Genomic DNA, 69,148 nt, shown 5'->3' with positions numbered 1-69,148 from the left:
AATTTTTGTTGGTGAAACTCGTCGCTGTGTGGCGTCTATTTTTTCGGCTGGATATTTTATTTCGGCGGCCGGCTGGTATTTTTTGGTAAAACTGGCCTCTGACCTTAGGTCACAGATATCAAAAATCCGAGATATACATTTTATACATACTGTTACTCATATCAATCGCTGAAAGTTTCAAAGTGATCGTTCAGTCGGTGTAGCTATAGCGAGCCTTTGAACTTTTTCTGAGGTAAGGTCACTTGACGTGACCTGGTGACCTGACCTTGAACGGCCTAGGTCTGAAATTTTCACAACATGTGCGGAAATGATGTAGGAACACGTGTACCAAAAACGGCGGCGCTGCGCGCCGCCGTTTTTGAGATATTCGCGAAAAACCTGAGGGGGGGGCGTAAAAACGCCCCCCCCAGCACGGCGCGGGTTAACCAAAAACAAATGTCCTACTTTATCAGTTATCGTGCTGCTCTCGCATCCACATAGGGGAGAGTGGGGTAAGATGCCCAGGGTGGGAAAGACGCCCCACCCCCTCTAGCGGCGAAACAAAGAATTGAACCCGGAAATTAATGTTCTTAGCGTAAAGCGGAAGCCTGCCTTGTTAACTGCACAAAAATTTGCGAAGCTCAGTTGGGCAACGGCTGGCTGGTGAATGCATGTTTTTTATTTGCTGCTTTCGAAAAATATTTTGGTGTTAAAACATTGTAAATATCAAAGAAGGTAGATAATTTTTGCGTCCCTTGATATAGTCGTGATACATTAACATGCGTGTACTGTGTCCCAAACAGTTTGTTTCAGGGTGTAGTTTTATGGCTAACATATTGTACTGATTTAATGTTACTTCGGTACCTTGGGGTAAGATGCCCCCTGTCCTGATGGGGAAAGACGCCCCCCTAAATCCGTAGGCTGTCCTTCAAGCAGCCCGTCAAATCATTTATTACATGCTTGTGATGAGAGACAAAAGCCGATCTGGGACTATTGAGAGTTCAGTACGGTCGGGTGCTCCCCATGCCGGTCTCTCGGCCCACACAGCGACTTTTTGGGCGGCATCCGACTCTGAGAGCCCTCACGACGGCCTCGGTGGGCCCCATTATTGGCTCCAGGGCCCCTCACGATATCCTTTGAGGGCTCCCACGTTGGCTCCACGGGCCGCGCTGGCATCTGCGGTCCCCACGATGGGCTCGAGGGCCCTCAAGCATCATGAAGACCTATAAGGGCCCCACAGTGGTCTCCGAACGCCACCACGGAAGCTTGTTTGGCCGCGCTGGACTATGATGACCCTAACGATGACCTCTGAAGCACCTTACGACCACTTTTGAGGGCCCTTACGATGACGTTTGGTGTCTACTGCAGGCTCGAAGGGACTACTGATTCGTTCAGGCGATTCACGTGCCCATTTATGTCACTTATAGTGCAGGGGGCATCTTCCCCAACGCCAGGGGGCGTCTTCCCCACCCTGTGGGGTAAGATGCCCCCTTTGACTTCTTCAGGAAAATGCTTTATAGCAAAAAAAGTTATCATATTTCAGGCACGAAAGTGTGATGTTTTTGGAGAAAAATGATGTCGACTTCCGTTGAAACTCCAAGTTTTTGCTTTCCGATCGTCATTTTCGAATAATATATGACATAGTAAAACCCTGGGCATCTTTCCCCACTCCCCTACTTTTAGAGTCACAGTCAAGCAGCTTTTCGTATAATTTTGTAAATATGTACTTTTAATTTAGCCTGAAGATGTTCTATTATGAACGAAACGTCGCATACTCATCAATACAGTGGGACCTATTTTGGAACTATCGTGTCTGAATACCCAAGAGAATACAAGAAAATAGTCCGAGAACTCGAAAACACGGCGAAGAAAGTGTTAAACGCTCGATACGCAATATATATACGCCGAAAAAACAAGACGGGGGTCAAACACCCCCCCCCCCCCCGACCCAGCGAGGGCTAAATGTTCAAATATATGTTACTGAACAATATGTTAAAGGAAGGGTGCCACCTTCCGAAATTTTTGTTCTATGAATCTATTTTACTTATTTGAATTTTTAGACGTGGTTAGCGCGTCCACAATATACAAAAAACCGAAACATTGCATTTAATACATTGGCCAAAAAAAAAAGATCGTTGTTTATATCACCACTACAACTCAAGGTCGTTTGATGTGGCAGCTAGGACGGCTGGCATATCCTGTTGTCATGGCAACATATCATTCTGCCATTTGCATTGATGGCGCAACTGAGACAAAAAGATGAACAAATAAAAAGGAAGAAGATAACATGATTTGAACTAAGTTGTAGGTAACCAAGTAGGTAACTGTTGGCCATATTTGCCAACAGTTAAAGAACATCAAATAAGTCGAGTAAAGGTTTTTCCTTTACAATGCTTAAGAGATCTATGGAACCCTTCACCCTTCATGCAACTTACTAGAAAAACTTCCCAATTAAAATTTTAAAACTTAAGTGTATACCATAAAGAAAAAATATACCCTTTCAAAATGATAAAACATGCTTCAAAAGTATAACTTTTATCCATACCTTTGCTGATTTCATGTTTTATAAAATACCCTTAACACGACGAGGAAATAGTGCTGAAGATTTTTGCCTGCCCGAATGCTGGCAGCAAAACTCGCAAATGATAACTTCACGTGCGGATTCAATGCTGACCGTCTCGAGCATAGGTAAGTGAAGCCGGTTTTTAGGTTCATGTGAGGCTAATCTTGTAAAAACTGCGTTGTGTCCAAAAGGTGGCACCCTTCCTTTAAAGTTTCTTTCGGGAACCATTGACCAAAACCAGAGGCAATCCGCTCACCTTCAAGCGCAAGGATTAGATCGCAAAACCGAAATGGTCAGTTCAACAGACCAAAACCATGTAGTTTGGTAAATATACATCAAGCTACATACATACCTACATTAGATCATCTGGCAACTGAACGGACCACCCGTTCCGTCGTTTCCATCCTCAGGACAGTCAAATCCTTCTCCTCCACGCCTCAAACACCCCTGCTCCGGCTGGACGGGAACTATACCCTACGGGAATGGCTCCACTGGAGCTAGCCCGTAGCCGGGTTGCAGTGAGTGCCAGTGGGTTACGCGGCCTGTCCAACCGGACGGCTCAGCCCAGACTCATGGGGTGCCTCCAGGACCAATGCCTTCCCTAATCCCTATCATCCTTCCGGCCTCTGAAATGGTCTTATAGGACAGAAAGGGCCAGGACCCAACAAAACAAACAAAAATGAACGGACCGGACAAGAGCATAGTCAAGAGTGTCGTAGGAAAGTAAATTTATCTCCAGGATCCTTTCGATGGACGCCATAGCCCTCGGAGCCGCCAACGATGAACTGACTGAAGATGACGGTCCGGCCGGAGAGGAAGTCACAGACTGCCAGAAGTCTCCGTGGACGGTCAGTTCCCGGGCCGAGTCGTCTCCGTTAGTACACCACAGCTCAGCCCCGCGCGAACGGGCTTTGACGTCCTCATAGGGAGATCAATATATCACAATTGGTCATGACATGACTTATCCAGTCAATACAGCAATGGTCATCAAACTTAGATGAATCTATGAGAAAATTTGCAGGTACCATAAGGCAAACTGCCACAAAATATAACACGCAGTTTGATAGGACAGATCCTGGATTTCAAGACAACAACACCTGAATATATCTGACCCCGGTACTGGAAGGCCACTAGGTTTTGTTCTTCCTCCGAGCGGGCACAGTTGACCCTTCTGAGCCATTGCTGCAGCTCGGGTCTTCGGCATTCACCGAGTGATGCACCCGGTCACCCTTCTTGATCTGAGGGGTACCAAACAAAAACTAGTCCATCAATTCAAGGAACCAAACAAAAATATCACATCAATCCTGGGACCAAAACAAAAATATCACTATGCAATGAAAACATTGTCAATTTTCTATGTTTCTAACATTAGTTTGAAATGTTTCTAAAAGTTTTTACTCGTCTAAATGACTCATAGTAAGAGATGCGACATGTGACAGTGTAAAAGCAATGGGGCCACGCTATATTCTTAACATATATGAAACCAGCAAAATATGTATTCGCAAGAATAGCAGAGGAGATTCGACAGAAATGACAAAACTGACCTGCCATCTGTACCCGGTGGTCGAGCCTGACCCTGTTCGGTGGTCAAATACCTCGTAGGACCGAGTCTTTGGCGCGCAGGAAGGTCCTTTTCTGCCAAAACTCCTGGAATCAAATAAACGCATAACTTGAAATCACCTAAATAGAAACACATGACTGTACTGATACACGGGACACCAAATATGCAATACAAGCACCATTACCAAATGATACAGCAGTTGCTAAACGCCTCGCCATTGTCTTGCCTCATTAACTTACCGGTGCCAGACGCTGGATTTCGCGACTGACCAAGCGGAAGGCGGCAGGGTCTTGACGTCCTGTCGGCATCTCCGATACTGGGTCGTGCCTGGAATAGTAATGTACCTATAGTGATGTCAATCGGATAATCGGAATACCGATACCAAACCAAATACCAACCAAAACCACGGAAAATACCGAAACCAAACCAACTTGGAAACTGAGGGAAATACCAACTTTTTACCGATTTCTAGCCGCTTATACATGTGAGGGCTTAGGATACCAACAAAATACCAACACATTACGGTTGAAATACCAAATACCAATGGTATCGGTTTGGTATCGGTATACCAAAAAGTTTCGTATCCGATGACATCTCTAGTACCTATGTAGGCGCAATGTCGACAGAGGATGATATAATGCAGGAATGAGCTTATCCTTATACTTACCTATAGAAATCAGCCGGCATGTTTTCGGAACAAAGATCATAGAACTGTTAACTGGTCGCATCCATGTCAGTATCGACAAAATTGCAGCACAGGCAATAACTGTCAAGAAAGTTTTGTAATATAAAAATCGACAACTTCCACATGCACCTATTGTCATTTGCAATTTAGCACCAAATCGAACATATTCAAAATTAAATGTTGAATATGGGGGCACCTACTGATAACTAACAGAACAACACAAAACATGAACAGAGATAATAGGTATGGACTTCATGGAGGATAGTCCCTACCTTGGTATCGGTATATCTTTAGCGTCCATGGACGACATTCACGTCCCAATCGCGGCAGCACACGTCACAAACTGTCAGAAAATAGGGCGGAAAAGTATTATTGACATGATGGAGGATACAGTACGGTTTTATCATTACGTTTCTGTACACCGAAACAGTACGTGTTTGGTGGTTCTTATTTGTCTGCAATTTTGTGACTCTTATCATGTAAATTCCTCCGTTGATGAGAAAAGTTGTAATGACTAAAAGGAGGAGAATACCTCACATAGTTACCATCATCGAGACCATCCACATCACGGTAGTTTATGACGAGACGTGGACTCTTCTGAACTCTCCTTCGGCAAAGACTGCAATGAAATACAATGAATGGTTTTGTATGATTGGGTGGCATTAATCTCAGGGCCCAATTCAAAAGAACGTATGACTGTCAGACCACTACATCACTTTGTAGAGTCTAAATCAAATAAAATTAAAAAACTGACAATTTGTCTGCAAAAGGACAATACAAAGGTCGATGATAAAGAGAGAGAAAATGCATTTTCCTGACATCTGTCAACTTACTTCTGCCGAGTCTTCACTGTCCGACGGGCATCCCAGTAGCATATCCCTTTTACATTGGACATGAACAAGCCTGAAAAAGAAGCACCACAAATATATATCATTTCATCAAATGGATAGTCTAGAATGTCAAATAACTACTCAATTTCAGCACACTGAGTCATGCTCACCTGTCTCGATCCACTCAGTGAACCCCAAGAAGTCCTCAGACGGTGACGGCGATCTAGGTCGGAACTTTTCCTCCTTCACCAGAGACTGCAGAGCTTTGTCCGACAAAGGATCGTCGTCGACACCGAGGGAGACGACGGCCGCTCAACCTAGACCGGATCAAGAGACCAACATATTCAATTAAACATTAGATGCTCTTCAACCACAAAAATGAAAATTGAACAATTTTGCGCTGCCATTCCCTTTTATCAACCTTGCGTAAAAACAAAAAACAAAAACAAAAACAATGGAGTGATCACCATGCATTTATAAACTACCCTTGGTGAAGTGACTTCAATCTTTATCTCCTCCTTCACAACTGGCCGAAAGTCGCTCTCAGAGCCACTGTCTATGGGAGTGGAATCACTTTCCCTCTGGGAGTGCCTCAGACTCTGTGAAGGACCCCATTCCGTCGCTGTCAGGGAGCCCTTCCGAGACCATTTGGTCCTTCTGGTGACGTTGATGCAGCCCGCATGAGCGGCAGTAATTCAGACACTGGTGGATCTGGATGGGGTCCAACGTTGATTGTCATTCACATTGAGTGACTAGATAAAAGCACAAAGGGAGAAGTTATGTAGCAAGAAAATGGCAAAGTTGCAGAGTTATCACCACCAATAATTGAATAATTCCTTAGTAATTGATGATCCATAAAATATCTCTGAATAATACCATGGCATGGTTTGGTTTGTCAACAAGAATACCTACACGACGTAAATAATGGAGGCTCATTACGAGCGAGCGAGCGCAGCGAGCGAAGCGAAGTCTTTTCAATATAGGTAACGGAAAAATCTCAGTAATGCGGCCCGGCCGGCCGGCCTGTAACGCTTCTGAGAGGCTTATATCTCAGCAACCGCTGGCCGAATGGCGCGGTCTTTTTTTGCTGGGTAGCCCCTCCCTTCTACCCGTAATGACTACTTTGATACATACATGACTGATACATTTTGATACATTGACGACTTCTGCTAAAACTGCACATTTGCTTCGAAATTTTCCACCCCACGTCGCCGTTCCCCCAACGTTCCTTCTGTGTTGACCCCGTCTGTCGGAATTCAATGTGTCGGAGGAGGCTGTGCGTGGTTTACTCCGGGAGCTCTCCCGCAAGGCTTCAAGCAAGGCGTGTGGTCCTGACGGATTGAGCGCCCGCATTCTCCGTGAGTGTGCAAATGAATTGGCCGCCCCTCTGTGTAAACTTTTACGCATATCCCTTTCATCCGGTATCTTTCCTGAAAAGTGGTCTGAAGCCAACATAGTTCCCATTTTCAAAAAAGGATCGCGGAACGATCCAGCTAACTACCGTTCTGTATCGCTTCTTCCCCTATGTGCAAAGGTCTTTGAAAAGATTGTAAGCGAGCAACTCTTCCAACATGTCCAGCCTCACCTTTCTCCGTTCCAACACGGATTCGTCCCAAACCGGTCATGCGCCACGAACCTCGCGTCCTTCCTGTCGCACGGATGGGCGGCCATCTCAAACAAATCCCAGCTGGATACCGCGTACACAGATTTTAGCAGCGCATTTCAGAGTGTCAATCATTGTTTGCTACTGCATAAGCTCGAAAGGATGTACGGCGTTGACGGCAACGCTCTGCAGTGGTTGAGGTCCTACTTGGAGAGGCGCAAACAACGCGTTGTGTTGAACGGGAAAGTGTCCGAGTGGGTTCCGGTTGTGTCTGGAACACCGGAAGGGGGTCACATCTCTCCGTTGCTGTTCTCTCTCTATGTGAATGACCTGCCAACTGTTATTTCCGCCAGCTGTTTGCTGTTTGCTGACGATCTGAAGTTGTTTCACGAGGTTAGGTCCGATGATGATGTTCAGACGCTCCAGCGACACGCTGGGACTTGAACGCAGTGACACGCTGGGCGGCCGACTGGAAATTGAAGCTAAATGCAGCTCCAAATGCAAGTCATTTAAAATCACACTTAAACGTAGCCCCATTGACTCGACATATTCGATCAATGGCACTATTTTGGAAAATGTCACATCGATCCGAAATTTAGGCATCATTCTTGATCAAAAGCTAGATTTCGCCGATCACGTGCATTCAGTGGTCACACGGGCTAATAGAGCGCTCGGGCTCCTCATTCGAACGTTCCAGTCGGCTTCCCCCAAGTGTAAGCTGGACAGGCAGGCCGTGTTGGCGGCTTATTACGCCAATGTTCGATCTGTGGTCGAGTACTGTTCAGTGATATGGGGCGGAGTGGCCAAATCTCATCTCGTTCGTGTGGAGAGGGTGCAACACAAGTTTTTGATGTGGCTGGCTTGTCGCACCACGAAATTCGTCGCTCAAGTACTCGGACCTATTGTCATCATTTCGTGTGCCACACTTAGGAGCACGACGCGCAAAGTGTGATGTTCTGTTTTTATGCAAGGTGTTTAAAGGCTTCATCTCATCATCATATTTAATTGGGTCTTTTAAGCTCCATATATCCGCGAGGCCAACCAGAAACACACCATTCATTGATGTGCCGTTCGCCAGGGTGAACACCATATCAGGAGGGCTTATTGTGCGCATTCCTCGCTGCGTCAATCAGTTTCTTGAGTTCTCGCCTAGGTCAGATATTTTCTTTGACTCGATCGGGCGGCTCAAGCGAGAGGCATCGGCGTATGCGTCAACACTGGCGTGCGTTATGTGACAGTCGGCCTCTGTCGGATGCAAAGAAGTGGTTTGTGTGTGTGTGGGGGGGGGGGGGTATTTATGCATGTTGATGCATGCGTGTGCGTATGACTTCACCTGTCATTGGGCGTAAGCCTGTTGGTGATTTATGAAAATACAAGAATACAAGAATACATCTCAGTGACCGCCGTGGCACGTGCCACGTGAAAAGTCAAGGGTGTTCAAGCATTTTGCAAAAGCAATGATTTTGAGAGGCCCATATCTCAGCAGCAGCTTGAGCGATTGTCTTGCGGTCATTTTTATAGGGTAGCTGCATCCCTTCTACCAAAGGTCGGATACTTTTCATCTATGTGAGTGACCCCCACTGCACGTGCAAAATACAACAATAAGAGGTGCCAAATTTGTTCCCATTTCAGTAACTCGGTAATTACTGGGGCGATTTCGCTGAAACTTGGCATACAGGTAGGCACCCACCAGGCAATGCATTCCCAATGTGTTGCGGTTAGGGTGCTACTGCACATGCGCACGTGCAGGGGGCGTTTCCAGATCTCGAGAGCGGCTGGACCGATGGCGATCAAATTTGGTACACGGTTAGGGACCGGTTAGTAGGGTGCCGTGCAAGTCAGTCGGGACCCATTTTGCACGTGCGCACGTGCAGGGTGTCGCTTCCAGATCTCGAGAACGGCTGGGCCGATTGCGCTCAAATTTGGCACATCGCTAGAGACCGGTTAGTAGGGTGCCGTGCACAAGTCAGTTGGAGGTACCTCCTCGCAATTTCGCACGTGCAAGGCCCACCCTCTCGCTCGCTCCGTTAGTCGCCCCAAAAGGCGTTATACTGGTTCTAAAAGATCTCATAGCGAGCAATCCATTGTTTTCCCCGCGTCTTTTTAGCTTTCTTACTTGCTGAGATTAACCGGTGTAGCAAAGTATAAAAATCCTGTGCATAAAAATCCCCCGCCAGAGGGGCCCCTGCCCATCAAGGGTCGCCTACCAGAGGGGCCTCCTGAATCCTGTCCAGAAAGGGCCTCCTGTGCAGAGGGAGCCTCGGGGGTCTCCTGCCCACGAAGGATCTGCTGTCAGAGGGGGCCTCTCGATTCCTGCCCAGGTAGGGCCTCCTGGGAGAAGGTACCTCACATCCAGGAGGGGCCTCCTGCTCATCAAGGGTCGTCTACCAGAGGCCTCCCCCACATGGCGTAACCCCCCCCCCCTAAGGTTTTTCGCGAATAACTCGCGTAAAAAGCGGCCGATCGCGACGAAACTTTCAGTACCCTCGCATGGATCAATTTTACACCTACCCTGAAAATTTCATGACCCTGACCCAAATGACCTTTGACCTGTGACCTCTTTTCCGAGACCATGTTTGGCCGAATCGCGATTCGGCGTATGTCGGCTCGCATTAGCCGCGCGTTTGCTAGCTTTTCGTGGTTTCCAACGTTCAAACATGTGATTTGATGTTGCTCCCATGCATTAGGGTGGATGTCAAGGTCACCTGAAGATCAGGTCAGGTAATTGACCTTTGGTGACCTCGGGTGACCTCGGTTCACTTTTTCGAGTTTTACATGTTTCTAGGCCAGTTTTTTTTAGCTGAATTCGAATTTAGCAACCATTTGAACATTAACGAAGTAGTTTTGGTGCCTTCGTAACATGTTACGAAGCTGTCAGAGGTGGTTGACACGTATTACGAATACCCGTCACAACCCCTACCGGTTGACCTGACCTGACCTGACCCGACCTGGTCTAAATGCTTAAAGACATCAACTCTGATCAAAACTAACACGATATTCGTGATCAGCACCCCGGAAAACCACATAGCAGCCACACTTTACGACTTTATAACAGGTCCCGATGTTCCCGGTTTTCGGGTCATTGACCTGACCTGGAAGGTCACCCGATGACCTAGGACCTTAAAATTGGGTATCATCGGCTTCCGTCTCGTGACGGGCAAGCACGCTCGTTTTTTTCCGCGAAGCTCTAGCTCGATCAGGGGCCAAACGCGAGGGGGGTCGTACCAACCCCCCCCCCCCCCTTGTGCCGTCGAAGGACGCAAAATGGCCTGTGCCGGCGAGGGTTAAGGTGTGGAATACGTGGCCCAAATCACTTGCTGTCTGTTACTCCCAGCCATTTGGGCTACAGAGGTCAACAAAGGTAACGACCCCAAATTTGCGCAGCAGACTGTGGCCCACCCAGTGGAGGTAGAGGACTGAAACTGGCACCGATCGACTCGCCAGAACCTGATACTAGTTTTACTTCCCACAATCGACTTTACCTCTAAAGGTAAAGAAAAGTTTTTACTTAGGATCATTCTCGCTTCCAGGTTCAGAAAATATTTTCACAGCAGTTCTTGAGCAGGAGGAATTTTTATGGGAAGCATATCATTCTAACATCAACCTATTTTGAAGCCAACCCTCTTATCCAGATAGGGTCTCCTGCCCAGAGACGGTGTCCTGTAGATGAAACGTCCCATTTACATGTAGAGGGCCTCCTGCCAATGAGGCCCCCTGGCTCATCCCAAGATAGAGCCTCTGTGCAGAGGGAGTCTCCCATTTAGAAGGGGCTTCCAGTCCTGTGTATTAACGATCTCTTGCCGAAGGGGGCCTCCTGGCTCCTACCCGCATAGAATCTCTCGTGCAGAGGTAGCCTCCCACCAAGAAAGGGTCCTGTACAGAGGAAGCCTCGGGGTATCCTGCCCATAAAGGAGCTCCTGCCAAATGGGGCCTCCCACCTCCTGCCCAGATAGGGCCCTCTGTGCAAAAGGGAGCGTCCCATCCAGAAGGGGCCTCCTAAGCATTAAAGGTACTCTGCCAGAGGGGACTCCTGCCCATCAAGGGTCGCCTACCAGAGGGGGCCTCCTGAATCCTGTCCAGAAAGGGCCTCCTGTGCAGAGGGAGCCTCAGGGCCTCTTGCCCATACAGGATCTCCTGCCAGAGGGGGCCTCGTGATTCCTGCCCAGGTAGGGCCTCCTGTGAGAAGGTACCTCACATCCAGAAGGGGCCTCCTGCTCAACAAGGGTCGCCTACCAGAGGCCTCCTGGCCTCTGCCCAGATAGTGCTTCTTGTGCAGAATTAAAGTAGTCAGGCAGGAAAGTCAAGTAAAAGTAAGTACCCGAAGCGGTGCCCAGGGGCCTCCTGAAAATGCCGGAGCGGGGGGGGGAGCCCAAGGCCCCCTTCGGTGCGCCACTGTTCGCAAAACACCCGCGTAAAAAGCGGCCGATCGCGAAGAAACGACCTTTCAATGTCAAATTATGGTTCATTTGAAGGGTCTCGACAAGTGAAACACGATGCTGGCAAAAGTAAAATCGTGGCTCTTTTGAGTCATGTTATTGCTGAAAAACACTTCGTAAAAACGTTTTTTTTTAGTTTTTGCCCTCTGGAAGCCAACTGACCTCCAGTTGATCTGAGGTCAAGTCTGAGGACATGTTGGCAAAAGAGCATTAAAAGAGCGCTATCAAATGCGCTTTTCCGCGGCGCTGCAGCTCTATCGGTTCCCGAGTTAGCCGTTGGCGGTTTCCAAAATGTTGAATTGGCCAACATTTTACCTTTGGTGACCTCTGGTGATCTGACCTTTGACCTGACCCAAAAATTACTGCAGTGTTTTCGTCCTTATTTTGGATGTTCTTTTGACTGCCATTTACCGCGCGTCGCTATGTGGCCCAGGAGCCAAGTTAGAAGGGAGGTGTTCAGGCACCCCCGGCCCAGCGCGGAAGTCTGGGAGCACCGGCCCGGCACTGGCTAATTTAGCAACCATTTGAACATTAAAAAAGTAGTTTTGGTGCCTTTGTAACAGTTACGAAGCTGTCAGAGGCTATCGACACCTACCTATCACGAATACCCTAACCAAGCAGGACCCCTACTGATTGACCTGACCTGTCCCGACCTGGCCTAAATGCAAGGCAACATCTGTGATCAAAACTAACATGATATCCATGATCAGAGTGCTGTTCACGGGCACCTGCGGTGACTGCGGTAGCTGCGGTAGATCGCAGGCTGTAAGTCCCGCCCACTTGTGTATACGTCATCACGCGTTCGTCTGCGGCGGCTGTGTCAATTTTGCGCCCAAGTAACACGAATGCGCAACTGCCGCGCCACTTTGTATGACAAATGGTTCCTGCGGCCGCTGCGGTCGGATCGTTTCGACCGCAGGAGACGCAGGCGACCGCAGCCGACCGCAGCCGTATGACGTCACACCACCCGCCCCATCCCCACTTTCTGTGACGTCATTACCCGGCTGACCGCCGAGCCGCAGCTACCGCAGCTACCGCAGGTGCCCGTGAACAGCACTCAGCATCCCGAAAACCAAATAGCAGCCACACTACAATGTCCCAACAGGTCTCAATTTTCCCAACTTCTAGGTCATTGACCTGACCTCAGAGATCAACATTTGACCTATGACCTTAAAACTGGGTACCGTACTTCAGGAACGTAGCCAAGGGGGGGCGGAGGGGGCGCCCGCCCCTCCCTTGAGGTTTTCAGGAGGCCCCCGAAAGGATTCAGGCCAACGTGGGCCTTCGGCTCACATTGGCCTGAATCTTTTCGGCCTGAATCCAACGCACGTTGGATTCAGGCGTGCTAAGACATTCTCATCATGAATCTGCCAGGCATTTGATGCGCATTTGATTCAAGTAGTGCGCAAATCTGTTTTTGTATGGGTCCGTACACAAATCTGCTATATTTGGGTACGATGACGTCACATGCGTACCCATTTTTAGCAGGTCCGTACCCATTTTTGGCAGATTTCTGTTAAAAATAGCAGACTGCTAAAAATGGCAGATTTTACCACAGTTTCCCCGACTGAGTTGGGGTGCTACTGCACGTGCGCACGTGCAGGGGGAGCTTCCAGATCTCAACATCAAGAATGGCTGGGCCGACTGCGCTCAAATTTGGTACACGGTTGGGGACCGGTGTCATGCAAGTCAGTTTGGACCCCATTTGCACGTGCGCACGTGCAGAATGCCACTTCAAGATCTCAGGAACGGCTGGGCCCATTTCGTTCAAATTTGGCACACCGCTAGCTACCTACCAGTTAGAAGGGTGCTTTGCACAGGCCCGTTGGAAGTCAAAGTACCCTCTCGTCCTTCCGCACGTGCAGGGCTCACCATCTCGCTCGCTCGTTCTTCGCCCAGAAGGCGTTTTACTGGTTGTAATGCCCACAGTACTACCATGCTGCTTCTTACCATGCTGATCCATCTCAAACTCCAACTCAAGATCTCTCGTTTTCTGCGTGAGTTGAGTTTTATATAGCCTCTATATCCTTCAGTTGAGAGTCCAACCGCGCATCACAACACAACACGCGTGCTGAACCACGTGCTACTGCATCAAAACTGCGTCATGAATGTCGAAATCCAAGGCTCAAGGTCATCGAAATCTACACGACCATCAAATAAGTAGCAGATTGATATTCGCAGCAAGATTCGCAGATATCCAGCTAAGAAATTGATATTCGGACGTGGACAAGCATTATCTATAAGAATCTTGCATCAATCATCACCAGACTTTGATGATGGCGCCGACGGTCTGTGTATTCGTTTTGTTAAAAAGTGCCTGATCTCACTGTACCACCCTCTTCGATCTCCCATCACAAATGACTAGATGAAATGGAGAGAAGTGGTCGAAGGAAACTAACAATTCTGTACACAAACATTGACCAATACTTAAACAAGAGGGAGGACCTGGCCATGTTCATTTCAAACAACGAGCCTGATCTGATACTTTTGTGTGAGGTCATCCCAAAAGCCCAGAGCCATCCAATGCACCCTGCAACTATGGCCCTTCCAAACTATACCATGTTCCTGAACTTTGACCCTGTCAAGGATAAACTGGGACAGGGGGGGCGCACGAAGCATCTGCATATTTGTCAGTGCAAAGTGGCAGGCTACAGAGGTGTCTTTCCCAGCCTGCTCTTTACTCTTATGAAGAACAGCTGTGGGTCAAGCTACCTTTGCTAGGTGCTGACCAGCTGCTCATAGGATGTCTGTACAGAAGCCCATCCAGTGACGGGAACACCTCAACTGACAACCTAATATCTCTGCTGAAAACTGTTGTTTCCCAAAAGTTCTCCCACATAGTGATTGCGGGTGATGTGAATATGCCCCAGATCGACTGGAACGATCACTTCTCCCCAGGGGTGTCGATTTTTCAAAATGGTTGGGGGTGCTCAACCCCTGCACCGGGTGAAAGATTGCAGCTTTGCCATGGGGCACAACCGTGCAAGGCATGGTTGGGTATCACCATAAGGTACTGATAATCACGGGATTTCCCCCCCCCCCATCAGGTTCAGGGGCCCATCGGGTTATTCGGGCCTGAGGGGCCCTGCGGCGCCAATTGGCCGCTGAGAGTCCACGTTGGCTATATTTAGACTCAGAAGGGCCCCACAGGGCTCGTAAGAACACCTCATGGGCCCACAAGTACCAACATTAAGATCTCCATAAGGGCCCCAAGCCAGCCTCTGAGGGCCACTTGCCGGCCTCTGGGGGTCTTAACCGGCCTATAGGGAGCCAGCTCTAGGAGCTGCACACCCGCCTATGCCCCACACCCATTTCTCTGAGGGCCCATATAACGGCGACTGTAAGGGCCCTCACCGGCGTCCCTGAGGGCCCCACACCCCTAACTCTGAGGCCCTACACCAATGCCTTTAAAAACCCTACATGGGCGGTTCTGAGGGCCATTGTCAGTTACCAGCGACCCTGACGGCTCACACAGGTGACTCGGAGGGTCCCAGCGGCGTCTGAGCGCACCAGGCCAGTCTCCGAGTGAACCCCACAAGGCTCCTGAAGGCACCGGTGACCTCTTGATATCTTTTTGTCGGCCTATGAAGGGTCCGTTCCGTAACAGCAGTTCTGAGGGCCCCACGCGCGCCTGTGATGGCCCTAAACCAGTGTCTCTGAGAGCCCCCACAACGGCGCCTGTGAGGGCCGTCACCGGCGACTGCGAAGCCCCCACACCGGCGCCTCCAGTCCGAGGGCCCCACATTGCCATATCTGAGGGCCCCACACTAGTGCCTCTTAAGGCCCTATATCGGCGGCTCTGAGGGCCCAGCATCGTAGCTTCTGAAGGCCCCACTAGTGCGCATGTGACGGCCACCCTGCCACCGGTGACATTTGAAGGCCCCACACCGGCGACTCTGAGGGCCCCATCGGCGTCTGAGTCCGTTCCGGTCTCTAAAGACGACCCCGCAGGGTTTCTGAAGGTACCACCGGCCTCTGATGGCCCTTTGCCGGCCTCTGAGGGCCCGTCGCCGGTCTCTGGAGCCCCCTGCCGGCTTGTAAAGGGTACGCACCAGCAGCTCTAAGAGTCCGACACCCGTGTACGACGGACCCACACAAGTGTCTTTGCAATTTAACGTCTTTTTTCGCCCTTCTTCTTAAAACTAACTTTTCTTTTCTTTACATCTTTATTTCATGCCTTGTAAATTGCGTAATTGTTTTATTTTTTGTAGTGAAAGACTGCAGAACAATTATTTTCCTCAAGCAGAGTTAGTGGGAGTTATTGAGGGACAAAATCATTGGGGGTGCCCGGAAAACCATTGGGGGTGCTCATTTGAGCATTGGGGGTGCTGCAGCACCCCCAAAGGTATACAAATCGACACCCATGCTTCTCCCACGCTCCTGATGGTCACTACACCAAAAGGTTTGTTGAGGGCGTACAGGAATGCGGCCTCACCCAGCACGTAACCAAAGCCACAAGATACCGTGCTGGCGAGAGACCAAGCAGCCTAGATATCATCCTCTCCAACGAAGAAGGCCTGGTGACCAACCTTGCTTATCACCCACCTATTGGCAACAGTGACCACATGTTACTGCAATTTGAGGTGTGCTGCTACATGCAGCCTGAGGTAGTGAAGGAGGGACGACTCAACTTAAACAAGGGCAACTATCTACGGCTTAACAACCTGATCAGACGGAGACAGTGGCGTGATGAAATGCATATGGATATGCAAGAACGCTACGACACCTTCAAGACCGAGTTAGCCCACCTGGTGAACGCATGCGTCCCCAAAGCGTGTCCAAGGAAAAACAGAAGCATCTACATAAACAGGGAAGCCTTGAGGCTAAAGAACAGGAAAAAGAAGCTCTGGGCCGCTTACACTCGAGAAATGGATGACATCAGTCATGCAAGGTACGTTCGCTGCAAAAACGACCTCAGGCGACTCACCCGAAACCTGCGCAAAGACTTCGAAAGGAGACTGGCCTCCAACCTGAAAGAAAATCCCAAGGGTTTTTGGCGATACGCTGGCTCCAGGATGAAGACTACAAGCGGAGTTGAGAACTTACGCTCTGCGGACGGCACCCTAACTACGAACGACTGCGAGAAAGCGACGACACTGAACGACTTTTTTAATTCAGTCTGCGTCATGGAACCCCCCGGAGAAATCCCGGAGCCGAACAACACCTACCACGGTCCAGCTGTCACTGACATCGATCTCACCGTGGAACTCGTGAGAAAGAAGACGGCTGCCCTACGACCTTTTTCCGCCGCGGGCCCAGATGGAGTGCACCCACGGATCATCAAGGAAACAGCCGACTCGTTAGCAAGCACGCTTACCTCCATCTACCGATCGTCATTGGACACGGGGACCCTGCCGCAGGACTGGAAACTGGCAGATGTGGTTCCAATCTACAAGAAAGGAAGTAAAGATGAACCAGGGAACTACAGGCCAGTCAGTTTGACGTCTGTTCCGTGCAAGCTCTTGGAGTCGATCATCCGCGACCGGCTTATGGCACACCTTAAGTCAGAGAACCTGATCAATGACGCCCAACACGGATTCCGTCCAGGGAGGTCCTGCTCTACTCAGCTGTTGCTAACGATAGAAGATTGGAGCAGCATGATTGAGGGCAACCGACCTGGCGACGTCATATACCTAGACCTGGCCAAGGCGTTCAACACAGTCCCACCTAGACGACTGCTGAGGAAAGTTGAAGCTCACGGCATCGGAGGCAAGATTCTGAGATGGATCGGCGCATTCTTGGAAGGACGGAAACAGCGAGTCACTGTTGGGAGCAGCAAGTCAGACTGGGCTCCTGTACCAAGCGGTGTTCCACAGGGTTCAGTCCTTGCTCCACTGCTCTTCACGCTGTACGTGAACGACCTGCCGGAGCCGCTAAGCTGCGGGATAAAGATATTCGCCGACGACAGCAAACTCTATCGATCTATCTGCTCTCCGTCCGACTCGGCATCCCTGCAGGAGGACCTGGACGCGGCACTTCACTGGGCAGACAGGTGGCAGCTGGCATTCAACCCTGGAAAGTGCAAGGTGCTCCACATCGGCGGAGGCAGCCAGCACCACACATACCGGATGGGGGGAACTACAGTCGCGGAGTCGGATGTCGAGAGAGACCTTGGCGTCCTCATGGATACCCAGCTCAAATTCCGGAAGCAGGCTGCTGCGGCCGTAAGGAAGGCAACACAAGTGATGGCAGTGATTCGTCGGTCCTTCCACCTTCTTGACAAATCAACCCTCCCCCTGCTCCTCAAGGCCCTTGTCCGACCCCACCTTGAGTACGGGAACCTAGTGTGGGGTCCCTTCAACCGGGCGGACCAGCGGCTGGTAGAGCGGGTGCAGAGGCGGGCGACCAAGCTGGTTCCCGATCTTCGACACCTCCCGTATCGAGAGCGTCTGAAAGTGCTGCAGCTACCAACGCTGTACTACAGACGGAAGCGTGGAGATATGATCGCGGTTTATCAGCTGCTCCGCGGTGGACTGGACATGGACCCTCGCAACTTCTTCGAGATGGCAGCCGACAGAACTCCTGCTACAAGAGGACACCAATGGAGACTAGCCAAGCCGCGAGCGGTCTCCAGGATCCGGCGCAACGCGTTCTCCATCCGGGTCATCAACGACTGGAACAGCCTACCGTCAGTGGTCGTCGCATCCGACACCCTGAACCAATTCAAAAACCGGCTTGACGCTCACTGGGCACACCATGCACACGACATCCCTCACGCAGATGAATAGTCAGACGCACGAGGAGCTCGACTAGAAAGGTTTCTAAAGGCCTAGTCTGGCCTATCCAAATTCTGTACTTCGTAAGTAAGTAAGTAAGTAAGATGTGTTGACACATATTGTTAACTCCAGCATCACATCACATGCCGTTCCAGAGTCTTGGAAACTCACTATCGTGCACCCTATTCCAAAGGCTTCCAAAGCTGATGACTTCAGCCGCTATAGACCGGTATCCATTCTTCCGACTATAGGGAAGATCACAGAGCGAGTCGTGTTCGAACAGTTGAACGCCTATTTTTGTTCTCACCATTTGTTTTCCGCGAATCAGCATGGCTTTAGAAGCAACCATTCAACGGACACCGCGCTGCTAACCCTCACCGATCATGTTTTTCGTTCTATGGACCGGCGTGAAGTCACTCTATTGTGTCTGCTGGACTGTTCTCGCTGTTTTGACTCCATCCCGCACCACTCGCTTTTACGCAAGCTGGAGCTATACGGCGTCGACACGCGCTGGTTTCAAAGCTACCTGGCTGATCATTACCAGCGCGTGCAGGTGCAATCAACAGGGACATCTATTGACCGCACGCTCTCCAGTCCTCTCATGAACCCGATTGGCACCTATCAAGGATCCGCCCTCGGGCCATTGCTCTACAACATCTACTCCAACGATCTGCCACTGCACGTAGACGGCGGCCCAACGGAGATGATCGCCTACGCCGACGACGTCCAGCTGTTTGTCACGGGACAGCCGAGTGAGCTGGCCCAGCTTGTCGGGTCGCTCGAAGAGGCCCTGTCTGTAGCACACAACTGGTACAGCAAAAATGGTCTAAAAATCAACGCAGCGAAGACCCAGTTCATCGTGCTCGGCTCACGAGAAATGACCCGTCGCATTCCATCAGTCAGCATCAAATTCGCCGGCTCAACCATCACCTGCTCAGACGCCGTCAAAAACCTCGGTGTGTGGTTTGAAAGGGACATGACATTTCAATTTGTCACGCACACAAACGACGTCATACGGCGGTGTACCGGCACTTTGTGTGGACTGAGCCACAGCAGACACAGTCTGCCACAGTCGGTGATGGCCACCATGGTACAAGGCCTGGTGTTCTCCGTCATCCGGTACTGCCTATCTGTTTATGGGGCAAGCAATGCGACTCAACGCGGTCGACTTCAGAAGGTGATTCGGTTCGCCGCGCGTGTCGTCTCTGGACGAAAAAAATTCGATCGCGTGAGTGACGTCATCAATGAACGTGGCTGGCTTCATGCTGATAGCATGTACCTACATGTATCACCGACTTGTGTCGATTCACAAAATGTTAGCCACGTCTGAGCCTACGGCGCTGTCGGCTAGCCTGTCCATTAGACGGAGTGTACATGGGAGAGACACCCGTAGCAGTGACATGCTGGTGACTCCCACTATTTATAGTCACCGTGACTCCCACGATCAGGTCGGAGTTTGGGAGGCGCCGCTTTCTCTACTCGGCGGTATCTGACTATAACGAGCTGCCACAGACATTGCGAGAGTCAACTCCGGCTGTCTTTAAGCCCACGCTCAGGAAGTTCTTGTTAGAACACCAGCGTGAGCCCCAGCATGTCAACCATGGAATGTGATGCTACATTCTGCGATGATGTAGTGTTGTTCCTGTTAGCATGTGTCAAGTATGTGCGTTATGTAGTCTCGTTTCCCCAGTCCATTGCTATATGATGACACGAGCATGTAATAGCCTCTTGTTTTGACGGAATTGCTCACGATGTAAAATAAATAAATAAATAAAAGACTTATTAGTTTTTTTTACATACCTACCGCGAGAGGCCGCGAGAGTCGGCGGGCCTGGATATCCATTTATTCTGATGATCGGACCATACAAAGAGAAGAGTACATGAAACCACGATTTCATGTGCTTGGGACAGTTTTAGATCATTTCCGGCGCCAAAATAACAGTTTTCATATTTCCCCCATTGACTTATAATGGTGAGGTCACGTGACCGACCTGACCTCATGTGACATTTAGGTTAAATCCGAGATATACAAGTTGTGAGACCTCTGAAGGATACTAAGTCCTGTAAGTTTCATCTTCCTGTGAAAGTTCCTCTGGCACTGAGGGCGTTGCAAAGTTGCAACATCTGAGGACCTCGCAGAGGCTCATTTATGACGTCATAGGTCAGTGACCTGACCTGACCTGAAAACGCAGTTTAGGTCAAAAGATCCAACTTGAATAAAAGATTAGGTATGCCAAGTTTCAGCTGTCTACCCTAAGCGTATCGCGAAAAGCCCTATTAGGCGGCACCCGCCCCACCCCTTCTCGGCCGGCGAGGGTTAATGTACTAGTTCATGTACATGTATGCGCAGATATAGTATCATCTCAGCTAAAATATATCTCTAATTCATGTTCGACACATTCTAGAGTTGTTACAAAAATTAACTCATTATATTTCCAATTTATTTGACTATTAACCCTATTCCTGGCGGGGGGGGGGGCCTCAGGAGCCCCCCCTGAGGTTTTTTGGTTATTTCTCCCAAATGCGTTGAGCTAGGAAGCTCAAATTTTCTGACTTTTCCTAAAAGGCGTCTACGCAACATGTCTGAAAATTTTGAGTTGATCTGACCTCAGGTCAGGTCACCAGAGGCGGTTTGGTGACCCTACCTCAGAAAAGTTTGCAATCACGCCAGAGCTAGAGTTTTTGACCGATCAATTTCTTCTCTTCAGGCTTTAGTTAGGGTACCAGTATGTGCAATTTGTATATCTCGGAATTTTGATATCGGTGACCTAAGGTCAGGTCAGTTTCGCGACCTCCCCATTATAAGTCAATGGGGGAAAAATCAACTTCCTGTTTTTACCACTAAAACGGGTCGGAATGGCCCCATATACCATACATGACTTCATATACGATCAACCTTCACTACCTTGAGGTCTGTTTTGCTGTTGGGCAGCTGTGAGGTCATGTGACGTCATCAAAGGTCACCAAAGGGTTTTGGCCAATAACTCCGTACAGGAACAAGATACAGACGCATGGATGGTCTCATTGTGTTCAGCTCGTCAAGACGCATCGAATGATATACATGATGACCTCGAGGTCACGTGACCTGAGGTCAACCTTTGACCTTGACCTTGCGAGGTCAACATATATATCATTCGATGCGGATTGACGAGAGGATCACGATGATGCCCTTAGTTTGTTCCTATCTTGACTAATTCGAAAGCTATTAGAGAAAAACTCTCTCCATATCTAGCGCCGCCATTTTGACTTTTTCGACCCCTGTGACGTCATCTTTGACCTGACCTGAAAATGACCTTAGTAAAAATTGTAGATCTTGACCGTGCGTATCCGATGCCGTTTACCGTTTGTCGCTATCTTGCTTCGTTCTGGAGATCTCAGGGGGGCCGAATCGGCCCCCCCCGCCAGTTTCTTGTCCCGGCGGAGCCCGCCAGGAATAGGGTTAAAGGGACCCTCCCACCTTAACATTAGATTTGAGTTGAGATAGCCAAAATGGGGTCCCTGGCTAACAATTACCAGTTTCGGCACTCACAACATCGAGAAATGCCTTAAATCGGAAATATTGAATTTCAAAATTGCAGCATTTTGATTCAGAGGGGCTAATGCTTAGGAATACCCCTCTGAATGTGTGACGTCAGCGCAAATATCTAACGATTTTTAAATGTTTGACTAAAACGTTTTGTAGCACGCGGTGGTATATGCTATTTGCGCGCAACATCTGCCGCAAACGCCGCACTTCTAAAATAAAGTCGCTAGAAACAGCGGAGATCCCAAAAAGTAAACAAAAGTAAAAGTCTAATATCTTGAAAACCGGTGAATATTTTTCGGTGAAATTTGGTAGATATTCGTTTTCGCTCTTTCTGAACCGAGCGACATCTTTTTCATGCCAATTCATAAACTTTTGTGAAGGTGGGAGGGTCCCTTTAAGCCTGACGAATATTTGTTTTTCAAAAAATAGGTGCTATCTCCAAAATGGAAATTTTTAAGATTTCGATGACCACACTATCGGATTCCTCGCAAAATTTTGGTCCAGAAAACACTAAAATTGGAAATTGGTATTTTCAAAAGTTATTTACCGTCTGTTGGGGCAATGTGCTTTAGGTACTGTTTCACTCTGTATGTGAAGCGGTCTTTAGGCAAAAAATCTGGCAGGTGACAATTTTTCTGTTGGTAAAACAGAAAAAAGATCTGGTCAAAGATCAGGTCGCCAGAAGTCATCAAAGGTCAAATTTGTCTATTTCACAATGTTCAAAACAACAGACGCATAACTCGGGAACCAATAGAGCTACAGTGCTGCGGAAAAGTGCAATCTATAGCTGTTTTACAGGCCTTTCTGAATTTTGTCTTCAGATATGACCTCAAGTCAACGGTTTAACCTCTAGAGGGCAAACGCTTAAAAAATAGCCGTTTTTACGAAAAATGTTTTTCGGTATTCAATTTTGACTCAAAAGAGCCTTGACATTTATTTTTCCAGCATCCTAGTCCTCTCGTCGAGACGCGTCGAATGAACTATAAGTTGACCTTGAAAGGCCATTTTGAAAATCTGACCTCAGGTCAAGGTCATGACCTGACCGGAAAAGGTCATGCCGCATATCAGTCGATCGGTATCGTCGAGCTGAACACATCTGACGTGTTTTCACCGCCCTAGCACGTCTCTACAAAACGTTATAGTCAAAATACTGCTAGTGATGACCTGGCCTAAATGCATGATGACATCATCTGTGATCAAAACTAACATGATATTCGTCATCGGCACCCGATGACGCCGTATACGGGCGATGGTTAAATAAACTTCAGACTTCATCACTGATTAGACCTCGTTCCGTTAATGTAGGTACTCATAAAAACAACAACAAAGTATTGGTAAATGAGTTTAAAGAACGACATTGTCATTCGCAGGTTAACAGTTTTCTTGCTCAGTCCTCTTTCTCACGGAGTTAGGTTAGGTTAGGTTAGGTTAGGTTATAGGTTAGCTTAGGTTGGGACGGAACATGTATCAGTTACCGGAGGGCTCATTCTCTTCCTTATCAGGCTAAAACATTCGCGAGATCTAGGTTAGTGCTGCAGGTTCGTGCTAATGCAACGTGCGCTAGACGCCTACGCGTTCCACCAACACCCAGTCCCCCTCACCAGTGATGTCCAGCCTCCTCATCGACTTGGGCAGCAGTCGCAGCCACTTGCCGGAGCTGTCCACGGGCGGGCTCACATCGAGACGCTCCAGGGCCTTCAGCGGCTCCAGCAGCGCCTCCAGCTGCCAGTCGTTGATACCGGCCGGCAGCGTCAGCTCACGAAGACTGGAGGCGTTGGCACGCGCCAGCCGGCGCAGGGCAGAGGCTTTCAGCTTGAAGCCGCGGAGGTTAGCCTTTTCCAGGGCGTGGCAGGTGGCCGCTGGAATAACGCAACACCTTCCGTGAAGTGGTAGGTACCTACCTATTCACATGGTTATAGACACTGGACAAAGTATGGCAGCTACAGCGAGACAAAGTGTACCAGTTCGTGTATAGCGCGTTTCACACAGGACTCACCGACCAGTCGGAGGTCGGTGTCCGTCTCAGCGGTCGGCGCCTGCAGTTCGGTCATCTTCGGCTGGTTCTGCACCTTCAATACGAGCTCTAGGCTCGTGGCCGGTGCCGGGACCTCTCCACCACGGGTTTTCTGATCGGTTAGCTCCCGCCGACAGTCGCTGACGATATCGTCGACGGCGGACCGCCACCGACGGCAGACTGTCGGCACCGACGGAACAAACACAGTTGGGACGTCAGCAGCGAGCTTCAGAATCAAAGTTGTCATACAGGCAGCCCTTGCAGCTCTAACAAGAAAGTTAACCTTCCAGGCGGTGGGGGGGGGGGGGCATTTTTTGCCCCCAATTTTAGTTTTTTTTTCGGTATATCTGCAGAACCGCTGCGCCGATCGTCACCAAACTTTCAGTACAGCTAATGCACATTCTGACCAATTTTCTTTCCAAAAGCTATGATATTTTTTGCCATTTTCGACCCCAAAACCGGTTTCACGGGAAGAGCTGTCAGGCCTACAGCTTTGATGATACAGAAAAATGTTTAAGACATAAAAGGTGCAGAATTACCAGCGCTACGATACTGCTTTCACGAAATTTTGAAAATTTTGGAATTTGACCCCGAAAAAATTGGATATAATAGCGAAAGAAAACAAAAGTTTTTCGATTTTCGAAAAAAACGGAAAACATGTAATAGCCCCTAGTTACTTCTATTCACATACCCAATTTTAGATCGATACCCCTTTTTTTGGCCAAGTTATAGCGAAAAAACTTCAAAATTGATGACGTCAAATTTTGATACTCAATTTTTAGCAATTCCAGACCATGCAGCGCAAAACAAAGATCACCATTAGACTCGCCGTCACGAGCTGCATCGAATCAATACCCATTTTATGCAAAACTTTGAAATTTGACCTTTTTTGACCTGACATTGACCTGACCTCCACCAGAAAGTGACCTAAACCGTACCTGATTGTTTTACAACCAACACCATTGAGTTAGAAATGAAAAAAATGGCCATAAAACATGCATCGCACAACCCTATTGTTGGGCTCATGTGCTGACCCTTGGTGACCTGACCTGTGACCTGACCTGACCTGTGACCTGACCTGGTATCATCAGTGACCTCCAATAGCAACATATGTACTAGGCAACTTACGCCTTATCCCGCGCCCCGCTGGGGGGGCAGAATCTGCCCCCCTCCCGTTTTTCGCCAATAACTTTTAAACGCGTTACGCCAGCGACGTCAAACTTTCAGTACCTTGTCATACATCAATTTGACACATTCCCTGAATATTTGAGCGAAATCCGTCGGAAAATTTTTGAGAAAATGACGTTTTAGTGACGTCATGTTCGCAATTTTCGCCTCAAAAATCGCAAAATTTCAAACGCCGCTAACATCCTCATTTTTAAAGGAATGAAGACGTAACAAAAAGGTTATACGTGATTTTACTTTGTCTATCAAATGGCTATCTCGGTTTTTTGAAAATTTTGGATTTTGGCCCAAATATTTTCAAAAAACTAACTTTTTTGGGAAAATAATTATAAAATCCAAAATTTTGAGTGTATCGAAAAAACCGGAATATATGTCAGAGAAGTGGTCTATGTGCACCTACATACCAATTTTGAGAAGAATCGGTTCAAAAATGTGGGAGTTATTCAAAATTTTATGACGTCACGACACACAAAATTTTTGAAAAATGAATTTTTTGGAAGTTCTAGACCTCGTACGGAAACGAAAATAGCACCATTCGACTCGCCGTGAAAAACTGCATCAGATAGGCACCTTTTTAGGCCTTAACAACCAACTTCAAAATTTGACCTCACTTGACCTGACCTTGACCTGACCTCGACCTGAAATTCATCCAGAGGTGGTCCATATCACTAACTGAGTGTGCCTATTGAATTCTATGAATAAAATGACCCATAAAACATGTGTCGCACATGCCCTTTTCTATATTTTGTTTTTGGTGACCTGACCTGACCTGACCTTGACCTTGACCTTTGAATGATATTGTATGCAACGAATATTGTCTTGGTAGCCTAAGAACACGTTTTGGGCAATCAGTCTCTGTCCATTCTTCGGCAATTACGGTGCAAGGCCGATACTGTAGAAACTTGCATGTTGTACCCTTGACCTGACCTTGACCTAATCTCTGACCTACTTAAGCAAAAAAATTTGAGCTCTTAAGATTCGCCTCGTTCAGAGCTTTCGATTGCCGTTTTCCCCCGTCTTTCTACGACCATCGGTTCGGAAGTTAGACAGGGGGGGCAGAATCTGCCCCCCCCCCCCAGCAGGGCGCGTATGGCTGAATAGCCCAGCGGGGCGCGGGTTATCGTTGATTTTCGACAAAATGCGTTTTACTCGATGTTGTAGCGCATTCCTAGAAGACCCGTAAACGGTCAAACATTTTATTTTTGACCTGACCTGTGACTTCATCGGTGACCCTGAGATCAATGAAATCAGGTTTCGCTCGACAAATTTGACAGGGCTTTCAACGCCGTTTGAATTTTACGGATCCGTCCAGTCGTTTCGGGGATACGAGGGGGGCAACAAAATGCCCCCCCCCCACCGCGCGGAAGGTGGCCGGGAGGCCCACCGCCTGCCGGGTTAACCTCTAACCAGGGATGCGGAGCCGTGGAAATTTCAGACGGCTCCTGCTCCGGGTGAAAATGTCATGGCGGCTCCGGCTCCGAGTAAAGTGGTCTGGCTTCGGTTCCGACTCAGTACATCCCCTATGCGCAGGGATGCGGAGCCGTGGAAATTTTAGACGGCTCCAGCTTCGGAGAAAAAAATCGGCTCCGGCTCCGGCTCCGGCTCCGGGCCGTAATATCATGGTGGCTCCGACTCCGGCTCCGCACCCCTGGTAATAACCATGTCATGACTGTGCACGTCAGTAGCGGCCGTTCAGCTACATGCAGACTCCCGGACAGACTTTTCCAGTACCGACCCAACCCCTGGCTAACCGAGGAGCACCACAACGCCTGGTATAGGCATTACATGCCTATTGTGCATCACCGCCTCGGCAGTCGCCAGAACACTCACCTCGCCTGGCGCGAAACATATCCCTGATGTCCAGCCTGCTCATTATCAGCTTCAGATGATCTTGAATCTTGATCCAGAAGATACACATAGGGCGCTGCGCGCGGAACACTGTGCGGACTGCGGGCAGCGCGAGCCAGTGACGTGCGGACCGACACCGTTCATGGGGCCCGTGTCATCCGCGGTACAGAGTCTTATGTCACACTTGCTGTCAGCGTCAGTCTCCAGCGGTTCATCGACATCACAGTCACTGGCGGCAGGACAACGTCCGAGTGACGTCAGTGTGACGTCATACGAGGAAACTAATTTGACACTTCAAGAAATTCTGTAACTGGCCGTACACTGATTAGACGCACATGAAGCGCGTAGTCATTAAGCGCCCAGTGAACGCTCACACGTTCACCATAATTTCAACACCCCTGGGGCCATGGGTGTCGATTTGTATACCTTTGGGGGTGCTGCAGCACCCCCAATGCTCAAATGAGCACCCCCAATGGTTTTCCGGGCACCCCCAATGATTTTGTCCCTCAATAACTCCCACTAACTCTGCTTGAGGAAAATAATTGTTCTGCAGTCTTTCACTACAAAAAATAAAACAATTACGCAATTTACAAGGCATGAAATAAAGATGTAAAGAAAAGAAAAGTTAGTTTTAAGAAGAAGGGCGAAAAAAGACGTTAAATTGCAAAGACACTTGTGTGGGTCCGTCGTACACGGGTGTCGGACTCTTAGAGCTGCTGGTGCGTACCCTTTACAAGCCGGCAGGGGGCTCCAGAGACCGGCGACGGGCCCTCAGAGGCCGGCAAAGGGCCATCAGAGGCCGGTGGTACCTTCAGAAACCCTGCGGGGTCGTCTTTAGAGACCGGAACGGACTCAGACGCCGATGGGGCCCTCAGAGTCGCCGGTGTGGGGCCTTCAAATGTCACCGGTGGCAGGGTGGCCGTCACATGCGCACTAGTGGGGCCTTCAGAAGCTACGATGCTGGGCCCTCAGAGCCGCCGATATAGGGCCTTAAGAGGCACTAGTGTGGGGCCCTCAGATATGGCAATGTGGGGCCCTCGGACTGGAGGCGCCGGTGTGGGGGCTTCGCAGTCGCCGGTGACGGCCCTCACAGGCGCCGTTGTGGGGGCTCTCAGAGACACTGGTTTAGGGCCATCACAGGCGCGCGTGGGGCCCTCAGAACTGCTGTTACGGAACGGACCCTTCATAGGCCGACAAAAAGATATCAAGAGGTCACCGGTGCCTTCAGGAGCCTTGTGGGGTTCACTCGGAGACTGGCCTGGTGCGCTCAGACGCCGCTGGGACCCTCCGAGTCACCTGTGTGAGCCGTCAGGGTCGCTGGTAACTGACAATGGCCCTCAGAACCGCCCATGTAGGGTTTTTAAAGGCATTGGTGTAGGGCCTCAGAGTTAGGGGTGTGGGGCCCTCAGGGACGCCGGTGAGGGCCCTTACAGTCGCCGTTATATGGGCCCTCAGAGAAATGGGTGTGGGGCATAGGCGGGTGTGCAGCTCCTAGAGCTGGCTCCCTATAGGCCGGTTAAGACCCCCAGAGGCCGGCAAGTGGCCCTCAGAGGCTGGCTTGGGGCCCTTATGGAGATCTTAATGTTGGTACTTGTGGGCCCATGAGGTGTTCTTACGAGCCCTGTGGGGCCCTTCTGAGTCTAAATATAGCCAACGTGGACTCTCAGCGGCCAATTGGCGCCGCAGGGCCCCTCAGGCCCGAATAACCCGATGGGCCCCTGAACCTGATGGGGGGGGGGGAAATCCCGTGATTATCAGTACCTTATGGTGATACCCAACCATGCCTTGCACGGTTGTGCCCCATGGCAAAGCTGCAATCTTTCACCCGGTGCAGGGGTTGAGCACCCCCAACCATTTTGAAAAAATCGACACCCCTGCCTGGGGCCGTATTCACGTCGATCATTTTCGTAAGAATTTTCGTAAGTTTGACCCACTTCTTAAGTACATTTTTTATTCACGTGAACTCCGTCGATAAAAAATTGTGTCGACATGAAAAAAGTGTCGACATGAATACCAAATTATACTTACGAAGGAATATCGACTTACGAAGTCGACGTGAATACGGCCCCTGCTGTCTCTGCGTGGCCACCCCCCGCTATCCCCCCAGTGTCGCCCCTGCTATCTGCCCAGTGTCGCCCCTGCTATCCCCCCAGTGTCGCCCCTGCTATCTGCCCAGTGTCGCCCCCGCTATCCCCCCCCCAGTGTCGCCCCTGCTATCCCCCCAGTGTCGCCCCTGCTATCTGCCCAGTGTCGCCCCCGCTATCCCCCCCCCCCCCAGTGTCGCCCCTGCTGTCACCCCAGTGTCGCCCCGCTGTCTCTCACCCTGACCTCTGCTGAAGGCCGGACGCCGCAGCCAGTCGTCGAACTTTACATGGCGGTTCGTCCCCCGCACCGGAGGGTGGCGCAGCACGAGGTGAGGGGCTGCTGGCCGCAGCGTCCGCCGACCGTGTCACAGAGTCACTGGGAAGGGGGGAGGCAGATGATGTCATCAGAGGTTACCAGAGGCTAGATGGCCACCTACTGGATTCTGTTTCACAGCAGCCGCTACTTGATGCTTTCCGATATTGACGCTCGGTTTCCATGTGGTCTCCGTGGAGGTATAATTACAATTATCCATGAAATCTGCTTAGGACTTTACATTTACCCAAATTTTGGAAGAATTTTTTCTTTCAGAAGAAAAAAGTGCATAAGCTTCAGCTGCAGCCTGCAACCATATGAGGAAGGGTAGAGAGGGCCACATAAAATTTAGTAGACTTACTCAATGAATGAAACGAAACTAATTACTTAAGAATACAAATGTATGTGTCAATATTTTGTCTAGAAATCATCACCTGTACTCCTTCTCTCACCCCTGTGAATGGTCAGATGGCGCCACTCGCCGGCGGACTTCCTGACGTAGCTCCTCCAGGGCAGCTTGGTGGGTAGTACGCTCTTCAACCAGCGCCTGCCGCAGGCGGACCACCTCACCATGCGGTGTGGCATTCTCTGCCTTCAGATTGGTCACCTCACCTCGTATTCCTGCAATCTCTTCATGCAGTCCGTCCATGCCTTTTTGAGAGACGGTTACCACCATCTGAATTCTGAAACACATCTCATCTCTGTGATGATGCAATATAGGACCAATATAAGACACATAATGGTGAGTGGGTGGTGGCGTGTCCGGACAAAATTTCGTCTGACATTTTTTCGTCGGACAGTTTTTCGTCCGCAGATTTTCGTCCGACTTTTTTTCGTCTCGCATTTTTTCGTCTGTACATTTTTTCGACCCCCACCAAACACGATTTGGCAGCACTGTAATGACGCCTGCTGGGCGTGAAGTTTTCCCTTCACCATAGGGTTTACACACAAACTGGTCAAAGTTTGAGCCAGGATATACTAGTCTAAAAATGCAAAAAACGAACAAATTTTGGCATCAATAGATTCAGCATTTCATCGTGTGCCTCAAACCGTCCATCATTTGGCCTCAAAGGAGGTAAAAATTGTTCAAAATCGAAATTGAAAAGATGCTTTCTGAGCACATAATCTGGTAGCAATCACGTGACCTCCTATAAGCAGCTTATCGATAATTTACAAACATAATTATTAATATGCTGCTTTAAACAACATTAATCATACATTTTGAGCTTTCAGTACTTTAAACCAGTATAACGCCTTTTGTGGCGACTAACGGAGCGAGCGAGAGGGTGGGCCTTGCACGTGCGAAATTGCGAGGGGGTACCTCCAACTGACTTGTGCACGGCACCTTACTAACCGGCCTCTAGCGATGTGCCAAATTTGAGCACAATCGGCCCAGCCGTTCTCGAGATCTGGAAGCGGCACCCTGCACGTGCGCACGTGCAAAATGGGTCCCAACTGACTTGTGCACGGCACCCTACTAACTGCTCCGTAACCGTGTACCAAATTTGAGCGCAATCGGTCCAGCCGTTCTCGAGATCTGGAAACGACCCCTGCACGTGCGCACGTGCAGCAGCACCCCAACTCTGGCACATGGATATGCATTGCCTAGTGGGTGCCTACCTACATGCCAACTCTCAGCGCAATCGGCCCAGTAGTTACCGAGATATTGCAACAATTACAAAAGTGACACCTCTTGGTTTTGCACGTGGCACGTGCATAAGGGGTCACCCACATGCATCGGGAATAGTGACTGCAATGCAATACTTGGTAGAAGGAATGAAGCTACCCTACAAAAATTACCGCATGTAAATCGGTCAAGTGGTTGCTGAGATATAAGCCTCGCAAAAGCGTGACCACGGCCGGCCGGCCGGCCGGCCGGCCGGCCGCTCATACTCAGAAATTTCCGTTAATCTAAGGAAAGACTACGCTCGCTTCGCTCGCTCCGTAATAAGGTCAAAACATCGCAAAACACAAAAGTTAATACAATAGTCACGTGGGTGTCAGGAAATGTCACAGGTGCGTCAAATTTATGACTGGGGCTTTACTTTCAAACATCGGATCTACCTGTTTCTTATAGGTATCTTGCATTTTTTCGTCTGTGCATTTTTTCGTCTGTACATTTTTTCGTCTGTACATTTTTTCGTCTGTACATTTTTTCGTCCGGACATTTTTTCGTTCGTATATTTTTTCGTCTGTACATATTTTCGTCCGGACATTTTTTCGTTCAATAAATTTTACGTCTGTTCACCCAAGGTTGAGTGAAAACATACTACAATGCTATTCAACTGTGGAGGCAAATGACGTCATAATAATACTCGGGGCGAAGCAGTGCAGTGCCGAAGGCAATGCCTTAGGAGAGATTACAGGCAATGGTAAGTCAAATATTTTTAGGTTAAGTCATGAGTGGTTGTGTATCTGGCTTCAGGCCGAAGGCCTGAAGCCTGATGCATAACCACTTAACCTAAAAATATTTGACTTACCATTGCTTGCAATCTATTCATGCAAGTAACTTTTTCCTTATCCCCCGGTAGGCAAACATCAGTAGGTAAGGTTAGGTTAGGTTAGGTTAGGTTAGGTTAGGTTAGGTTAGGTTACGTTAGGTTAGGTTAGGTTAGGTTACGTTAAAATTGTAGACGAAAAAATGTCCGGACGAAAAAACGCACAGACGAAAACATATACGAACGAAAAAATGTCCGGACGAAAAAATGTACAGACGAAAAAATGTACAGACGAAAAAAATGCGAGACGAAAAAAAGTCGGACGAAAATCTGCGCACGAAAAATTGTCCGACGAAAATCTGCTGGACGAAAAACCGTCATGGAATCGGGTGGTGGTCTAGGGTGAGTGAAATAGGTATGCGGTATGCACATTAAAATCAGACAGTTTCTTCTATAGGTAGGCACCTATATCAGGCTGACTGTACCCAAGGCCCTAAAACATAGGCCCTAGGCTGTACCTAACCTTAGGAATGACGGGTCTAGGTATTCTGTGGGTCTAGGAATCGATCGAGACCATCTGCATCAAGGCCGTATAAGTTCTGCATCTCTATACGGCCTTGCATCTGCATAGGGCGCGGGTCATCCGAGAACTTTTAAAAAGACACAAAATGAAGGACGACGGTGAAAACTGCCGCAGCCTGGGGCGATTTGATCAAGGTTCGTGAAACTCACACGTGACGTTTAGCATGTATAACGGGCATAAACGAACGGGGAGATCTGACATCATGTGACCAAGACAAGGCTCGGGGTTACATGAGCAGAGTTAATACGCATTACAAACGGACTACATAGGAAAATCCGTTCCTGATACGCATTTACTTGCTCATGTAACCCCGGTAAAGGCTGACATGCTGGGCAAGTACTTCAGCAGCATCTTTACCCATGAGGATACTGAAGCACCAGATATGGACCTTGATTGGCAGGGCCCCTTCCTCGATGATGTTGAAGCATCTCCTCAGAAGGTGGAAGGAAAGCTGCTGTCCCTCAAGACTACCAGCGCACCGGGGCCTGACGCGATACGCCCCCGAACCCTTCGCGAGTCAGCACTGGCTCTCTCCTCCCCTCTGAGCATACTGTTCCGCAAGTCTTTGGACTCTGGGTCACTTCCCTCGGACTGGAAGACAGGCGAGATCACCCCGATCTTCAAGAAGGGAGACCGCCAACGCCCCTCGAGCTATCGTCCAATCACTCTGACTGCCATCCCTGTCAAAGTCCTTGAATCAATTGTCCGAGATGCTCTCCTCCAACATTTCCGCGAAAACGGTCTGCTCACCAGCGCCCAGCACGGCTTCCTCCCAAAGAGGTCGTGTACGACACAACTGATGGAAGCAATCGAGGACTGGAGCGCCGCCATCGAAAACGGAGACAACATCGACATCATCTACCTGGACTTCGCCAAGGCGTTCGACTCTGTGCCGCACCAACGTTTGATCCGCAAGCTGTTTGCATACGGCGTCCGGGGCCCGCTGCTCAACTGGATCGCAGCCTTTCTGATCGATCGCCGACAGAGGGTTGTAATCCATGGATGCAAGTCCTCGTGGGCCCCTGTGACCAGTGGCATTCCACAGGGATCGGTTCTCGGACCTGTACTGTTCACGATATTTGTCAACGATCTTCCCTCGGAGGTCACTGGTTCGGTCAAACTGTTCGCCGACGACACGAAACTATACCGCCGCGTCCTGGGTAGCAGCAATGACCTCCAGACTGACATCGATGCGCTCGTCCGCTGGTCTGAGAAGTGGCTGCTCCCTTTCAATGCCCAAAAGTGCAAGGCGATGCACCTCGGCCACCGAAACCCGGAGCATGCGTACTATTTGAACGGAATTCTGATCCAAAACGCTGAAGAGGAGAAAGACCTCGGCATCGAAATCGACAACCAACTCAGTTTTCACAAGCAGACCGCGTCAGCCGTCGCTAAAGCCTCACAGATTCTGGCCGTCGTGAGACGCTCATTCGCCAACATTGACGAACACACGCTGCCGCTTCTCTACAAGACCATGGTTCGGCCCCTCCTAGAATATGGGAACACAATCTGGGGACCTTTTGGGAAAGAGGACCAGAAGAGGCTTGAACGCGTGCAACGTCGTGCAACAAGAATGGTCGCACAAATCAAGCACCTCCCGTACCCTGAAAGACTCCGTCGACTGGGACTACCATCACTCTACTACCGGAGGCGCAGAGGCGACATGGTGACCCTATATCAGCTGCTGCACGGAGGGTTGGCCATATCGCCAGAAAGCTTCTTGACCCGGAGCAACTCAGCTCGAACCAGGGGCCACGAGTGGAAGCTCGAGAAACCGAGGGCCACCAAACTCGTGCGCAGAAACGCGTTCAGCTTCAGGGTCATCAACGACTGGAACTCTTTACCGAGTGCAGTGGTCATGGCACAGTCCGTCAACCAGTTCAAGGCCCAGCTGGACAAGCACTGGGGTGGCATCATGTGCGACACCCCCTATCCCTGAGAGCCTAGCCTGTATCCCGACATGAGCTCGATGAGAGCGGGATCCCCAGGCCAAGTGGCCTTTTCAATCCCGATCACCACGAAGGTAAGGTAAGGTAAGGTAAGGTATGTATAAGGCGCAGGAAGGGCGGAGAAGTTCCGAATGTCACGTGACTTATTTGCCCTCCGGCACCGGCGTCCAAAATGAAGACCGAAATTCCAATTCCTACGGAGCATGTCACAAGAAGACTGTGTGAATTATTTTTTTTTTTTGGTTGAGGTTGCGGGTCGCCGCAGCCAATTAAAACCGGGTTTTTCGCTACATTTTCACTTCACGCGAGTTTTGAGCACAAATGTCATATAATTAATTATTTTCAAATATATACATCGAAACTTCAGCTATTCCTTAACCTATTCCGTAAGTCTGTTCTGTGAGAATCTTGAGTCTGTTGGCTGTATCCAAGGCCCTAATTGCTGTATGGTAACCGGACAAAAAGTCAAAAGGAATAAAGTCAAAAGACAAATAGTCAAAAGACAAAAAGTCAAATGCAAAAAGTCAAACGGGATAAAAGTCAAAAAGATAAAAGTCAAAAGGGATAAAAGTCAAAAGACAAAAAGTCAAAAGCAAAAAGTCAAAATGTGCAAAAGTCAAAAACGCAAAAAGTCAAATGACAAAAAGTCAAAAATGCAAAAAGTCAAAAGCAAAAAGTCAAAACGTGTAAAAGTCAAAAGACAAAAAGTCAAAAATGCAAAAAGTCAAAAGGATAAAAGTCAAAACGGAAAAAAAGTCAAAAGACAAAAAGTAAAAAATGCAAAAAATCAAAAGGATAAAAGTCAAAACGGAAAAAAGTCAAAAGACAAAAAGTCAAAACGTGTAAAAGTCAAAAGACAAAAAAGTCAAATGGAAAAAGTCAAAAGACAAAGTCAAAAGCAAAAAGTCAAAACGGGTAAAAGTCAAAAGACAAAAAGTCAAAAAATGAAAAAAGTATAAAATAGAAAAGTCGAAGTCAAAGTCTGAAATAAAAAGTCAAAAGGATAAAAGTCGAAGCATCGATCTTTTCATCTTTTGAAAAATATTATACAGCGCAACGTACCCTACCCACTGAAGTTGTAAGGAACATGTGAGTACGCGAGGGATTCTGACAGGTACCGGGGTCCGCAGCAGCGGGGCAGGGACGCTGGCTGCGGTGGTGGGGCCCACGCTCACATAATACGCGTTGAGCGCTTCCGGCGTGCACGCTGGCGCAGCAGCAGTGGCACTCTTCCCCGCCCCGATCACCGGCCGCAGCACTGTCCAGTGTCCACATCCTCGCCGGTCCTGCCTCACGCAGCTGGTCAGCATAGTATGCCGCGTGGTCACGTCTGATGGCCGCTCGACACTGCCGGTTCACCACCGTATACTCGGCGCGCGGGCCGAGCAGTGCGCGCCGCCGCGCCAGCAGCGCTCGCGTGGCGTCCGTGGTGCGCGGAGCACCGGGCGGCGGCAGCCCCTCCCCCATGGGAGCGAGTGAAAAGCAGTGCCTCCTCTAAGCAGTTTTGACTGGGGGGCCCGATCACGGTCAATGACTAAGGTAACCCCTACCAAAAACGTCTAAGACTAAAAAATGACTAAGGTACCCCTCAGTGACCAGTTTGGAGGATGACTGCGGGGGCTGCATCTCCCGCAGTTAACATGTTAGAGGAGCCAGGAGGCCCTGGTGAAAAGCCAAAACCTCAAAATAAAAAATACCATGTGATTAACGCTTAACCCGCGAGTTGCTGGGGGGGGGGGGGCGTTAAACGCCCCCACTTTTTTCGCCGGGCCATAGCATAAAAACGGCGCGCCGCAGGCGCGCCAAATTTTGGGTACCTGTAGGGAATCGATTGAAGTTTATTGTGTTAAAGTTTCAAAAGAATCGGTCGGAAAATTTTTGAGATATCGACGTTTTAGTGACGTCATGATTTCTGAGTTTTCGACCAAAAACGGCATATGTTCAAAAAATCATATAAAATCACAGAATAGACATATAGACATGCCGTAAACGCCATTAGACTGCCAATACCATGAAGAATCAAATGGCTATCTTCGATTATTGATTATCGTTCCGCATTTTCCAAAATCTTGAACTGAATCTTGGCAATTTCTCGTGACTACTTCACGACCATGATACATGAATTTCTTAAATTGAACTTTTTGAGCCAAACACGTACACATATGATAAAATGAATGTCACCATCGTGTTCTACGCCCCAAATTACCCATAAAACATGTGTCACAGGCTGCGAATATCAGTTTTTATTTTCGGGGATATGTGCCTGCCCGGTTGACCTGACCTTGACCCTGACCTATGCCTGACTGACCCCTGCATGGAGCTGACACTCTTGTAGGCCTTATATGATGGATTGTGCACCGTTTTGGTAGAGTTTATGACGAGAGGCGCCCATTGCGAAGTCCTGAAGTCCATGCTACTGAAAGCCCGATTTCAGGTGTTTGACCTGACCTTGACCCGACCTGTGACCTCAAAATTCAACTTTAAAGTACTCATCTGAAGCGTCTTGTCGCGTTCTTTCGTTTGCCGCCTCGTGCGTTTCGCTGCGCCTATTGGTTCTCGAGTTATCGGCTGGGGGCGTTTAACGCCCCCCCCCCCAGCAAACGGTGGGTGGCGAAATACCCCAGCAACTGCCGGGTTAACCCGCGCCCCACTGGGGTCTGCGTATAACACGCCCTACTGGGGGGGGGGGGGGGGGCTATTCATAGCCCCCCCCTCCTAACTCCGAAACTACTGGGCCGATCGTCAAAATTCAAACGGCGTCTGATAGCCCCGGAAAAACCGTCGAGCGAAACCTAATTTCATTGACCTCGAGGTCACCGATGACGTCACAGGTCAGGTCAAAGTAAAAATTATTAGCATTTTGGCTTCTTCACGTTTTGGGCTCTGGCCGCCGTCTTACAAGTCAGATCAGGCTCATTTTTGGTTCACACACTCGTGAACAGATGCTCTAGATACTCTGAGGGTACCAAACTTGTACTTTGATTTTCAGGTCAAGGTCAGGTCATCACAGGTCACGAAAATATTATATCATCCGTCGGTCACGTGACACATGTTTTATGGTCCATTTAGGTCAGAGATTTCGAATTTGATGTCGTCTGTGTCATTCGAGGTCATTTTGAGTCACACTTAGCTCAGGTCAGGTCACTTTCAGGTCAAAAGAGGTCAAATTTTGAAGTTAAAATTTTTCAACACAGAAGGTGTCTATTGGATGCAGTTTGAGCTCAGGAGCACGATGGTGCTATTTATATTGGCGTAAGATGTCAAATTCATGCTGAAAAATTGATTTGAAAAATTAATAATTGTTAATTTTTTGCAATAATGCGTATAACTTGGCCATTTTTGAAGATATTTAGCTAAAACTTGCTAGAGTTAGTCATAATAATGCGTTCTATCACATATATTCCGTTTTTTCGAAAAGCCAAAAATTTTTTGAAAAAAAATGTAAAAATATAAATTTTGAGTTTTATTATATAAAATTTCCGAATTTTTTAAAAATTCGAAAATCCGAGATGGCAGTTTGATAGCGCAGTCTATTCTGAGTCCTTTCATGCAAAGAAATTGGATCTAGCTTAAAAACTGAGCTCTTGGGAGCGATTGCCGTGGTTCAATGTTTTGCGTCGAAATCGGCCGAACATGACGTCACTCTGACGTCATTTCCGGCCGACCTATGGTAGGTACGAAATTCAAATTTTGACACAGGGTGTCAAATTGATGCAGCCAAAGGTACTGAAAGTTTGGCGTCGATACGTCAAGCGGTTTGGAAGTTATTGCAGAAAAACGGGAGGGGGGGCTATAAATAGCCCCCCCCCCAGTGGGGCGCGGGTTAAAGGTAGTGTGCCAGCTTTCCTGGACCGTATGGAGTTAATGGCCCAGATAAGGAGAACCGGATTTTTAGAACTTACCCATACCTTCAAAACTCATGGAAACGTCTTAATTCTTCAAATTTTGAGTACCCCAGTGCGAAATTCGCCCCGACGGGTTGTCGGTCGTACCCCAACCGCATTTCACATCACTATGAACAATAAATGCACACACTGAAATCGCTATTACCGATATGCTCATCCAATGAAGTTTCGATAAACCCGTTCATCATCAGCTCCTGCGGTTTCGAACACGCGTGTTAGGTGGTGCGGTAGACCGCGCCCAAAGCCAGGGCCCCGGTAACGTGAGGTAGCCGAGTCAGGGCAGCGTGCGCTGACCCAAGCCGGAGCCGCGCGTCCTCCCGGTGTCATGTGATAGCCCGGGGCTGCCCGCGGGGATGCGGTAGACCGCGCCCAAAGCTGCGGCCCCGGCTTGGGTCAGCGCACGCTGCCCCGACTCGGCTACCTCACGTTACCGGGGCCCTGGCTTTGGGCGCGGCTTCTGCTCATACTTTGTGGTGCGGTGGTGGTGCGTCGGGCTGCGCGCTCTGACTTTGGCCAAGAAAAATGCGTCAGCTGATCATTGTCATTTCTGCCACTTGCGTGTGGTGAAATGGGGTCATAACTTATGAGACGGCTTTTTCATATCAATTATTTTACATAAAATCATATTTCAAACCATAAATAATGTTCGACAGCCAAATAAAAGAAACAATACCAATACAGGCTTACAGTTAAAGGCTCGAAGTCGACATTGTGTTGTCTACGATTAGACAGCTGATAACTCATTCCCGTACGTCGTATGGTCGTAACACTATAATGACCTTTGCTTATTGTCACATGTGCGCCGCATTCGCGATTGTTGCCGATGCCTGTTTACAGGTGAGCCCACTACAGTTGTTATACATATCTAAAAACCGATAAACTTTTAGGCGAAAAAGGCACTATTCCAGGCCCATTTTTGATTTTTTTTGCGATATTAGGTAAAAACAGAAGCTTCTTATCCTAGGAAAAATAAAATGGGAAATCTTTCAAAGGTGGCACACTACCTTTAAATGACGTCAATGGACTTAAAGTAAAAAATACAAAAGACGAGATAATTTCAAAATTTTGAGTTGCAATTTTTGTCCCCTCAACTTTCAACCTACCCCATCAACTTTTCAAACGTTCCCGGGTCACCACTGCCCCATCGTGCAATTCCAGTGCTATGGCAAAGTTTTATCTGAAAGTTTAAACGTGCCCGATAGACTGGACGCGGTCCCCTCCGTCCACTCACGCTCTCTGGTCTCTGTACGGTCATCGCTGACTGGTCCAGCATCCAACGCGCTGGGTTTATAGAAATTTGGTTAAAAGAAATGAACATATTTTAATGAACGAATCCATTAAGTAATAAAATGAAAATGATTCACAGGTTATTATTACATGTGGGAGCACTGGCGCTGGAACTTTCTCAATGTTGGAGCCGGGCTCGAGGCAGTTTGAACTCATTTTTTTCCATGCAACGCCATAGGGTTAATTACGAGCGAGCGGTGTCTTATGGTTTTTTAGATACCTATATGACTTTTTACTTTTGACTTTTTCTTATTTGACTTTTTCCATTTGATTTTTATCATTTTGACTTTTCGCGTTTTTTGACTTTTTGCCATTTGACTTTTTGCTTTTGACTTTTTGCGTTTTTGACTTTTCGCCATTTTGACTTTTTGCCATTTGACTTTTTTGCTTTTGACTTTTTTCGTTTTTGACTTTTCGCCATTTTGACTTTTTGCCATTTGACTTTTTGCTTTTGACTTTTTGCGTTTTTGACTTATTGCCATTTTGACTTTTCGCCATTTGACTTTTTGCTTTTGACTTTTTGCGTTTTTGACTTTTCGCCATTTTGACTTTTTACCATTTGACTTTTTGCATTTTTGACTTTTGGACGTTTTGACTTTTTGCCATTTGACTTTTTGTCTTTTGACTTTTATCCGTTTTGACTTTTATCCATTTGACTTTTTTCCATTTGACTTTCATCCATTTTGACTTTTTGCATTTGACTTTTTGTCTTTTGACATTTTGTCTTTTGACTTTTTGTCCTGGAATCGTATATATGTGGCCCGCTTATTTGGAAGGTAATATTCGTTGCTGCTGAATTGACAAGTTATTTTCCAAATCCTTGAAAGACATGTAACATATGCGCCAGAAACGCTCTTATTTTGTAAACATTCGACCGGCGGGGCACTGGAGTAAAGTGTGTTGGATTTTATCAAATTTTTATAGTTTTATTCGCACTGTGATTTTATTTTATTATTTTGTAATGTTTTGCCATGCATGGTTGATACTTGATAAGTGATCCTTCTTGGTATTTCTCATTTCTGGAATCAATGGAATGGATCTCTAATCTACGGAAATCCTCAGTCGGGCGCACTGTGGTATCTCCGATTCATTTATGGAGACGTTTCTATTATTGGAAACGTTTCCAATTTTGACTACTCTTCTGTTCCAAAAATGGAAACGCTCATTCCATAAATAGAAACGCTAACATCTCCGCACATATTTTCTTGCCAAGGGTGGCTGGATTTGATGTATAACAACTGTTTCGCTTAAAACAAGCTCAGATACACCAAAAGCACTTGTCTTCTTGCATGGAAAGCTGTCGTATGCATTCAAATTCACGTCTTTAAAATCCTCCTGAATCGTATCCATTTATGGAGACTTAGTTTCCAAAAATGGAAACGCCGATGTTCCAAAAATAGAAACACTGAAGTTCAAATGTGTGCAAACTTAGCTTTAATGTGTTTTTAAAATTCACATGCAACTAAAAATTTGATGTTTTGGGACTGGTTTAGCATCTCGGCTCTCGGCAGTTAGCTTGGACGTCGGGTTCGATAATAATACATTACGTGCCGCAACTTGAGCACATTCAAAAGTCAACTAAAACTAAGATTTCCCAGAAACTACTGGACAGATGTGGTCCAAAGTGGGCAATACATAAAGCGTAGATATCATTTCAATATATAAAATTGATATCAATGTTACACATGAGCTAGAATGAATAAATTCATCGTCAGAATACAACGGTATTTGGTGTGACGACGGTGCAGACCTTACTTCCATCCTGCTTTTTACGTATGTGCACGGAGATTTACGTTGATCCGAGCCTACGATCATATTCAGCACATTTGAAATATCATAAAATGCCCACTTAAGTCTCCAAATAGGGCTTTGCAACAACTTTCATGCGATTTAATCAAAGATTGACGACCACCAGGCCGCTAGTACACCGGAAAATGCAGCGTGAAAATGAATGAAAAACTGAAGTTCCCAGTGATGTGGTTGTTCCAATCAATCGGCCAGTCTTTCAGTAGTCTGTTAAAAACGTTATTTTTTGTACAAAACATTCATAAATGTTATTATTTTCGATTAGAAAAACGTGTGAATTTTTTTATCACGTCGACATGTTATAAGCATCGCCTCGTTCGTCAACTTTCGGTTTTCTGATCGGAAAGTCGGAGAACAGGAACATAAACTAGAATACTGGCTGTCGATTGGTGGCATCCTGCGCATGCCAAATTGCACCAATCAATGCCCAGTTTGCTTTAAAGGTAGCGATGCACACAGCGTCTCCATTTATGGAACAGACCGTTTCTATTTTTGGAAACGGCGTATCCATTTTTGGAACATTGTTCCAAAAATGGAAACGTTTCCATAAATGGATCGGAAATACCACAGTGTGCCCGACTGTCCTAGGCCAGATATTGGATATAATTCATCGTATGGATAAATATATATCATAATAATCATATTGGTCCTGCAAGGCCCTATATAGAAGGTATGCTCATTAGGCCAAAGCAGCGATTTCCGTGACGTCACAGGTACGAAGCGTCGGACGGCTGTAATGCAATTCTATGGAAAATGACCCAACTTTAGGGCTCTCCCACATAGCTGCCAGACTCGACACTAAGGTAAAAATCATATCATATTAAAGCTCAAATCAAGACAAACAAGAAACCTATCTGACGTTTTTACGTATTACTAACGGCTTAGACACTATTCAAGTATATTCAGAGCTCTGCATTAACTCACTTTTTTCTGCCGTCAATGCCACTACAAATGCCTATAGTCGGCGCACGTGCGCTTGTCGAGCGGGGACCACCAGTCGGGCGATTCGGAGCTGCCGCCCAATCAGAACGCCGCAATGCCGTGACGTCATTGGTCGCACACGACACGTTACGGAGATAGGGATGAGACAGCCCTGTTGGTCCTGTAGCTCAGTTGGTATTACCCCCCACCTCTTTCCAGTAGGCAAGCAATGCCCGGCAGACGGCAGCATCAAGCGCCCCCAAAAGATAGCGTCGCATCCAGCAGCCACGACGATCTCACGGCTGGGGGTCGTGACATGCCGTGCCGGCCGTTCCGTGTGCGGCCAGAGGCACGGAAGATCTGGCAGCAGCACACCGGTGGTACGGTGGGGTTCCTGCTGGGTCAGCCTTCCCCACCGGCCGCAGTCGCTCCAGGCCTCCCTTCTGTGACAGCAGGTGAGAGCAGCTGGGCCTCCTTTCACAAAGCGAGTCTGTAACTTACGTCGGTTTTGGTCTTGAATTGCAAGCGCTTGTGAAGCGATGACGATCATTTGAATCGTTGAATTGATTTATCTTGTAGGCAAGAACAGAAGGGAGAGGGGGAAATAACTTTATCTCTTCACATGCACTTGCAATACAAGTCCAAAAACCGGCCGTAAGTTACAGACTCTCTTTATGAAACGAGGCCCAGAAGGCAGCTGATGGTGTCAGGGGCATGGGTATATAGGTATATAGGTAGCATATGCTACCTGCAAGTGTGGAGTCTGAAAACAGGGCGCCTGGGGCGACTTGCTGAAGGCTTTTGATATTGTCATGTGATAATTGACCTGTTAGAGGCATTGGAAGGGTGAGGACTTAGTAATCACTTTACTAATTTGCCCTCCGGCCCCCTGCTTTCAGATTCCACCCCTGCGAGATACATGTAGCCTGGTATTGTGCAATGTGCATAATGAAAGGTTATACCAAGCATCCGTGGCACAGTGTTTTAGTTTTCTCAACACACGCAAATAAATGGATGTGGCCGAAAACGCCCCTTCTCAGGCAAAGGCTAGAGCGTGAATGAAAGGAGCTAGATACCTTCATCCAAGGCCAGGGTTTATCCCAGCGTCCTATTCAGTCCCACGCTATACATTCCAGTCAGTCTTTGGGGCGGCTCCTCGGCCCCAGCCTGCCGGTGCCTCGTCTCAGCTCCCCCAGTAACTTCCCGTCCTATGCTGTCGGTCTTCTTTTGGAGATCTAGGTCCGGCGTGTCCTAGCCCGACGGGGCTTCACCTGGAGGCTTCTTTTTCACAGACACAATGTTTATTAAGGAACCAAACGTACGCAGGAAATAGAGCATAGATATTCAGTGAAACTTGCAGTACACTATAGCAACAAGGTGATAGCAGAATGGTGCAAAGGCACAGTCGTTTAACTCGAGGCACCACTCTGGAACATGATATAAGGCAACGGCCGCCGCCGCTGACCAGTCGCTCGTGAGCGGTAAATTTTGGTGTTTCATCAGCTGCTCGGCTTACGGAGCGGCCGACGGAACCTTCTTAGATCTTCCACTTAACGCGTCGGAGCAGGTGGTCCCGTGGACTTTGTTGGTGGGCCCAAAATCTTGGCGGTTATAGCTAGTCTTAGATAGTTCTTGACGGTTTTACTTTGTGGTTCGTCCTAGAAGTGTGTAAAATACGCATCACTAAGTGTGCATTGCAGAGGGACAGAGCAACGAACTTCCGCTACATTATTACGGAGCGAGCGAAGCGAGCGTAGTCTTTCCTTAGATTAACGGAAATTTCTGAGTATGAGCGGCCGGCCGGCCGTGGTCACGCTTTTGCGACGCTTATATCTCAGCAACCACTTGACCGATTTACATGCGGTAATTTTTGTAGGGTAGCTTCATTCCTTCTACCAAGTATTGGACTATTCCCGATGCATGTGGGTGACCCCTTATGCACGTGCCACGTGCAAAACGAAGAGGTGTCACTTTTGTAATTGTTGCAATATCTCGGTAACTACTGGGCCGATTGCGCTGAAAGTTGGCATGTAGGTAGGCACCCACTAGGCACTGCATATCCATGTGCCAGAGTTGGGGCGCTGCTGCACGTGCGCACGTGCAGGGGTCGTTTCCAGATCTCGAGAACGGCTCGACCGATTGCGCTCAAATTTGGTACACGGTTACGGAGCAGTTAGTAGGGTGCCGTGCACAAGTCAGTTGGGACCCATTTTGCACGTGCGCACGTGCAGGGTGCCGCTTCCAGATCTCGAGAACGGCTGGGCCAATTGTGCCCAAATTTGGCACATCGCTAGAGACCGGTTAGTAGGGTGCCGTGCACAAGTCAGTTGGAGGTACCCCTCGCAATTTCGCACGTGCAAGGTCCACCCTCTCGCTCGCTCCGTTAGTCACCCCAAAAGGCGTTATACTGGTATCTAGAATAACGAACGGAGTAACGAGATACGATTTTCACGTTTTTCAAGACAGAGACACGGGTAAAAAAGTCACAGTTTTGACAAACACTGCACCTATTTCACAAACACTGACAAACACATGCCTATTTCTAACACCTTCTTACTTGAATTACTCAGTTCTGCTAATGGCAGGATGTTCTTTGAACCAACAACTACTCTTCGCTCGACAGGTGGTACCGAGTGTGTCAACGCTCGTGAAAAACTACGGACCAATCGCAGCCACGGTCGTCACAGCGGCGGAGGACGACAGCCAATGAGAGCTCTGCCCATCAATGGCGTCACTGAGGTCAGCCAATCAGGCTGCGGGATGGGAAGAGAAGGGAATGTGTTATGGATTGGGATATGTTTGGTGGTTACTGGTTAACTGCCATTTTTGGGATCGGGAGGTAGTGGTAGAGGCCTATGCAACAGGCTGTTCTAGCGCGGACCTGTGATCTCATTGAATCTGTCAATTCAAACATTGAAGCTGAATTTTATATGAAAATATTACAAGGTTTAGTCGAACACATTACCTTATGCTATGACATTACCGTTTTCCAGCAAATCCCGTGTTGCATCTAAGATGACAGCTGACGATGGTTTTTATCCTTCTTTTCCAGGAAGCGCTCAGTCACTCCAAGTCATCATCCTCAGCTGCGTCGTTCGTGGCCAGCCCCGGCTCTCCGCGCCGTCACATTGACCTGGGTCAGCTGAACGGTGACCTCTCGGCAGTCGAGGGCGTGCGTGGGGTCAGGGTCATCTCGCCAGGCAGGCAGCACGTGCCGGCTGAAAACGGAAGGTTTCCTTCACCGGGTGAAGGGATAACTTCACCAAAGGAAGGATTTCGTGTGTGTGATGAAGGGATTCCTTCACCGCGTGGCTTTCGACGGGTGTCTTCGTCTGGTGATATCGGTTCCGGGAGCTTGTCTTCAGGAGCAACTTTGACTTCTTCTGCAGCTGACTTGAATCAGTACCAGATGCATGCTGCATCAGCTGCAAGTCGGCACAATCATTCAGGGAGCGTGATGAACAATAACCAATCTACCAGGACCCTCAACGGCGATCGGCTGTCTTCGCCTTTCGATGATGAAGGAATCCCTTCACGAAACCGGACCCGCGAAGCATTCCCTTCACACGCCACAAATGGCGAGAGATTTCCTTCATCCCACACCAACGGCGGTGAAGGAATTCCTTCACTCTCCTCGGCACCGTCGTGGCCTGACCGAACTCATAACGGAGACGGAGGCGGCGACGTTGAAGACAATCCTACTCGCTCTGTTCGCCTCAACATACCCAATGGAAACATATCAGACCGCTCATCTGAAAGCGACCTGCGTCGTGAGCGAATCAGAGCGCTCATCGGTAGTTTACGGCGGTCACCAACAGATGGCAGCACACGCGAGTTGACCTCTGAAGTCCGTCAGCTGTATTCTTCTAGCCGACAGGACATGTCAAGGGGGGCAGCGTCGACAGGAAGGGTATCTGAGCCTCCCGTGACGAGGTTCAGTGATGAAACCCGACTCAGTTTCCGAGAACAGGCGTTAGAGCGAGCGAAAGCACCGTACCGAGCGCCATCTATTGTCAACAGTCGGAAGTTCAAGTCATCTGAGACGCTACGAGATGGTGCTGCCGCTCGTGCTGCGCCTGAAGCACCCAACCGTCTGCTCAACAAGCGGAAGTCGCAAAGTGTGACGAAACTGGCGCGTGCTGGAGACGAGCACGGCGCGATGCGATCAGGTGACAAACGTGGCGTGGTGTCGACAAGAAATGACGCAGCATCACGTGTGGCGCCCATCTCCCATCCACCACCCATCGACGATTCTCCAAACCCTACCAATACCTCATCCAACCATTCTCCCTCTCACACTCCCGGCAAGACAGCACCGGGTTCTCATCCCTCCTCACAAGAGTCATCAGAGACACCAAAAGACTTTGTGAGACTGAACCGTCGAATGGCCTCCCAGCGGTCACGAAGAGCTAGGAGTGTACCCCGGCGTGGGGAGGAGGCGGCGGTAGTGAAGCCCAAGACGCAGCCCGGATCTCTGCCCAGGTGGGTGGGCGGGGAGAGGATGGGATGGCGATGTTGGTGATTTATAACTTAGTTAAGTGGATTATTGGGGGTCTGTGTTGTGAGTTAGATATTTTTAGATCGGAACCAACAGACTGTTTTTGGCGATGGCTCTGTCATTGACTCCTTCTGAAGCTTTCCATTCAAAAGGTTCGGACTAAATTTGTAAAAAGAAAACAGCTGTATGACCTTGCATAGTTTCACTCAGTCAGCACCTAGCAAGAGAGCGGCCAACTATTCGCTGGAGTACTGTAGGAAGAGATCGGCGAACTATTCGCTGGAGTACCATGTTAAAATTGAATACCTACTCTGACTTGCGCTCCTAATCACTCGCTGGTGACCTCTTATAACCCACGAGTGATTCACTCAAATGGCCCTTCCCCGAGTGTACCCATCGTGATCCCCTAGCCCACCCACCCCAGCTCTCCCCTATCTCTCAAGTACCTGGTTGCGCCCGCCAGCGGCAAATGGCTCACCCTAAATGACCTCCACGACCCTGCAATGACCCCCAATACCTCCCACCCACACACCTCCCCTAGGCCCTAGGTATATGTGTGCTACTATCAGCTCCGAGCGCCCTAAACCTCCAGAATTATCACCTGGTGCCTAGTGCAGCGGCACCAAACAATGGGCTGACTATAAATGACCCACTAAACTTCTCACCAAACTCCCTAAACCTACCACACTAAACTCACTAAACAAACAGCTACCCAGTGACCTCACAATCACCTTGCCCCTCTAACCTCTCTGACACCTCCCCTGGGTACCTGGGCCCTGTCTCACGGCCCGACGCTGCGCTACGCTGCTGTATTGGTGCGGCGTGCGAGACGAATTCGGCTCGACGCTCCAGCGTTGCGAGCGTCTGAGTTTGTTGATGTTTCCATGGAAACCCAATACACCGCTACGCGTATCGCTCTGCAGCGTAGTGCCGTGAAACAGGGCCGGAGTACAATGGACTGACCCAATGATTCACTATTGACCCACCTGTGTCTCTCCCTCAGCTTGCCCTGCCAGTGAAATGACTTGTCCCTAGTCTGGTCCCTCCCTCAGATGCCTAGTTCGTCAACAGCAATGAACTGACTCGAAATGACCTACTACTGACCCGCATGACCCCAAAATGACCTGTCCCTCTGGTCTCTCCCCAGATACCTAGTACGTCGTCAGCACAAATGACCTACTACTGACCTGCATGACCCCATACTGACCCCGTCCATCTAACCCTCTCTCCCCAGATACTTAGTCCGTCGTCAACAGCAGTGGGCAGACGAAGAGCGAAGACGGATCGAGTCAGCCCCCGACCCGGCCTGTCCCCCGGGACATATTCGGATGGCAGACGGGGAGAGGCTACAGACGCTCGATGTGCTCAAAGAGAGTGAGTTGGGAACAGTTTGTGTGGGGCTGGGGAGAGGCTACAGACGCTCGACGTGCTTAAAGAGAGTGAGTTGGGAGTTCATAAAGGCTACACAGTTTGTGTGGGGCTGGGAAGAAGCTATAGACCTAGGGTGTACTCAAAGACAGTGAGTTGGGGAGGCTCGGGAGAGGCTATAGACCTAGGGTGTGGTCAAAGAGAGTTAGTGGGGGAGGCTCGGGAGAGGCTATAGACCTAGGGTGTGGTCAAAGAGAGTGAGTTGGTGAGGCTCGGGAGAGGCTATATATAGAGTAGGTGAAGGGTTGGCGAGAGGCAACACACGCTCGATGTGGTCAAAGAGAGTGAGTTGGGGGGCTGGGGAGAGGCTATAGGCCTAGGGTGGGGTCAAAGAGAGTGAGTTGGGGAGGCTCGGGAGAGGCTATAGGCCTAGGGTGGGGTCAAAGAGAGTGAGTTGGGGAGGCTTGGGAGAGGCTATAGAGTAGGTGAAGGGTTGGAAAGAGGCTACAGACGCTCGACGTGCTTAAAGAGAGTGAGTTGGGGGCTGGGCAGAGGCTATAGACCTAAGGTGTGGTCAAAGAGAGTGAGTTGGGGGGGGGGGGGGGCTCGGGAGAGGCTATATTCTGAGAGAGTGAGTGGGGGGGGGGGAGAGGCTACAGTGTGCTTAAAGAGAGTGAGTGGGGGTTTGGGGAGAGGCTAAATAATTTGTGTGGGACTGGGGAGAGGCTACAGGGCAAATGTAAAGGCTATGAGAGGCTCAATGCACCTAAATATCATACGATTTTTTTTTTAATTTGTGTCTCAAGAGTCACTTGTTTCTGTGTATGAACGGGACATCACCTGTTCCATGCGCTCGGATCACACATGTCACATGACATTTTTATATGCCTGTTGTCCGCAGATCGATTGTCCTATAAGTATACGCCTGTATCCCTTACGTCACGTGACCTGCCTGTTTGCGCCCCCAGATCACGTGACGCTGCTCTCGGAACTCCGTTCGCTCCCCATCGCCCATACTTCGTCTCGTCTGGTAGCACAGCGGGCAGATTTAGAGCGGCAGCTTCAGAAAGTGGAGGAAGGCATCAGGATATTCAGCCGACCCAAGGTCTTCATCAAGAACGATGCGTGAGGATGAAGGGATACCTTCATAGCGTGAAGGAATTCCTTCGTTCTGTGAAGGGATTTTTTTCGTGCGAAATGCTAGGATTATGTAGTTTCGGGCGCCTCATACGTTTGTTGATTCCCCTTTCATCATTGAAGGGTAATGAGAATTTGTTGGAAGTTGGGTTATGTCCATGGTGTATAAATATTTAATTAAACAGAACAAGACATGGGGTACCCATAAGATTAGTTACGATCTCGTTTCCATACCAAAGAAGCAGGTCCCAGTCAGCTCGCCCCAGGCGACGTTTCGTTAGTGTCTATGTGTTCGGTGGATAGTATGATGTCGTTCATTTCTCTAAAGGCTATTGGTCTCTAGTGTTTCATTCACTGCTCGGGCAGTTCAAGTTTAGACATTACGTACCAGTATGTGATAAGGACTTTGCCCAAATTCATAGTTTATCTATCGGCAGGACGTCACATTATCATCACCTGGATGTTCTTTCGTTTTGCTTTTTTACATAACATCTGATCGCAGAGTCCATAGGAGGTTTCAATTATCATTACCATACTACGTTTATGGTAATTAACATGAAACTAAGATACCTGAACCTGGCCTTGACCTAGGTACTTGATTGGAAACCAATTGCAAAGTGCCTCATCTTCTTGGAAATGGCGCACAAGAGAAGCACAATGAACCTTAGAAGATGTCCACTTCTTATAACTGCCTAACACATTGTCCATGATATTTGTTGCTATGTCATCCAAAAAATGTTATTCATGTTCTAGTTAATTAGCTTTAATTTCATAAATAACTCGTGTCACATAGTGAACGTTTTGTTGTGTGCAAGCAATCAATCGGCAAGCATCACAGCTGTGCACTTGCTTGTTGACTAAGTTACTTCACAGTCACCTGTCGTATATTTATTGCACTCGGTCGATAATATGTGACGTAGATTTCACAATCGCACAGTGTCGTAAAGCGAACGTATATCGTAAATACGTACAACCTTATCGGGTATGTGTGGGGCACTATTTTCAAAGAAGAAGCATGTTCCTACCCTGCCACTGTTTGTAAGGTCGTGAATGTACCGTCTTGTCAGTGCAACTTCAGCCTTAATGTCAGTAGTAGATAGAAACCTCGCTCCAAATGGCTCAAATATCAATTTAACTATCCACGTGCAAAGATTTGGCTCGCCATAACACTGAAAGTCTAGCATTATGGGCAACATTTCCAGAAAAAGTACGATATAACGGAAGCGATCCCCTGGCGTGCTGATAGTCTGACCCCAATTCCACTACATTGAATGCTGTTATTAGTCTCTGGCAAAGCTGACATGTAGTGAAATGAATTGCGGACCGTCTTGTGGGTGTGTGAAGTTGAGCTGCGCGCTAGAGATTGGGAAGTATGTGACGATATTCGCGTGGCACTTATCTATTGAAATGGCCACATTATTCGTGCGTATGGTACAAAGTGTCGCATGAGTCGCGTGTTCACAATAAAACGCACATTCCACCTTTTTTGACGTTTTGTTGGTGTTTCGACAACGTATGTTTTCACTTTTTACGCGTTTGGGATTATAACAAGCTATGTTGCCCGTGCTCTACCAATGTGCTTCTTTGGAGTAGCGCTGCAGTGTCATTTTGTACATCATTTCTGATGGAACGAAAACGTATCGTATGGGGTGAATGTGGAGGCGGTTTTTATCCTATATATGGCCTTGGTTTTTATTTTATCTCGAGTTTTCCAGTCCATGGACCATTTGGCGTTTACCGTTTGACATGGATATTTATGCCATTGCCAAACGATCAACACACTGGATTTGCACAGCCTGACATCTCTTAGTTTACACTGCATGTCGAAGTCATTGTAATAGCCATTACAACTCACGCCGAGTGCATCGTTAAAGGTTTCCGAGGGCGAGAACTCAGATTCATTTCCTTGTCGCCGGAAGCCCAGCAGCCCGAGGCTGTAAATGCGACTGGCGCGTCCTCTATTCGCATCGAAGCAACCTTCAATGACTTTCCTTGCCGCCTATGGCGCTAGGAATCCAGCTTTCCTCTCATTTAGATACGATAGACGCGTTTACATAGGGTTTGTTGCAAACTTATATCTCCGTCCGTGATATTGCAAAAGATGCAAATGGTGCTTAACAATTTACAAAATGATCCCCTCTAAATATTTGAAGACCACTGCAACGAAATTATCGCCAAATTAACGAGCTAGAGCCTCGTCAAATATGCTATGTAAACCGGGTTAATGAAAGAACATCACAACATATGCTTCTATCATTATTGATTTCTTTTCAAGACCTGTTGAAAGGCGTAGGAATTGTCTTGTTATTTTGCTTTTAAAATGACAAGAGTCATTTGCTGTCAAAAACATGGATGATTACCAGCAAAACTTGCGGCTCTATATAATGGCTTTTGGTAAACTGAGCACCTGAATGCCATTGTTAATTTTCCTCAATTTATTTCTTTCAATTTTAAATCATTCACAATTGATCACACTTGATGGGTTAACAAAAATAGAAAGAAAATCATTCATCTTATACATAAAATATTTTATCTCCGGCGGTGCCGCATCACGGCCTTTTCCGCGCAAGCATTGTCGCGCCGACAGTTAACAAAATGGTAAGTATTTATATTCTATTTATAAATGGTACGTATTTATTGTTTAAAATGTTTTTCGATTCCGAAAAAGTCTTAGCGATGTGTGATTTCCTAGTGCTTTCTTTTGCCTTTGAAAACATAATTTTGGCTTCTCAGCCCGTGTTGTGATTTCCCATTCACGAACTTGCGTTGTTGACATTCGAATTATTGCTTTCAGAGTGAAGGAACCGCCACTATTCGCACGAGGAAGTTTATGACCAACCGCCTGCTATGCAGGAAGCAGATGGTTGTTGATGTGCTCCACCCGGGCAAGCCGGGCCTGAGCAAAAACCAGATTCGCGAGAAGCTGGCGAAGATGTACAAAGTTACCCCGGACGTCTGCTTTGTCTTTGGCTACAAGTAAGTGGTACATCAACATTTGCATTAAAATCAACTGCAGGGGACTGTTTGGGGTAACCAGGAATTGAAGGCTAAAGTGTCCTCTGAATATTGTTGTCCAGATCAAGATGGAAAAATTCATAGATACCCAGTAACTACGCTCTGCCCAACATGTCAGGGATTTTTATGCCCTGAAATTCAGTACAAGTGAATTTGTGCTGAAATGTTATCATAATTTGCACCTAATTTGGAAACTATGGCATTTATTTGTCTCAAAATTTGACTTATAAGAATTAGACATACTCATGCTTATGTATGCATTATGCAATACATGCTGAAAAGTTGACACTATAAAAGTGAAGGTTAAGAAGAAATTACTTCTTAATTGAAAAGAAAGTAGGTACCGTAGAACGGGGTGTTAAGGGACAGTTTTGAGGTGTTTTGTTATATAACTCAGAAGGGTTGGAGATAGAAGCATCAAATTATCAGCATTTTATGTGGAATTTGGTGCTTTACATGCCTGCCACATTTAAGTTTTTAAGATTTATACCTGCATATTATTTTTTATTATTTTTCATCACTGTCCCTTAGCACCCCAATGTGGGGTGTTAAGGGACACCTATATTATTCCAAGAAATGGTCATCAAATGCCCACAATTGGGGTGTGGAAGGGCACAAAATTTATTTATTGAAATGTTTTGCATATTCTGTCACAAAACAAGTCAGGTTCATTCACCACTAATGACCTTTTTAGCCAATTACGTGTAATGCAGTTTACGCTTGTGGAAAATGTGCTAATCATAAGGTAAACAGAACCAAAAAGCAATCTTCTGTCATCAATAAAAACCCATGTTGAAGCTTGTCACTTGTCATTATGTTTGCCCTCTTTGTTTTAGCCTTTTTATGATGACATCACATTTACTTACATCAGTCTCCATTGACCCATCATTGTAAAAGAGAGTGTTGAGATGTTTTGTTACATAACTTAAGATGTGTTAGAGATAAAAGCATGAACCTGCCAGCATTTTATGTGGAATTTGGTGTTTTCCATGCCTACTTAATTAAATTATATTTAGATATTATTTTTTTATTTTTTCTTCCCTGTTCCTTAGCACCCCACATCCACCTCAAAATATGCATGTATCCGGAAAAGAGGAAGAGGATGATGAATGAATGGGTGGATTTGCACAAGTTTTTCAGGTAACATGTGCAATACATGTGACAATACACCTATGCATTCATTTTCCCTGTACACCCACTAGTTTATGTGGTACACACCAGTTGGGCAAACTAGACTTTTGGAATCAAAATATGGAGGCATCAATAATTTGATTCTGGTGGGAGGAGCCATGACCAAATATGGGCATGGAATCAATTTTTTGATTCATTTGGGTACACTTTTAACTTCGAATGAATCGTTACGGTTGAAAAAAGGCCCATGACGGTGAGATTTTTCTTTTAAAAGGTAGAAAAATGTGGTAGGTTTGCAAAAAGTGTTACCTCAAAGCTAAGAAATTGTCCCTTTGGCCTTGTGAATGGGAAAAAGACAGAGCCACTGTCCATCACGTAAAAGCTGTTTTGAGGAAATCACACTGTATGTTATTTTTGTATCATGAATCACATACTAACCAATCAGTATTTGTGTAAAATGGCAAAATGAAATTTTTAAACCCCTAATTATCATTGTTGTAGTGCTTTTATATTATTTATATGGTTTTTACCTGTTGCTTCAGTTTTTGTATTCTTGACATTTAAAAATTGTGAATTGTTATCAAATGTAGTGAAGGTAAAGTACAACAATGCTATAGGTATCAGTTGTGGTGCTGAGGATACCACTAAATGAGAATAATAGCAAGAAAAATGCTGTATTCTTGCAAGTCATTGTTGCCTATCTGTCAACATTACCTGTGAATCAAAATAATGATTAGCCAGCTGATCGGGAATCAATATTATGATTATCTGTTTAAAGTTAATCAATTCCTTGATTGCCTTTCACTACCTAAAGAATTCAAATTGTTATGATAGGAGCAATATTATTTTGCTTAGGAGATAGTTCAAGCATTTCTGTTCAAGATCAGGCATGCTCCTTCTTGAAACACTCTCTTATTTTTAGGTGATTGGTAAGTTAGAAATGGTCTGCATTTATGCCCAAAAGGAATCAATCTTTTGATGCCTCCATATTTTGATTCCAAAGGTCTAGTTTGCCCAACTGACACAGAGTTTTGGAGATGTTTCAATTTTGTGAAAATGTAGCATGATTTTCAAATCCATTTTTGAACCAAATCACTTGCATGAAAAACCATACCATTTTCTCCTATGGTCAAGAGCAAAACAGTGTCAACTACCACACTGAAGTTTTTATTGAACCTTCTCAAATTAGGAAGTTAATATGACTCAAAGTTTTTCCCATGCAACTGTCCCTTAACACCCCACTGTCCCTTAACACCCCATTTTACGGTACACAAGATTGCTATGTGGATATGGGACTAAGATATGATACATTTGAGTGCAACAGCAGCAGGTACTGCATTTTATGGCATCCTCTTCCCATTCGCTAGCTGTGTGTGCATGCGGGATACGTTCATCCGCCAGTGGCCTGGGGTTAGCTTGTTCCCTTTGACCATGAACTTCTGCAGCAATATTTTTAATAAGCAGTTGAGTGTTATGCCATTCATTTCTAGGACGTCAATGTTAGGAATATTGCTATATATAACACCAGTACCAGATAACAGTGGTGGATCCAGGGGGGGGGGGGCAAATGGGCATTTGCCCCCCCCCCCCGCCCCAAACGGCATAATTTTAGCATTACGCCTATGGACGATGCATGGAAAGAATCGATAAATTGTTATGGTTTGCCCCCCCCCCCCCAAAAAAAACCGAGCTGGATCCGTCTCTGCCAAATAATAGGCAATTATTCAGAGCACCGAACTCTGATCATCATACTGTACTGCATGCAAAACTTCTGTTTCTCTTCAGATATCTCGGCAAACAAACTGCCTCCCAAACATTATCACACCACATTACATATGGCATGCGCAGGTCCCTCGGGCATAGTAAGCTGAGCTCTGTTCGCCCCCCGTTTATTTATCAGCAGGCTGCGACACCATGCTGCTACTTCTTAGCTCCTCATTGGTCGAATTCAAGTGGTCTATTCGTTAGAGCAATGAGAGGCCAAGAGGCGCCAGCAATAACTTCCTTATATGGGGAAAAGCGACAGCACGCTGATATAAAAACAGCGACCGAAAAGGGCCCTGATCAGTCTTCTTGAGCCCTGTGAAACCACACAGGGACAGTTAACAGTGCGAGTAACCTCATTCGGATGGGATCCACTCCAGATATAACTAGCGGTTAGGAGCATGAATATCTGGCGACAGACTCAAATGACAGCAGTCGCAGGTAATGCGTTTCTGACTCAAACATATGGGCTAGTGTTAAGAAGACACATTATCAACCAAGCCAGTCTGCACCTTAGTTCTAATCAGTGTATAGAAATCTTGGTTCTAACTGATTTAGGGCTGTCACAAATGTCAGGTACTTATGCGGAACAGGTCGATGGCAAGATTTTCTTCCTGTTTTCCAATTAAAGGGAGATAATGAGCTTTCTTTTTTCTTAAATAAAAATTACTCGACATCTTTACTATTTCTACTGTAGTTTCTATAAAATATGAAAATTTCCTAGCACATTTTCGTATGTGAAAAAGGTTTTTATTTTTGCAAAAAAGAAGCAGTACTTGCAGTACTTGTAACACCCACCGAAATGCGTTGTCCTTCTCTATGAAAAAGTCGCAGTATATGGCGCTTTTGTTTCAAACAGCGACGCTTGGGTTTTTGTTTATGTTATCGCCTTGTCGTTGCTTGGTTGTAAGGATTATAATTTGAATTAGAGTTAATTCGGTTTAGAATTAATTAGATTCTAATTTGGGGGTACATAGTGCCTACTCTTCTTTGTTTCCAAGTATTGTTTTGCGCCACAAATGAACGGCATGCGCCAGAAACGCAGCCAAATCTTGCGATTGCGACTACGAAATTCATTATTTTGGCCTCAGAGCCTGAAGCGAAAAATACAAGCATATTTATTTCAAAAAGACTTCAGGTTTGTCGAACGGTGTTATGAGAATTTTGATAACAGTACTGCATAAGTTTTTCAGTGATGCCGCAAAAGTGTTGTATCTATCTTCTTTTATTGTGCAGTCGGCGGGACCGATTCAAAATTGAGTCGTTGCTACTAAAATAGCAGCATATGGCGACAGATGATGAACAGGAAAAATAGTTGCGTAAATTTAGACATAAACCACCCCCAAACCATGAATATCTTTTGAAGGCACTATAGACGACCATTAACTAACTAGATGTGATGAAGATCAAATGTAATGAATACGCTCATTTTACAAAATTACATGCAAGTACCAAAAAGTGATGTAAGTACCTATTCAACGGTCATTTTCAGCGCTCCCCGCTAACGTGACTTCAAGTTGAGATATTTGCGGCAAGGTACCGAATTGAGCAAAATGGTTTTGATTTACATTATAACTTGTTGTGTTTTGTCAGAAAATGGTCCTAACTCAGATTTTGTGGAAAAAGGTCATAATCTCCCTTTAAGATGTACAATTTGAACAAATTCCCGAAGAAGGCGTCTGCTCGAATCAATTTGATAAAAAAGTAACCGAATTCAAATCATAACCCGCACATCACACATTACACACGTGCCTTTTCTCGCCAGGAACCACTTCGGCGGCGGTCGCACTACCGGCTTCGCTCTCATCTACGACACCCTGGACTTTGCCAAGAAGTTCGAGCCCAAGCACCGTCTCGTCCGACACGGCCTCCTCAGCAAACCTACCGGCGGCCGGAAACTGCGGAAGGAACGCAAGAACAGGATGAAGAAGGTCCGCGGCACGGCCAAGGCGAAGGTCACAGCTGGAAAGAAGGTGAGAAAGGAGAGGGAGGTGGTGAGGTGAGAGGAGGTAAGTTGGTGGTTGTTGGAGGGGGAGGGTAGGGATTGAAGGGATAGAGGGTAGTCTTGGATCTGGTAGAACCCAATCATTGTATTCCTGGAATAGAAGGGTCCCCGCTAGAGTTGCAAAATTTCCCCCAAAGGCTGCTACCGGCACCGCCCCGCCCCACAAAAATTTTCTGGGATACCGGCATGCTACCACGACCCAAGCAAAAACACCACCAAATTACCGGCATACTAAAAAACCTGCAATGTTGATTCTAGCCTACCCCTACAAGAGATGCCACACTTTGACAATTTCAGTACCCATCCCAGTTCCCACCCAGCAGCCACCCAATGTCCAACCTAACTACGAACAGGATGATTTTGGCTCAGTTGGCCCCACAAATACCCACAATTTTGAAACTCAGTTCCAGTCTATAACTGTTAAATATCACGTGTAATCAAAGAGGTATTGCCTACAAAAAAGCAGTAAGAAAAAAGCATCAAAAAAGCAATGACAAAAAGAACTTAAATTACTGAATTGTTTCTGAAGACTGGACAGTTCAAGTTAGCAGTAATCACATTAACATTTCAGAGGTGTTCTGCTATTCCACATTCTCCTAAAATGTTGCAGGAACCTACCAACCAAAATCAAATTTTGAAATCTAGATGGCCACATTATAAAAAGTACCTACAGATTCGGCCATGTGCCTGAGGAAGCGAGATCAACACCTTTTTTCCTTTTCGCCATGGCTTGCTGGCTCATGAATAAGATACGAATCATTTGAAAAATGTGAAAAACTCACTTGTCCTGAGAACAGTCGCCAAATAATATGCATAAAAACGATATAATAACCTCTTTCTCGAAGAATCTTCCTCCCCAAACACAAGGTTATCAACTATCAAAGATTTCGAAACAGATGCGCCATAATAACAGAGACTTTTAACCAGCTGATTAAATTGCTGCAAAAAAAAAAGTTTCTGAACTGTAGCAAACTGCCTCATAAATGATTTGTTGATGTAAATGATCCAAAACGATATTGAATTCTGATGTAATCAACATTGTGAGTTTAGTTCACTACAAGAAAATGCATTCCTTTCAGGAATTAAACTAAAAAGGCATACGAATGAATATTACGTCATCATCTTACATCCTTTCATCAGGGGAGAGAAGATCTAAAAAGTCAATCCTTGGTTCCCCTGTTATTCTGCGCCACTTTGTTTATTTTGTATGCATATTGTGTTTTCTTGTAAAGATGAGACAAAATGCCAGTTTATTTGATTTTCATTTCATTTTTGGGACCAAAGTCAGGCTCAGGGCTACCTAATACCTGCCTTTTCAGCTGGATTTTCAGTGTCAAATACTTTGTAGAGTATCTCAGACCACATCTCAGGACTCAAGGCCAGTTTCCAAACAATGTGTTTTGTGGTGTTTTGATTCTGCCTTTTCCTCTAGGGAACGTTGTCATGAACATTTATTTATTTTGTTGTATTTTACCTATTACATACCTACCATTAGACTTACTGATTGATCGAGCTTTTGCAGCATGAATAAGTATTCTTCCATTTATTGACCACAGTAGATTCTTGACAATCCTAATTTTAACGAAACTTGTGAATCGCTGAGGCCCATGTGTTATCCCTACCCTTAGCAATGTAACTTCTACCACAAAATGTATTTTGCAGTGGCTAATATTGCTGTTATTATAATTTGATAGCCTCTTTAGTGCCCAAAGTTTAAACCATATGCTGATATTTTCTATTTTTGTGCAAAATCAAAAATACCGGCATGCTACCGGCAAGACATGCCAGATACCACGAAAAAACCTGCGGTAGTGAAAATTTACCGGCATGCTGGTAGTGCGGTAGGGAAACTTTGCAACTCTAGTCCCCGCCCCCGGAATAGGTGAACTGCTAAAGACCCGAGAAGGGGATGCTAATTATATACGATCAAGGGTTTGGTGGTGAAATATTGGACAGGAATTGACAGAATAGCTTCAAAGATGGAGACTAGAATTTGAATTAAATCCAGATGATATTAATCTTCAGGCTTAGAAAAGCTGCAAACATGTGAGATTCAGGAAGGGTCCCAGGCTGCAAAAATGTAGGATTCAGGAAGGGTCCCCCTTCCCCCCAGGTCAGGTTAGCACCCTCACCCCCGTCTTAGGTCACATCTATCTGCACCGTTCTACTCGCGTCAGAGTCCTTCCCTAGAGGCTGGCAAACGTAAGAACGAACGGAGCTAAAGCGCCTTACTCATGGCACGTGTTTTGACCACTGCAAATAGAATTCTGAGCATTGACTATGCTCGAAGAAGCCCTGTCCTGTCTTAGAAGTCGGGAGGAAAATGTTCTCTGATACGCAAGAAGCAATGTTAAGACACGTGCGTCAATACCCTGTTGCACTTTCAATCCGTTCTTTGTTACGTTTACCAGAGTGAAGTGTAATCTGCAGCTGACTATTGTATCCTATGCGACATGGATCTCGTCTCGACATACCTTCCATCTCTTAGCAAGGAAGGAGCGGCGACGGCGGGCGGCGTGGGCCCAGCGATGGGCCCGCCATGGGAGGGGTGGGGTGGTGGTTAGATTGTTGTCATATCGGTGTGGGTTGTGTTGGTGTTTGGGCAGAGGTATCTTGGTATTATGTTGGTTGAGGGGACAGTGTCATAAGGGATGAACCTGGGCATGTGCGCTGATTTCAATGGTGGATTTCTGATCGGCTTGGTAATTGATTCAACATAAATATTAATCTTATTGGATTGCACGATGTGCTTCAATGAAGGCTTCAAAGTGTCATGCTTCCTTGAGGTGTAACAAAAAAGGAGAAATTAGATTCATCTTTCCATAAGGTTTCTAAAGGCTCATGACACCCAATGAAGCTCTAAAATAAGTCACCCAATTCTCCCATTTCCACTTTTTGTCGTCAGCGCACATATCTGGTCGGGACCAGAGCTGCAGTTATATGTCTAGTCATCGCACCGTCTACTTTATAGTTGAGAAAAAGCGCGGACACTGTCTGCAACCTTATGGAATGACCGTCCGACTACCGAACGAAAGCCTCGAAAATAGACCCGGTTCATTCCTGGCTATTCGGTAGTGAAATACTGCAGCTCTTGTTCCGAGTGTTCCGCCCTTTTCGGTGTTCAAATAGGCGATTCAGGTGTAGCTTTCGGTGGCGTCTCTGTCCTCTAAGAAAAAGGGAAACAAGGACAGTTTCTGCATGTTTTATATTGTATTTGGCAATGGATTGCGGTCGAATTGCCTCTGCGATTTTGGCGTGAGTGTGTATTTTTTCCAGTGTTCATCGCCAACATGTCTTTCAGTTACTCTTTGAGGTACTTCGACCGCACCTTGTCCACTGCAGTCACTATAAAAGCAAACTCAAAATACACGTGCTAGTGATATATTCATTCCGTATCTCTTCCTGGGATTTGAGAACGCTGCATCGGTTTGGTCCGAAACAGCGTCTTCAAAAGTGCTTCAAAGGTGTATTATGGCTCACCTGACCTTTGCTTCGTGTCACAACATACTGAAACATAGCCAAACTTGTACTAGCAACGCGTAAAATGAATATTTTGATGAATTATCACTACAAGGGTATCATCTGACAAGCATTCGACCAAATTATGGCAAGATATTTGGTCGATTGCTTGGTGTGTTGAGGTCCCTATGGTCGAAAATTTACTGATTACACTACCGATATTGCAATGTAACCATAAGATAAACTCTATAGCATGTTGTGATACGAATAAAACGGCAGTTGAATCATCATCCACCTCTCTACCTTCTTCGCTATACGCTTCACAGTTCGTTCTCGTGTTCCAACTTGTCTGCGACATGTTGGGACACGTTCTGGGGGCAGAGGCGCCACCTTTCAGGACGGTGAACGGGTCACGGGCGGTGCCCTGTGGCGGGGCCCGTGACCCGCGCTGTCATCGTTCGGTGAGGGAGGGATATCGTGACGGCATCGTAATGTAACCTAACGGGCATCGTAACGTATTGTTATGAACTTGGGACGTCTTGTAAACGTAACGGATGCTATGAGCGTTGAGATTTTGATAGACGTATTTGCTTATGCCATGCTTGTTGCTTTTTGAAGAGACGTCTGCTTGTTTTGAAACAAAGGCCGAAAACGATTACCTTTCGCACCGAACGCCTAGGGTGTATAGGGGGCTGTGTGTGTGTGTGTATGCAATGCCAGGGCAGTGTCCTGAAATTACTCTGTGTATGTTCAAGACACTGCTGGCAATGGTGTGGTGTACGAGTATGTATTGTTTGCCGGTATTTAATCACCGGCGCTGGGTGTAAGGCGCCGCACTTGTGTATAGAACGCTGTTCGGCACGGCTATCACATTCGGAGACGCTTCTGGTTGCCATGACGACTATCTCTAGTTGCCAAGGTGACCCCTTGTAGTTGCCATGGCGATTGCTTTGACTAGGGACTCAGTTCCTCGCGATGCAAAGCTGCGTCGCCTTTAGATTCATTTATAAAAAGAAACATTTGTAATGCTATCACCAATTGTGATTTTTCTTGCAACAAAAGCAGATCACATTCAAAATTATCTTGAAAGTTTTTCTATAGTCGAACAAAATTTCACAGGTTCATGGTTCACACGTCATGGCACTAAAACCATTCCGCCTTTTGCGCGGCATATCCGTCGATGGCCGTGTTTTGAACACCGCTCAATGCTCGTGTGTACGCCGAACTAACTACGACTGTTCATTCGCAGCGTTAAACATCTATCAGCACAGCTCAGCGGCGGCATCGGTGGGTTTTCTGCATGTAATTAGCAGCTAGTCAGCGCCCAAAAGAGCCGGATGAGGCTCCTAGGGAGTTAATGCATGTGCTGCTTTTAGAGATAAAAGATTTTAGTGGATTGTGTGATTGAGAGTGTGCGTAATGGAGAGTTAGTGTTTTCTGAAGGCACTCTGGGGTAATGAAACTATATTTTTCGTATCAGTTGCGGGATACAGCCATGAGCCTAAATATGGAGTTCCTGGGGCAGATGTGTGGAGCAAGTAACTCTGAAGTTTGTGTATTTTATATTATAAACTGCAAATCATTGATCCAAAAATTTGTCTCGGTTTCTATCCAGACATTGTTCAAGGACGTTAAAAGCGTCACGGTTTGTTTTCACTCAATCTTGAATTGTCCACACAATATGCCCCATGAGCACTTATTAGAATACGATAAGTCTATTTGACCGATATCGGTGATTTAACTGAATATGCGCTTATACTCTAAACACGTCTACCAGAGTGCCTTTTGAAAATGCTAGCGTATTTTTGCGCTACACTGTCGTGTAAGGCGCAACTCATCTTTGCATTTTAGCCTAATAATAACGGCGAGCTACAGCCGTTTGGCGCTCGACAGTCTTGATCTCTAAACGAACTAAATGAACTGCTCAGTCTGAGTCAGCCCTACACGACAGTTGCCTGTCCCCGTCCTCCCGACTAAGTATAAGTTTAGGTTAAGACCCCACCCGAGGAATATATGCGTGTGTGAGAGGCTGCTGGTAGTGGTGCGTGTTTGTGAGAATCGGTGAGCGTACTAGACGGGTGTGAGAGACTGTAGGAGTGCTGCTGTGTGCCCCGTCTCCCTCTAATTTCAGCTCGCCAACCGGTCAGCACTGGTCGTGATTTAGTTTGTAGTTGCACCCCCACATGTGCTGTATGTATGCCACACCAATGTTCTTATGCCTGTGTTCCCCTTCCCTCCCCAACCCCAATCGCTGCATTGACATCTTTAACCTTATTCCTTTTGCCATATTGTTGTCTTACTCCCGCCCGTTTGCTGCTTTGCTTTGCCACGACCATTGCCACGTTGTTGTCCGTACTGATTTGACCAGCCTGATGTTTTTTTTACATAATCTCCCTCCATCCCCCCCCCCCCCCATTGAACATGTTACATTGTAAATTCTCCACGACGTGACTGCATTGATGCTGTGTTCCTTTTATCACTTTGTTGTCCTCTTCTGAACCTTTTGCTGCACTGGTTTGTCACGCCCTTTTTCCTTTTGTCATATTGTCATTCCCTTTTAACTGTAATGCTGCATTGTTTCGCCATTTATTTTTTTGGCAATTGTCCAGCCCGCCCCTCTTGAAGCATCTACAAGAGGGCGTGCGTTGCCCCGCCTTAATCCTTTGTAATTCCTCCCTTCACGTCGCTATTACTACACTTGCTGCTTCGTTCTTGTAATAAGTAACTGAGAGTAGACCATGTAAATCCACCATGTAAATCTGTAAATCCACGGGAGTAGTGGTGTGGCTCTGATAGCACCTGTACCTCAAATACTCGAAGGCTTCGAGCATCCGAGGTTGCTCTTTGGTGATGATTTGTTGCATCTCTTGCTGCTATATCGGTTTTATCCGTGCATATTTCTGCAGCGCAACCATTGTCTGGTTCGAATGCGCTTCAAAAGTTCATTCGTAATTTGTCGCTTAGTTCTCAGTGCTAACCAAAGTGCACTATTTCATTCACTCCTTGGGATATAGCTATGTTTGGCATCATCGAAATTAACGTTAATGAGCCAATTTTTTGACATCCTCATGGGCGTACGATATTTCGATAACGACGTAAGGTTACACTGATCTTTCCAACTACTCGCAGGCCCAGTCATATTCTTACCTTCCTTCCTCCATAGTCCACCAGCCCCTTCTTTCAGATATTATCCCTCCCCCCTCACCTCTGATATGGCTCCTCAAAATCACCATCTATCTTTCACATTACCTCCCTCCTTCCTTCCATTCGCGTATACTCTCTCTCTCTCTCTCTCTCTCTCTCTCTCTCTCTCTCTCTCTCTCTCTCTCTCTCTCTCTCTCTCTCTCTCTCTCTCTCTCTCTCTCTCTCCCCCTCTCTCTCCCCGCTCCCTCGTCTGTGTTTTATTGACCACTGACTGAATCTGACGCCTCTTTTATTCGTCTGTTTGCAGTAGTAAGACCGGGGGTGACGCTCTACCATCGAGTCATCCGCTTTATACCGCTCCTCCACAATGTCTGATCGATAATATACCTGTCGGACCGTCAGCTCAGCTTTGTGTCGCTGCTGGAGAGAGAGTAAGGGAGGCGGTGGGGGAGAGTAAGGGAGGTGGTGAGGAGAGAGTGAGGGAGAGAGAGAGTGAGGGAGGTGGTGGGGAAGAGAGTGAGAGAGTGGTGAGGGAGAGAGAGTGAGGGAGAGAGAGAGAGAGAGAGAGAGGGGGGGAAGGGAGGGAGAGAGAGAGAGAGAGAGAGAGAGAGAGAGAGAGAGAGAGAGAGAGAGGAGGGGGGAAGGGAGGGAGAGGGAGAGAGAGAGAGAGAGAGAGAGAGAGAGAGAGAGAGAGAGAGAGAGAGAGAGAGAGAGAGAGAGAGAGAGAGAGAGAGGGGGGGGGAGGGAGAGACGTTTAAACGAGGGGTGGTAAACGGTGTGGGGTGGTGCAGATACTGGTAAACGACTAGTGGTTATGAAAATCGCTGCTGCCTGCTAGGGGAGGGGAGGGGAGAAGGGACGGAAACTCGGAGAGAATTGGGAGGGAGACTGGTGAAACGGGGAAGTGGAAGACAGATGTGAACGGAAGGAGAGGCGCCTGTGGGTCTCAGCCGTCCAGGTTTGTTAATACTGGAAGAAATGTCAGTTCACGATGTTGTGGAGAGTCGAAGGGTGTATGGGTCGACGTCAGACGTAGGGAATTTAGAAAGATAAGTGCCGACGAACCAGTAGCGGCGGAACACCTTCAATTAAGGGGGGGGGGGGCACTGCCGACTTTTGGTACCGTTCTTCCCATGCAACGCCCATAGGGCTTGTGTTGAATTGCCGAAGTCAGAGGGGGCACAGTGCCCTCCCCGTTCCGCCGCCTATGTTACGAACTGCACTACAGAGCATGCGGGGCTGAGGGGGAGAGCGAGACGCAAAAGGTCGACTCACAGCACCAACAGGTCAATCCAATAGAAACTGATCAGGAGGTGCTGGGAAATTATTTCGAGGCACAGGCGTGGTTCACTTAGCAGTTAGCGGATATGCCGTCTCACACGCGGCGCACTCGACGGATCTGTGGTAAGACTACGGGTGATCAGAACGAGACTGACTAGAGCGCCATCTGTAGCCGCGTCACTTGCGCCATCTGTTCCTGTAGGTTTCCGCTCTTGAGAGCACAGTAAGTACTTCAGCATGGTTGTGGACAGAAGTACGCACACGAATGTTCGTGCGCAAAATTACGTGAGCGCGTAGATGCTTACAAACAATAAAAAGCATCGCTGAGAACCCTAACTTTACCTGACCTAGTCCTAAACCGACCAAACCCAACCTAACGTTACCTAAAGAAAAACCTCAACCCTGGCGGGTGGTCGTATTTGATGGATTCGTAGCCGCTGATCACGAATCTGGCCTCCAGTTTGCTCTAAGCACTCATTTAGAGCCTCAGGATAGCAAAATTGTCTTAAAGGGAGATAATGAGCTTTCTTTTTTCTTTAATAAAAATTACTCGACATCTATACTATTTCTACTGTAGTTTCTATAAAATATGAAAATTTCCTAGCACATTTTCGTATGTGAAAAGGTTTTTATTTTTGCAAAAAAGAAGCAGTACTTGCAGTACTTGTAACACCCACCGAAATGCGTTGTCCTTCTTGTCCTTCTCTATAAAAAAGTCGCAGTATATGGCGCTTTTGTTTCAAACAGCGACGCTTGGGTTTTTGTTTATGTTATCGCCTTGTCGTTGCTTGGTTGTAAGGATTCTAATTTGAATTAGAGTTAATTCGGTTTAGAATTAATTAGATTCGTACATAGTGCCTACTCTTCTTTGTTTCCAAGTATCATTTTGCGCCACAAATGAACGGCATGCGCCAGAAACGCACCCAAATCTTGCGATTGCGACTACGAAATTCATTATTTTGGCCTCAGAGCCTGAAGCGAAAAATACAAGCATATTTATTTCAAAAAGACTTCAGGTTTGTCGAACGGTGTTATGATAATTTTGATAACAGTACTGCATAAGTTTTTCAGTGATGCCGCAAAAGTGTTGTATCTATCTTCTTTTATTGTGCAGTCGGCGGGACCGATTCAAAATTGAGTCGTTGCTACTAAAATAGCAGCATATGGCCTCAGATGATGAACAGGAAAAATAGTTGCGTAAATTTAGACATAAACCACCCCCAAACCATGAATATCTTTTGAAGGCACTATAGACGACCATTAACTAACTAGATGTGATGAAGATCAAATGTAAGGAATACGCTCATTTTACAAAATTACATGCAAGTACCAAAAAGTGATGTAAGTACTTATTCAACGGTCATTTTCAGCGCTCCCCGCTAACGTGACTTCAAGTTGAGATATTTGCGGCAAGGTACCGCATTGAGCAAAATGGTTTTAATTTACATTATAACTTGTTGTGTTTTGTCAGAAAATGATCCTAACTCAGATTTTGTGGAAAAAGGTCATTATCTCCCTTTAATTATTATGACTGAATTAAACAAGTGAAATAGCCTCTAGCAAGGATACTCTCTTGTGACTTTGACCTTGTAGCAGCCTTGTATCGTAAGCTAAAGCACAAATAGGGGCCCGCTAAGCTTCAAGACATTTCAAAACATCTCTGAATTTAGTATACAAGGTACCTATAAGAAAAAGTGCAAAGTTTGAGGTCAATTTTGAGCTTGAGCTTGACCTTGATATTGAATGTTGAGCACATCATTGGAATCCCCAGATTCTCTTCCTTCGTTTCGCACTCATTTTAGTCGGTTTTATGCCTCCTGTCGCCTTCTAGATGCTTACGTACTTTGAGATCACTACACAATGTGTAGTACACATGTGTCTATTTTTGAAAAACTCTGACCCTAAAAATCGACCTGAGATCCAAAATTTTAGGTGCTTTAGAATCGTCTCACTAAGGTTTTTCGTTTGGTACCGTTTTGTTTTCGTACCTCCCTTATTTAGGGAGTTAGACAGGGGTGGGGCGATAAACGCCTCCCCCCGGCTGCGGTGGCTGGGATTACCCGCTCTGGACATGCAAGGTACATCGGACCATTAGAGTGAATATTCAAATCCCAGTTTAAAACCGTGTATGAAAAATCTGTCAATTTGTTCCGCGAAAAATGTTTGAGGTTTTAACATACCAGTTTAAAACCGTGTAAGAAAAATACGTCAATTTGTTCCGCAAAAAATGCTGAGGGGGGGGGGGGGGGCTGAAGGAGCGCGTTCGTCTGGTAAGGCGTGCTATCACAGAGGGTCATTCATGCATTTCGGTGTGCAATAGTACGAACTGCGAAGTATGTCTATGCGTTCCCATTTTTGTCTTTCTTGTCTAACAGCTTGACAACAACTGCTTGTCATTTTGGTCGACTCGATGTGGCTGCCACAACTTTCGCCAAATTAACGCTGATCGTCCATTATTAGCCGTAACTTTGGTACCGGGAAGTTCCAAATAATAGCTGAGGCTGTGTCATAGCAAATAATAGGTACTGGAGGTATGACTGAGTTCAGTAAACAGTCTGATGGACGCCTGATTCAATCACTGAACAGGCAACGTGGTGTGCGGTGCTGATCGAAGGCGATGCGAATGATGGCCAACTTGGTAGAAGATATGATTGACTCGCTGACATGAGTGACCGACTTGTTTTGTTCAAACGCTTTTCAGTATATCCTTCCTAATCATGTTCATTTCATGCTGCTGCAACTGGTTATGTAAGTTTGCATTGTTTTTGCTTGTGAAACTTTATTTCTAACAGTCATTTTTAACCCGCGCCCTGCTTAGGGGGCAGGGGGTAAACACTTCAGGGGGTGAACACTCTTTTGCTGTTTTTCTCGAACATCTCAACACACCTTTTCAAACACCGGTGAAAAGTTCAAACCAAGGTCCTGACCCGCGCCCCGATGCACACTGCACAGTGCAATGTTTACAGCGTTTACAAATTACAGGCGAGCGACGAAGGGTTGATATTTTTCCTGCCACACGAGAGGAAAAGATTTCTGACCTTCCACAAATGAGCCATGAAGCATCATATCTTTCTATGTAGAGCTTTATTCATTATCAATTCAAGTATTATATTCGAATGTATTCATTTATTGATGTAGCGGAGTTTATTTTTTATTCATAGGTTTCAATACAAACAATCATCACAAAATGGTTCGGTTATTGACGCATCATCGCTTGATGGTGCGTCAATAACCAAAACACGCTTGATTATTGGTTATGAAAACTCAAAACTTTATCGTTGCATCTCATATGGATGCAAAAATAAAGAATTTAGAAAAAAATCCACTTTCTCATATGCCCATGAAATTGCAATAAATGCGAAATGTCGGGCAAAACCTCCTTTTTAAGTATGTCTTAGTTTAAAAGATGAATATTTAATATAAAGGCCTTGCTATACGCTCATCAAGCAACTGCCATCACGAGAGACCCGCTCCCAAAAAGTGACTCTCGAAACCACCGGAATCATATATCGATCCGCCGCCCCAGCGCGCCGGCCTGGCTTCGGGGCTGCAGCAGATAGCGGAGGTCAAAGCCACCGCCCCGGGCCCTAGCGTAGCGCCAGAGGGAAGTTTGCTGATATTGCCATGGAAACCCAACGCGCCGACGCGCGCAGCGCACTGCAGCGCTCCGCCGTGAAACAGGGCCCCGGTGCAGGTGCGGCGGCTTGGCTTCGGGGCTGCAGCAGACGGCGGAGGTCAGGGTCACCGCGCCGCGCTGGGCCGGCAGATTGGCGGTGCCCGAACACGTCAAACTCCTTACAATTATCCACTTATGGTCGGGAGAAGGTACGGCTCTCGCGAGATTAACCCGCGCCCTGCTGGGGGGGGGGGGTTTGAACACCCCCCGTGTGGTTTTTCGCGAATATCTCAAAAACGGCGGCGCGGAGCGCCGCCGTTTTTGGTACACCTTATCATACATCAATTCTACACATGTTGTGAAAATTTCAGACCAAGGTCATTCAAGGTCAGGTCACCAGGTCACTTGAAGTGACCTCACCTCATAAAAACTTTCAATGTCTGTCATAGCTACACCGAGTGACCGATCGCTTTGAAACTTTCAGCGATTGCTAAGAGC

The 69,148-nt window shown here is 47.1% G+C and overlaps 3 protein-coding genes across 6 annotated transcripts; 2 read left to right on the top strand and 1 right to left on the bottom strand.

The window, feature by feature from the left end:
- Positions 1–6,243: 6,243 nt before the first annotated feature.
- LOC122371158 lies at positions 6,244–31,179 on the bottom strand. The gene is made up of 7 exons (XM_043347292.1): positions 31,144–31,179; positions 29,796–30,026; positions 29,269–29,406; positions 26,929–27,175; positions 23,896–24,093; positions 23,501–23,758; positions 6,244–6,329 (listed from the first exon to the last, which is right to left on the bottom strand). Exons 4-7 carry the CDS (start codon positions 27,014–27,016, stop codon positions 6,244–6,246), a joined length of 630 nt encoding a protein of 209 aa, XP_043203227.1. The 5' UTR covers positions 27,017–27,175; positions 29,269–29,406; positions 29,796–30,026; positions 31,144–31,179.
- Positions 31,180–40,308: 9,129 nt separating this feature from the next.
- On the top strand, positions 40,309–50,719 carry LOC122371159. Of its 3 annotated transcripts, none has more exons than XM_043347293.1 (6): positions 40,309–40,400; positions 42,452–42,687; positions 44,856–44,971; positions 45,285–46,714; positions 47,965–48,104; positions 49,067–50,719. In XM_043347293.1, the coding sequence occupies exons 2-6, from the start codon at positions 42,462–42,464 to the stop codon at positions 49,225–49,227; spliced, it is 2,073 nt and encodes a 690-aa protein (XP_043203228.1). In that variant the 5' UTR covers positions 40,309–40,400; positions 42,452–42,461; the 3' UTR covers positions 49,228–50,719. The 3 variants fall into 3 exon arrangements, with proteins under 3 accessions (XP_043203228.1, XP_043203230.1, XP_043203229.1); XM_043347295.1 differs by having other exon boundaries at positions 40,357–40,400; positions 42,455–42,687; XM_043347294.1 differs by having other exon boundaries at positions 40,369–40,395.
- A 985-nt stretch (positions 50,720–51,704) lies between these two features.
- On the top strand, positions 51,705–64,154 carry LOC122371151 (40S ribosomal protein S24-like). 2 transcript variants are annotated; one of them, XM_043347284.1, is made up of 5 exons: positions 51,705–51,833; positions 52,030–52,211; positions 56,911–57,118; positions 61,859–61,896; positions 64,061–64,154. In XM_043347284.1, the coding sequence occupies exons 1-4, from the start codon at positions 51,831–51,833 to the stop codon at positions 61,862–61,864; spliced, it is 399 nt and encodes a 132-aa protein (XP_043203219.1). In that variant the 5' UTR covers positions 51,705–51,830; the 3' UTR covers positions 61,865–61,896; positions 64,061–64,154. The 2 variants fall into 2 exon arrangements, with proteins under 2 accessions (XP_043203219.1, XP_043203220.1); XM_043347285.1 differs by lacking the exon at positions 61,859–61,896.
- Positions 64,155–69,148: the final 4,994 nt, after the last annotated feature.

Source organism: Amphibalanus amphitrite, unplaced genomic scaffold (genome assembly GCF_019059575.1).
Source record: "Amphibalanus amphitrite isolate SeventyFive unplaced genomic scaffold, NRLGWU_Aamphi_draft 001211F_arrow, whole genome shotgun sequence".
Classification (NCBI taxonomy): domain Eukaryota; kingdom Metazoa; phylum Arthropoda; class Thecostraca; order Balanomorpha; family Balanidae; genus Amphibalanus; species Amphibalanus amphitrite.
This window is presented reverse-complemented; position numbering and strand designations above follow the sequence as displayed.

Bases quoted from the DNA above. Each gene is read 5' to 3' on its own strand.
- LOC122371158 (XM_043347292.1), bottom strand. From the start codon at position 27,016: ATGTGTATCTTCTGGATCAAGATTCAAGATCATCTGAAGCTGATAATG. The intron at 24,094-26,928 runs GTGAGTGTTCTG...CGGTGCCGACAG, and splicing joins TATGTTTCGCGCCAGGCGAG to TCTGCCGTCGGTGGCGGTCC. The intron at 6,330-23,500 runs GTGAGGGGGACT...GACCCCATCCAG, and splicing joins GAGGAGGCTGGACATCACTG to ATCCACCAGTGTCTGAATTA.
- LOC122371159 (XM_043347293.1), top strand. From the start codon at position 42,462: ATGCCCGGCAGACGGCAGCATCAAGCGCCCCCAAAAGATAGCGTCGCA. The intron at 44,972-45,284 runs GTCAGCCAATCA...CTTCTTTTCCAG, and splicing joins CCATCAATGGCGTCACTGAG to GAAGCGCTCAGTCACTCCAA. The intron at 48,105-49,066 runs GTGAGTTGGGAA...TTGCGCCCCCAG, and splicing joins GCTCGATGTGCTCAAAGAGA to ATCACGTGACGCTGCTCTCG.
- LOC122371151 (XM_043347284.1), top strand. The intron at 52,212-56,910 runs GTAAGTGGTACA...TTTTCTCGCCAG, and splicing joins TGCTTTGTCTTTGGCTACAA to GAACCACTTCGGCGGCGGTC.